The sequence below is a fragment of the Ruditapes philippinarum genome, unplaced genomic scaffold, assembly GCF_026571515.1.
Source record: "Ruditapes philippinarum isolate M1 unplaced genomic scaffold, ASM2657151v2 ctg5870_1_1_1_1, whole genome shotgun sequence".
NCBI lineage: Eukaryota > Metazoa > Mollusca > Bivalvia > Venerida > Veneridae > Ruditapes > Ruditapes philippinarum.
In genome coordinates this window covers 38,935-111,023 of record NW_026867098.1, presented here as the reverse complement: position 1 = coordinate 111,023, position 72,089 = coordinate 38,935, and the positions used below count along the sequence as shown (strand labels likewise).

Genomic DNA, 72,089 nt, shown 5'->3' with positions numbered 1-72,089 from the left:
TTAAACCAGAACAACTGTTTCCAGGCGTGCTTCGAAAAATTATAAGGTAACACATTGTACTGATTCCTGGTGCGCTCCAGATATAATAGTTTAGGGAACCAAAATAACTTCTGATGAAGAGCAAGCAAACATATTACTTATTATTTTAATGTTCTTCCAGCAAAAATTTCCAAAACAATCATTTGGAGATACTCGTGTTACCGTAATGCTTGCATTGTAAATGGGCCCCTCGGGCCAGCTAGCTCTTCGAGGTCGCTATTATGTTTCTGGAAAATATGGAAATAGGGACATAAAAATATTTGTTAGTGAGCTTGAAAAGCAGGACAAACTTTACGGTAATGCGATTATTTTAAAAGTTGTGAATGTGAAAACTTTGCCAGAAGTACTGCAAGATTATGGGTAATAAGGCTCAAAAGCACAGTTATTTCAAATTCAATGCCAAATTTTTTTGGTGATAAGAACAATTTGTAAAGTGTTCAAAGTTTGCCCTTATTCTTTGGGTATATAATTCATTTTAACATACTACTTATTAAAACGTATGATTTAAATACAATGCATACAGGGTGAAGACATTTTACATTATTTTGTGTACATGTAAAATGTTTTGCAAGGATGAAGTCCAACATTTGGTGGTATTTGACAGTAACTTTCATGTACACCTCAATGCAAGCGTTCTCGCATATAGCATTAGAGTGTTTAGAAATTTTGTAGAAAATAAGATTGAAATATTTTCACGATTTGGGACTTCCCGGCTTTAACTGTATTTTGAATGACTTGTTCATATATACTACATTACAAATTTTGCAAATATGTGTTAGGGGTCCGTCCTTCTACATCAAATGCAGCCGTTTTTGGAGAATTAGGCAGATTTCCTTTAGCATTACAATGTAAACAAAGATCATTAAAATATTTCATTAATATACTGAATAAGCCGAATTCTTTGATGTACAGCGTTATGATAAATAAAATTTAAAAACTTTGTATGGGGAAAAAAATTTTTGATATAAAAAATTTTCCCGGGGGTTCATGTTAGGGTGAAAATCTAAAAAACTATTTAAAAAAATTTAATTTTGGGGATTTGGTTTTTTTTTTAAAATTTAAATTTAAAAACGAAAAATTTTTCTAAATTTAGATACCCTTAAAACCTAAAAAGGGGATTTTTAAACCCAATTTAGGGTCCGGGAAAAGGGGAAGGGAATTTTAAATATGAAAACCAAACCTTAAAATTAAATTTTTAAAACTATTAAAAAACAGATTTTCAGATTTAAAAAATACATTTTTAAATATTTTTTGGGGGGAAAACACACGGGGAAAAAAAAAAAGATTAAGTGCTAAATTGTCTGGGGAAAATTTTTAAAATTTGGGGTAAATTTAAATTTAAATTTTTTTAAGGGTGGGAACGAAAAATTTTAAGATTTAAATTTCCAAAAATTTTATGAATCAAAATTTTTCCTTTTTTTACTTTGTTGCCCCAAATTTAAACAAAAACTACGCATAAAATAAATTTAAGTTTTAAAATTTTGGCCTAGTAACAAAAAAAATTTGTTCGGGTTTAGGGTCTACCCAAAAATCCCAAAATTAAAATTGAAAAAGTTTGTCAAAATTTTTTGTAGGGACATTTTTTGGGACTAAGAGAAAAAAATTTTTAAAATTTTTTTTAAAGCTGTTTAAAAACATTTAAAAATTTTTTTGTTTTTTAAAAAAAGGGGAATTTTTGGGATATTGTTTTAGATTAAAAACCACTTATTTCATAATTCAACAATTTTTTTTTTTCTTTTCAAAACCTTTAACTCTTTTAAAATTTGTAAATTTTTTTTATTTTTTTTATTTTTTTTTGGGAATTTTGAAAAAATTTTTTAAAAATTTTTTTGTCTTGATTTTTATTTGTATGTACTTTTGGGATACATTTTTGGCCCAAAGGTTTTTTGTACGGGAATTTGGGCCAAAAAAATTTTTAAAAAACTTTGTTTAATATACCGTATTTACGGGTTTTTTCTTTTTTTTTTTTCTTTTGTTTTTTTCTTTAATGTTTTTTAGTTGAGACAAAAAATATCAAAAAACCGGGAGTGTCCGGGGGGGCTGATGCCCAACCCCAAACCCCCAAAAAAACTCGGGATTTTAAACCAAAAAAACTTTGCCAGTTTATTTTTTTTTTGGGCTTTTCTAGTTATTTAAATTTTTTTCACCTAAAATTATTTTTTTTCCGGGATTTTAAAATTAGGTCAAAAAATCTGTTTTAATTTTTTTTTTTTTTTGGTAGTTTTTTTAAATTTAACATTTTCTTTCCCAAAGGGGCAAAAAATAAACCCTTAAATTTAAATAATCAGTTTTATTTCTTTAAAAGGGCGCTTGAAAGGGAAGCCCAATTTTGGGGAAGGAACCCACCCCATTGCGGGATTTTTTAAAACTATTTTTGGGGAGATGGAATAATTTTTAAAAAGAGAGGGCCGTCTGGCAGGAAAAGGAATTTTAATTCAAAGGGAAAATTTATTTTTAGAATAAAATTTTTCTTTCATGTACCCCCTTTACATTTTTGGGAAACTTTTTTTTCTTGTTTTACCCCCCAGTGTGCATTTTTTTCTTTTTGGTTTTTTGGTTTTTTTTTCAAATTTTTTTTTCGAGAAAAATATTTTTCTCGCAAAATTTTCAAAAGTAAAATTTTTTTTTTCCCCCAGTGTTTTTTTTCTTTTTTATGTTTTTTAAGTTTGGGGGAAAAAGGGATTTGGGTTACAAAATTTAAGGTAAAAATTTTGTTTAAAAGATTGGGGCAAAAACCTTTAAAACAATTTTTAGTTTTAAAACCCTTTTGGGCTCCCCCCAAAGGGCCGTTTTTTTTGGTGGACGCCCCAATTTCCCCCATATTTTTAAGGGATTTTTCCTTTTTCCCCCGGGCTTTGTATCTCATTTTTGCCTTTTTTTTTTTAAAAACCTTTGGGGCGTTCTTTGGCCCGATTTGGTTTTTTTCTTTTTGACTTCAAACCATTTTTCCCCCTAAACCGTATGGGTTCGAACCCCAAACGGGGGGAATTTGGATTCTTTCTTTGGGGGAAAAGAATCCAAAGCTAGCTTAGGGAAAAAGGGCCCTTTGGTTCTATTTCGGTGCCCATTCGTCCTTTGAAAAAATTTGCTTTGGAAAGGGCCCCTGAGGTTTTTTTTTTCCCACCAAAAAACAAAGAAACGTCGCGATATAAACCTTTTACTGGGTCGTTTGGGGACGAAAAAAACCCGAAAAAAAAAACTAGAAAAAAATTTCATTAAAATTTTTTGCAAAAAAACAATTTATAAAAAAACTACCCCTTTTTTTGCTCGGGTTTTCGGGGGGTTTGGGGAAAACAGTTTTTTGGTCTTTTAAATCTATTTTTTAAGAGAAAAAGGGGCCCGTTTAACATATTTTTCACATTTTTTGCCCCTTTTCCCCCCTTGTTTTTTTGGTTTTGTACGTGCGTTTAAAAAAGATTTAAAATGGGGGATTTTCATGAAAAAAAGGGTTCCCCATTTTTTTAAACATTTTTATTTTTTTCCCCAAAAACAAATCCCAATTTGTCATTTATTTTTGTTGTAAGGGGCCATCTTTACAAAAAAAACTTTTTTTTTTTTGGGCTTCTTTTTGGCCCCGGGGCACGGGGCATTTTCTTTTTGTCTTTAAACTTTTTAAGGATTTTTTTGGACAAAAAAAACAAAATTTTCCCCATGTTTTGGCAATTCATAAATTTTGGGATTTATAGGGGGAAATTTTGAAATGATATAAAAAAAGGAGTTTTTTTTTTAAAACCTAATTGTTTTTTATATTAAAATTAAAATTTTTTTTTTTAAAACCCCAACCTTTGCCCCCCTTTTAAAGTAAAGTTTTTTTCTGTTAATTTAAAATTTGGGGCCCAAAAATTTTGGGTTTTTGGTTTTTAAAAACTAAAAAACCCCCCAACGAAAAGAAAAAAAAAAAAAAACCGATTTTTTTCCAGTTTTTTTTTTGCCTTAAATTAGGGGTTTTTTTAAAGGGGAAGAATACCCTAAAAAAATTAATTTTTAAATTTTACTTAACCCATTTCCCTCGTTTTTACAAATTAGTTTTTTTTAATTTAACCCGGGGACTAGGGGGAAATTTTTAAAGGGGGGGGCTTAAAAAATGACGGCCTCGGTTTTTTTTTCCCCCAAAAAAATTTAAATTTTTTCAAAACCCCTTTTTAAAAAGCAGGGGCCCCAAGCAATAGTCTTTTTATACAAAAAAAACATTAAAAAAATTTCCCACCGAGAAAAAAAACGCCACGGGCCCCCTTTTTTCATGCTTTAAACCCATTTTGAAAAAGCTCTCCCCGTTTTAAATGTTTTTTTCGGGTTTTGCTTTTTTGGGTTTAAATTTACTTTTCAGTTTAAAGGCTTCTTAAAGATAAAGTGCTTTTTTGGGTTTTAAAAATTGGCTTTTTTCAGTTTTAATGGCTTTTAAAAAATAGTGCTTCTGCGGGTTTAAAAGGGGCTTTTTTTAAAGATAAAAAGTTTTCTTCAGATTAAATTTTGGCCTTTTTTCAGATAAAGGGGGGTTTCCCTTGGGGTTTAAAAGTCTTTTTGCAAAATTAAATTTCCCTTTTTTTCATTTTTAAAAGGTTTTTTCCCAAAAAATATATTTCTTTTTGAAATTTTAAAAGTGTTTTGGAAAAAAGTCTTTTTTCAGAAAAAAGGGGGTTTTTCCAGAAAAAAAGTCTTTTTTTTCGGGGATTTATTTGCCTGCAGAAAAATTTTGGCTTTTTTTTCCCAAAATTTTAATTTGTTCTGCGGGAAAAAGGGTCCCTTCCCTTAAAGTTAAAAGTGCTTTTTTGCAGATAAAGTGTTTTCTTAAAGGATTTATGTTTTTTTCAAATATTTTGGCTTTTCGGGAAAAGTGCTTTCTTTAGAAAAAATTTGCTTCTTCAGAATAGTGCTTTTTTCAGTTTAAAGGGGGCTTTTTTGGGGGGAAAAAAAGGGCTTTTTTTCAAATTTATATTGCTTCTTCAATAAAGTGTTCCCTGCGGGGGAAAAAGTTTTTTTCCGGTTTATAGGGCTTTTTTGCAGATAAAGTTTTTTTGTAATAAAGCTTTTTTTGGGATAAAGTTTTTTTTCTGCAGATAAAGTGCTTTTTTTCAGATAAAGTGCTTCTTCAGAAAAAAATGTTTTTCGCAATTAAGGGCCCCCTTTGAAAGTTTAAAGGTGCTCCGGGGAAATTTACAGGGGGTTTCTTAAAGAAAAAGTGTTTTTCTGCAAAAATTAAAAGAGTTTCCTGAGAAAAAAGTGTTTTCCGATTAGGGGTTTTCTTGGGAAATTAAAAGTGCTTTTTTAAAATTTTTTAAGGTGCTTCTTCAGAATATGGGGTTTCTTAAATTTTTTTTAAAATTTGTTTTTTAGAAAAGGGGCCTTTTAGTTTTAAAGGGCTTTTTTGGATATAGTGCTTTTTGGCATTTTAAGGGTAAATTCTGGGATATAGTGTTTTCTTCAAAAATTTAAAAATTTGTTTTTTTCAGATAAGTGCTTTTTCCCAAGTTTATGGGTGTTTTTACTTCAGTTTTTAAATGCTTTTTTTTAGAAAAAGGGCTTTTTTCCGGGTTAGTGTTTTCTCCCAAAAAAAGGGGCTTTTTGTAGTTTAAGGGTTTCTTCAGTTTTAAAAGGTTGTTTTCGGGGCCAAGAAAAATTTTCTTTTTTCAGTTTAAAAAGGTGCTTTGAAAGTTTAAAAATTTTGCATTTAAAAAATTCAAAAAAACTCTCTCAACTACAGAAAAACCCCCAAAATTTCTGTAAATTTTTTAAAAAATTTTATTAACAAAAAATTTTTTCCCAAAACGGGGGTTATTTTTAAGGCCCCGTGATTTTTTTATTTTTCCTTTTACTTTAAAAAAATATTACATTTTTGTTTTTATTCAATGAAAATTTTTTTTAGCTTTTTTGTTTACTGAAAAAAAATGATTCAGTTTTCATAAAACCAAACCGTTTTTGTTTACAAAACCCCAAAATAAACCCATTTTTCTTCTTTTTCATGTAAAACTTTTTCATTTTTTTTAATTGAGACATCTAAGGGAATAAAAAAAACGATTTCCCAAAAAGTTTTATTAGCAAAAATACAATTTTTGAAAATTTTCCCCTTTTAAAAGAAAAAAAAAATAAAAACCCTTTCAAAAACTTTTTCCCAAAATTTTAAGGGCTTTTTGGTCCGTCACATATTTTCCCGGGTCAAAAAGACAATTTTTTCCCTTGAAAAAAAAAACAAATTTTACCGCAGGGGGTTACTTTCTAAAAAGGGGTTTTTTTGGTTTTCGTTTTTGAGCAAAAAATTTTCGGTTTTTAAAATTTTAAATCTTTTTAAAATTTTTTACAGGGTTTTTAAATTTAAAGTGTCCCCCATATGTTTTTTTAAAAAAGAAATTTTATCAGCAAAAGGATTTACCCCAAAATTTCAAAAAATTGAACCCCCTTTTAAAAAACCAGTATGTTTTTTTTTCATAGGTCTTTTTTTGGTTTGGGCTTCAAAAAAGGAAAATAAATTTACTTCTTTTAACTTCAAAAAAAGGAATTTTTTCTTTTCCCCAAAGGTTGTATTTTTCCATATCCCCTTTCAAGGGGGCCCTTTCGAAAAAAAAGGGGAACCTTTTTACATTTTGGGCAGCAGGGATGTTTTTTAAACCCGTATGAAATTGTCAATTTTTTTTTAAAGGGAAAAACCTTTCCCATGAAAAATTTTTTTCCACAAAAAATTTTAACATGCATTTTTTTTCTTACCAGGGGTGTATACCTTTTATTTTGGTTTTGAAAGAGACTTTTTTTTTTCCCAAAAAATACTTTTTAAAAATTTTTTAAACTTTTTTTGCGTTTTTTTCCCCCAGGGGTGCTTTATTTTTATGTTTTGTGAGGTTTTTGTTTTCCCCGGGGAAAACGATTTTTCCCCTTATGTCGCCCCTTTTTTTTATTTCTTTTTCACCAGTTTTGTTTTTTGAAAATTTTTGATTTTTTTCGGGGGAGGGGAATTTTACGAAAAAAAATTTTGATTTCTGGATTTTACTTTTAAAAATCTTTTTTTCTTTTTTTTGAAAAAAACTGTTTTTAAATATGTTTTTTTAGTTTTAAATTTTATAATTAAAAAAATTATTACAAAGTTCAATTTTAAATTTCCCATTTTTTCCAAAAACCATTTTTTGTTCATTTTCAAAAAGGGAATTTATTTTAAAAGGGATCTTTTTCAAATTCCCTTTTTAAATCCTGAAAAAGAAAAAAATTAAATTTTTTTTAATTACCCCCAAATTTTTTAATTTTGACTTCAGACAGCTGTTTTTTAAAAAAAACCCCCCCCTTTTCCCCAAGGTTTTTTTGTTTTTTCGGAAAAATTATTGGGACTTTTTAAAAAATTGGGGGCCCCAACAGCTTTCCCTTAATGAAAAACAAAAAAAAAAATTTTTTTATAAATTTTCATTTAAAAAAATTTAAATTAATTTTTGGGGCTTTATGATTTTTTCATTTTTTAAAAAAAATTTTTTTAAAAGTTTTTTTTCCCAAATAAGGGGAAATTGGTTACAAAAATTTGCTGTTTTATTAAAAACCAACCGTTAATCGAATACATAATGCAAAAATTTTCCCCCCGGGGCCTTTAAAATTAAAAATTTTTTTTAACGCCCGTTTAATTTTTATAAAAAAATTTTATTTAAAACCTTTAAAGTGTCTTTTTTTTCCTGGCAAAAAAAAAAAAGAGGACCGGGAATTTTTTTAAATTATTATAAATATTTCCCTTTTATGGGAACGTTTATGTTCCAAAAACCCCATTGAGATAAATGGCCACTTCGGGCACCAAAACAGTTTAACAGCAAAGGAAATAAATGTTTTCTTTATTCTTACAACTTACAATTGTTGGGGCTTTTTACTGTTATTCATACAAAAATGCCAAAAAAAAGGGGCCAAATGCGGCGAAAAATTATTTTGGAAAGATAATTTATCTTATTTTAAATTTACTCTTTTCCGTTCAATATTTTTTTTAAAACTCTATTTCAATACCCGGGAAGTTTTCATTAACGATTGAATAGGGCGGGAAAAATTAGGCGAGTATAAAGTGAAAACATGATTTTATTTATATACAAATGTAATCAGAATTGTAAGGCAATGATGGCGCATTAATTGTGATTGTATAGTGATAAAAAGAATGGGGAACTTGAAATATGCCGCCCCAGCTAGGGGATAAAATACATCGATTATATAAACATTGTGATGAAAAGTCACTATAAAGTCTTTACCATAGAATGTTAAACAGCTTGCGGCTAAAAATCTGACTATACATTAGTAAAAATGGCAGAAAATGAACAGAACTACTATTTCGTAACTTATACAACGCAGTAACTTGTTAAGATACATATAACAAATGATATATATAGCATGACTTCATATCTTAAGTTTAACTGTCTGGTTTAAGTCTGAAAACAGGATAAATTTAGTTTTTGAGTGCGATTGGGAGTATTTTGTAAAAAAAAACAAAACATTTTGCAGATACGCGCTCTTCATCGAAGGTTATTTTGGTTCCCTGTTCAATTATGATATTTAGAGCCCGCCAGGAATCAGTGCCAGCAGGTAACTTGGGACAGTTTTTATTTGTTTTGGTCGTCAGACCAAACAAGTAATGGTAGGGAAATTTCAGAACCTGATGTGCTTATTTGCAAAAAAAAAAAAAAAAAAAAAAAACGAAAGTAGTCCAAACTCCTCGAAGCGGTTACTTCCCTTTATATGTACACTAACGCCGAAAAATTAAGGGGAGATCACTGCGTAAAGATTGTCAAATGACAGGCGCATTAATTTTCAAGCTTTCTCGGGAAAAAAACTTATTCCCGAATAGTCGAAGATTTCTAATATTGTGTTATTCTTTATAAATGTACATGCTTATATTAAGCTCTATGATTATTTACATCAGTCTTAAACAACAGGTTTACCGTGAACAAAATATATCGAAATTAATAAGGCATAATGTGGTTTTCTTCAGACCGTTAACATATAACTTCACCGTGGACGCTCGCTTAGGAAGCGAGGGGTTTGGAGTTCAAATAACAGGTAAGGCAACTCATTTTTTTAAAAATGGTTTAAGTCAAATAAACACTGAATTTACTATCAGTGTTTCAGTTAGTCTTATAGTCATTTTAATTCAGTTAAAACACTGGAAGTAGAATTGGTGGCACTATTCAAAACAAATAGGTTTATAATCTCACAACTTACACCTTTCTGACAATCTGACACCAAAACAAAGTCAGCGCCTTCTGTGCTTTGATTCTTGTTTCCTGTCTTATTATGGTTCCTGTTTTAAAATATCAGTTTTAATAATGCATGTTCCAATGTCATCAAGCAAGATAGAATAAAATGCATAAATTCTGTTCCATAGGATACATCATTAATTCATTTTATAGAAATTGTAATGTTGCTTTTTAAGATGTCAATATTTGAATATTTCATTTTGTTGAGCAACGTTATTGTATGTTTGAATTTTTGAGATTACTGAAAACAATTGCAGTCTTTAATTGTTCAGTAATTGATATGCTTTTATTTTCAAGATCTTTGATGAATAAATCATAAAAAAATACAAAAAATATCACTGATTCAAGCATACAATACAACTTTTGTAAAATTACCTTTATACGCAACTTTTCATAAAATGTAGAATAAATAGAAATAGACGCAGAGTCAATATCTATTTCCAGTAGGTTCCCGTTTCACTATACCCTTTTCCCGAATGAATTGGCATTATTAATCACGAATTGAATTTGTGCTCACTTAAATTTGATTAAATTTATAAATCATTTAAAACATGAAATGGCCGTATTTCGGAAGTAGAAAAGAGTGTGTGTTAGTGTTGAGTGAATTGTGTGGCCGAAAGTGTGCAGTTCAAAGTATTATAATCATAATGTGTAGCCAGTAGTTCAGCTGCCGATACGTTACTTGAATCAGTCAAATTTTTCAACATTTTATAAAAAAAAGTTTTATAAAATATTTAAAATTTGACTGATTTTTTTTATAGCACGATCGTGAACGCGCTAAGAGTCTCATTTCGGGAAATCTACTTTCGCGAATCTTGACATCAGGATTGATGGCAATAGACAAGGTTTTCCGAGTGTTAATTTGAGAGGGAAACCCATTAAACCAGAAAACTGTTTCCCCGGGGCAACTTCAAAAATTAAAACCCGTACACATTTGTCTGTTTCCCGGGGTGCGCTCCGATTAATAGTTTAGGGAACCAAAAAAAATTTTCGGGATGAAAAGAGCAAGCAAACATTTACTTTTTTTTTAATGTATTTCCGAAAAAAAATTTCCCAAAAAAACAATCTTTTTTGGGAGTTTACTCGTTTACCGAATGCTTCCCTTGTAACTGGGCCCCTCGGGCCCCAGCTAGTTCTTCGAGGTCGCTATTATGTTTCTGGAAAATATGGAAATAGGGACATAAAAATATTTGTTAGTTCGCTTGAAAAGCAGGACAAACTTTACGGTAATGCGATTATTTTAAAAGTTGTGAATGTGAAAACTTTGCCAGAAGTACTGCAAGATTATGGGTTATAAGGCTCAAAAGCACAGTTATTTGCCACTGGTTGCACACAAAACGGAAGTACAATAAAGTTACACAAGAAATAGTGCATATAGTTAGAATCTATCTATATAACTCTTCGGGAAGAACTCTTTTTAATTCAAATTCAATGCCAAATTTTTTTGGTGATAAGTACAATTTGTAAAGTGTTCGAAGTGTGCGCTTATTCTTTGGGTATATAATTCATTTTAACATACTACTTATTAAAACGTATTGTTTAAATACAATGCATACAGAGTGAAGACATTTTACATTATTTTGTGTACATGTAAAATGTTTTGCAAGGATGAAGTCCAACATTTGGTGGTATTTGACAGTAACTTTCATGTACACCTCAATGCAAGCGTTCTCGCATATAGCATTAGAGTGTTTAGAAGTTTTGTAGAAAATAAGATTGAAATATTTTCACGATTTGGGACTTCCCGGCTTTAACTGTATTTTGAATGACTTGTTCATATATACTACATTACAAATTTTGCAAATATGTGTTAGGGGTCCGTCCTTCTACATCAAATGCAAATTTGGGAGAATTAGGCAGATTTCCATTAGCATTACAATGTAAACAAAGATCATTAAAATATTTCATTAATATACTTAATAAGCCGAATTCTTTGATGTACAGTGTTATGATAGATCAATTTACTTTGTATGAAAGAAATGATATAAATACTACACGTTCATATGTATGGTGTAAATCGATAAAAACTATGTTAGATAATCTTGGATATGGATTTTTGTATAATAATTTGAACGTAAACTTGTTCTCAATAGATAGCTTAATATTCAAAACAGAGTTCAGATTTGAAAAATACATTGTTGATATTGTTAAAGAAACACACAGAAAACAGTTGACTAAATTTAAATTAAGTGCTCATTGTCTAGAAATAGAAGTTGATAGATTTAATAATATACTTAGGTCGGAACGTAATGTAAGATGTGTAATCAAAATGTTTGTGAATCAGAATATCATTTTTGGGGAGGCTATGCCTCCCCAATGTTAATACCGTCCGCCAAATCTTACTGCCGCGGTTATCAGGTCAAAAAATAGTACCTTGATTTTTTCGAAGCTGACTCATCACTCATCACAGACATTTACAATATGAAAATATTTTCATTCTTTAATTTTATATCTGCAATTTGTAAAGATAATAATTCTCTGAAAAATTCTTGATTTTTGTTTGTTAATTTTTCAAAATCACTACTCCGTGACGTCATACTGCCGCGGTAATCAGGTTTAGGTATACGCACGTCTGTAATAAATAGTTCTGGTATGAAAAACGAAAACGAGGTTAAAGTAAGATGGCGGACTTTTAAATTTTCCGAATACACCGAGACAAAGAAAACGTAAAAAGAAGTACAAAAGACAGTTACAAACACATTAGAAACGCTAAAACAGTCAACAAATATGTCAGAATCAGGTAAAAAAATCATCGAAGTTAGTAAAAAACGTAAATAACAAAAATAACGGAGAAAACAAAAATCAAGCGGGTGGGGGCACATCTACAAAACCTACATCTAGCCCACCCACAGACGCCAATGGAAGCTTTACGACAAATGAATCATATTTGCGAGGAATTCCATCACCTTATCAGCAATATATGTCTCCATTTCACCATGCTATGGTTCCACCTGACCCAAACACTCAAATTTTGATAGAACTTTTTGGTAAATTGGATAGCAGACTTTTGAATATTGAAAAGGGTATGTCAAAATTAGCATCGATCGAAAACAGTGTTACAGAAATGAAATGTGAATTAAATCGCATAAATACAGAAAATACGTCAATCAAACAAAAACTTGACGATGTAGAAATTTCGTGTCAAAGCATGAGTGACTACTGTGATGAATTTCAACGCTTTAAAAAGTCCATGCAAACTGACCTTAAGACAATCACATCAGAAAATGGGTACTTACGCAGAAATCTTGATAATATCAAAAATCCAATTCCGAAATGTATGATCATGTCACAGAACAGAGATGTAATTCCTTCAAAAACGATTTAATATTCACTGGCATCACAGAAACAAATCCGTCACAAATGGAAACTGTATAGAATCCATCAACAATTTTATTAGGGAAAATATTGAAAATGACCCAGATATAAATGTAGACAAAACAGTGTGTTGTGATAACATTTCTTTGGTTAAGGCAAACCGGGGAGGTATGTTTAGAGGAAAACCGAGGCCCATACATGTAACATTCCAAAAATTTGAAGACAAAGAAAATATCCGCTCCAAAGGAATAAAATTGAATGCAAGAAAAGGTTCGTTTTACGTAAATGAATATTACCCTCCAGATATAGAACAAAGAAGAAGAAATTTATTTCCCGTGATGAGAAAATACAAGGGCAAAAGTGGCTACAGAGTACAATTAAAGAACGACAAATTGACGGTCAACGGACAGAAATACGATATTGAATCTGGAAGCTGGTTAAACTTTAACAACAACTATCAACAAACATACGACAATGAACAGAGACAGAACAAAACAGAAAATATTGGACAGAATAACAACAGACAAACACGTTTCTTACAAAACAATGGTAATGTAACGACACGAGGACAGTGGTTTGAGACACCAACACATAACACATATGAACCATTGAGACAACATGAACAACAGAACAAACATAAAGCAAATTCACCACTTGAAGATACATTACAAAAACGATTTTGTGAAAATATGGAAGATGAGATCATTTCGTCGAATACACATGTCGCTCCTCAAAATATAGACCGAATAGAAAGCGATCAGACATGCATTGACCCATATCATAATAATAACATTTAGGACAGACATGGAGATATACCACTTTTAAATCGTGATCCCCATGAAAATTGTTTTTTGCATGAAAGTAACTTATTAGGTAAAAGTGTACGTGTACATGACAAATATGTGTCATCAACCTTAAAATTTTGTTCTATAAATGTATGCGGGTTAAAGTCTAAGCAAATTTACCCTGAATTCATTTCTTTTATTCAGCAATTTGACATTATAGGCTTACAAGAAACAAAGTTAGACAATTTGGATACAATTGAATTAGATGGGTTTCGTCTATTTTTCAAGCACAGAAAAGAAATTGCAAAACGCAGGTCTGGTGGTATTGTTATTTGTGTTAGAGAAACATTAAGTCCATATATAACGATTTTAGAGAGTGACAGTAAGTTAGTTTTATGGTTCAAAATTTCCGATAAAATAATTGCAAATGAAAATACTTTGTATGGTGTAGTATACGTGCCACCAGAAAACTCAATTTTTTCTAATCCAGACCCATTTTCAGAAATACAATATGAAATAGAGAAATTTTCAGAAAACTCTGCTAGTATATGTATGTTTGGGGATTGGAACTCCAGAACAAAATTACTTAATGATATTGTTGAAATGAATTATGATATTTTTCATATCAATAATCTAGATGATCTATACTTTGAACTGAACGAAAACATTGAAAAATTTAATTATTGCACTACTGTTAAGCGACAAAGAAATAATTGTGATAGAAGTGTTAATAATTATGGCTATAGATTTGTCGAATTTTTACATGCAAATGATATGTTTATTTTGAATGATAGAACGAATGGTGATTTAAATGGCAATTGTACCTGTAAAAATGTTAGTAGCGTTGATTATTTTATTTGTACATCTGATATGTTTAAGTTTGTCGATAGTTTGACTGTGCACGATTTTTGCCCTATGTATTCTGATGTCCATTGCCCGATCTCACTTTTATTAGATTTTTGCAACAAGCCTTTAAATGAATCAACACCAAAGTTAAATAAATTCACGATATTTGATCAAGATAAAGCACATGTTTATTGTTCTAATATCAAGGAAGATAGGCTTTGTGATATCTACTCAAAGCTTTTGAATATAGAAACGCTTGATAATATAGGCAATGAGTTAAATGAAGTAACTGAGGAAATTTCCGAATTGCTTGTACAATCTTCTGAAGAAACGTTCGGTGTGAAATACATAAACACTAAAAATAATGATAATAATCAAAATCATTATAATAATGAAAAAAATAAACAAAAACAATGGTTTGATAATAATTGCCATAGAGCTAGAAAAAAATTTCATTCTGCCAAACATCTCTATAAATTACGGAAAAGCGACGAAAATATAATAAATCTAAAAAATCAAAGTAAACAATATAAAAATGTGCTGCATGAAAGTCATAAAAAATTTGTATTCTCTAATGTAGAGAAACTTAAGAAACTCAAATCACAATCGCCTCGAAAATTTTGGAAATTATTAAATGGAAAGAAAAAAAAATAAAATAGGTGCAGATATAAATCAACTTTACGACTATTTTAAAGATATAAACTACTGTGAGGAAACTGACTATGTTGAAAATGATAATTTAATAAATATGGAAACAAATGAATTCTTAAACAAACCCATAACAATACAAGAAATTGAAAAAGCTATCAAACATTTGAAAAATAATAAAGCCAGTGGTATTGACAATGTATTGAATGAACATCTAAAATATTCGTTTCCCAAAACTAAAGAAGTATTTCTTAAATTATTCAATATAGTATTCAAAACAGGCAAATACCTATCGCATGGACTTCAGGTTTAGTAAACCCAATATTTAAAAATAAAGGTAACCCTTCTGATCCATCAAATTATCGACCAATAACCCTTTTAAGCTGCCTTGGTAAATTGTTTACGTTAATCTTAAATAACAGACTAGAACAATATTGTACTGACAACGACTTAATTGATAAATGCCAAGCCGGTTTCCGTAAAGGTTATTCAACAGCAGATAACTTATTTGTTTTAAATTCGCTAATAGAAATTCTAAGAACCAGTAAAAAATCTTTATTTTGTGCTTTTGTCGACTTAAAGGCAGCATTCGATACTATTGGAGAGAGGGTCTTTGGGGAAAACTTATTCTTAACAATATAAATGGATCTTTCTTAAATGTTATAAAAAACATGTATGAAAAAGCTAAGTCATGCACTTTTGTAAATGGAGTAAAAACTGATTACTTCCCTTGTAATGTCGGCGTCCGACAGGGTGAAAATTTATCTCCCCTGCTTTTTTCTCTATACTTAAATGATCTTAGTGATTTTATTAATAGTAGTAATATAGCATCAGGTGTAAAATGCAACAAACATGAGTTCGAAACAGAAGCTATAAATTTTGTAAAACTTTTCATACTTCTTTATGCAGACGACACCGTTTTAATGGCAGAATCTGCAGAAGACTTGCAAAACCTTTTAAATATCTATGCTGATTACTGTGATGCTTGGAGACTTAAATTAAATTCTTCTAAAACAAAAGTACTTGTATTTTCAAGAGGTAGACAACGCGAATACACTTTTACATTCAAAAACGAAACTTTAGAAATTGTAAATGAATACAAATATTTAGGTGTCTTATTTAACAGATCTGGTTCTTTTTTCAAAACAAAGCAAGAAATTGCCAAACAAGCTACAAAAGCTATGTATTCTTTAATTAAAAAATGCAAACATCTCTGCTTACCTATAAATATTCAAATTGATCTTTTTAATAAAATGGTTAAACCTATACTTTTATATGGTTGTGAAATCTGGGGATTTGGAAATTTAGACATTGTTGAAAGAGTGCAACTTAAGTTTTTAAACATATTTTATGTCTTAAGAAAAAATACCTCAAATATAATTGTTTATGGTGAAACTGGTACCAAACCGTTATCAATAGAAATTAAAGCAAGGATGATTTCATTTTGGGCAAAACTAATTGTAACAAATTACAAAAAGCTTACAACAGAAATATATGCAGTTGCATTGAGTAATTTTAAAAATAGTCACTCAAATTTCAATTTCAAATGGATAACTTGCATAAAAGATATTTTTATAGAATGTGGAATGGCTAATATTTGGATGAGTCATGAATTTCCTAACGTAAATTGGCTGGTTAAATCAGTTAAACAAAAATTATCAGATATATTCATAAATCAGTGGTACTCAGGTCTAGAAAACACATCTAATTGCAAAAATTATTGTATTTTTAAAAGAGAATTTGAAATTGAGAAACATCTTAGTGAAACACCTTCCAAATATTTAAAATATATGATCAAATTCAGAACCAGAAATCATAAACTACCGGTCGAAACTGGAAACTGGCATAGAATACCTTTAGAACAGAGAAAATGCACTCTCTGCAATCATAACATAGGCGACGAATTTCATTTTCTATTAGAATGCCCAAATCTTAACACGGATCGAAAAAAATAAATCTCTGAAATCTATTATAGAAATCCAAATATAATAAAGTTTGATAAATTAATGAACACTGACCCCTCAAATTATGTGATATATAAAAAAACTTTGCATGTTTATAAAAATAATCTTAGAAAAATATTGAACTGAATTATTATATTAAACTTTGATAATATTTTTGAAATAATTCATTTTATTTTGTATGAATGTAAAACTTTCTCCTGTCTATGTTAAAAGAATATTGTAAGATGTGTGAGTTACATACTATTAACCTCGTTAACATTTGTAATTTGTTATTTACCTCATATTTACATATATTGTGTATCGATGCGCCGTACGTTATCATTGATATTTTATACGCCATACGTTATCATTTCCGGAAAATGCCCCGATATTAATATTTACACCAGTAAATCTAGCCAAAATGGGCATGAATGATTACTTGACAACATATTACAACTTTTTAATGTCAGTGATTTCAGTTAATATACATATATGTAAACAAAACAGTGAATTTTAGAGAAGAAGCCGTACGTTACCACGATCAAACCGGTGGAAAATTCTCTCGCTTCGAATCTGGTGACGCGCATTTCAGAAGAAGTACGGGACAAAAATTCATGAAATAAATTTCTGTGTGCCAGGAAAATTGTGGAGAAGGTTGTTATATGTACCTTTACACAAGAACATCACGAATTTCAGAGAAAAAAGGGAAAAACCTACTTTTTGGCTGCATCCGCCATCTTGTTTGTTTGGGTAAAGAACGGCGTGATTCCCACCTCCCCTTGAATGAAATGGGAATAATTTTCTGAAAAGTGATTTTATTCGAGAATTGCTTCGGGAGAAGACAACTTTCTGTCCGTAGAGCATGAATATTAATACTCATCTTACTGATCTCAATTATGGTACATGTAAATATGTATAATTTTTATGTTCAATAAAAATGTTGCATAACTTGCAGTTGTTATTATCATTCAATGATATTAAAATGACATAAAATATTTATGATGAACAGTCCTAGAATATTTTGATAAGGAACCGTCAGTTGTAAAATGGTATTGTGATCTTATATTGAACAGTCGTCATACTTGCTGGTATGTCATTTATAAATGGCAGTTTAGGTTTTTCAAAATTTGCATGATTAACAGTCCGAATGTAGACCTCAATGAAATGTTCTGGAATATTTACAACCATATTAACCGTATATATGAATGGTTGAACACAACAGTAATAAAGGATAAATGGCGCAATGTGCATATCTTCTTATTTTGGTAATAATTGAAATAACAGCACATTTAAAGCAAAAGTGTGAAACATTCTGTCATAGCCTCCCCATCAGTACATTCAGTGCTTTGATTTACTTTGTTGTCCAAAGTACAACGAACTACACATAAAATACAATATTAGATCAACTTGGCCTAGTACAAATAAATTTGTCTCAGTTATGTCTAGCCAAAATACCAATACATTGAGAAGATTGTCAAAATTTTTGTATGACAGTTTTAGACTAAGAGAAGAAAGTTTAAATATTTTAGCTGCTTCATAGTAAAATCTTTGTATTTCAAAAGAATATAGATATAATACCACTATTATCATAATCAAGAATTTTTGTTCAGTACGCACGTAACTCATTAACTTGTGATTTTTTATTTTGTATTGTATGAATTGCAAAATTGTAAAGATATTGTCTTGATCTTTATTTGTATGTATGTTTGTATATATATGGCCAAAGGTTTTTGTACTGATTTACCAATAAACTTTGAAACTTTATTCATATATACCGGTATTACAGGTTTTCGTTTTTTGTATTTTCATGTCTTTCATATGTTGTAGTTGAGACTGGAATATCAGAACCGTCAGTGTACCTGCCCGGCTGATGCCTACACCAAACCCAAACATTCTGATATTAACTGCACACACATGCCAGATATCGGTCTTACTTATTCTAGCATATTTTAATTGTTTCACCTCAATTATATTTTCATGTATATAACATGTAGTGTCGAAAATCTGATACTTTTTTCTTTATGTAGCTTTTTTGATTTACATGTTCATTCGCAACGGAAAAAATGACAGTTTTATTCTTAAATGCGCTTGTATGAAGTCAATTTGGAGCAAGCACCCCAGTGCAGAGTTTAACTATATTTCGAGTATGGAATAAACTGAAAGAGATGACAGCCTGGCAAGTAAGAATAATTCTAAGCGAAAATACTTTAGATATAAAATATCACCATGTATCCTACAGCTTATAAGCACTTTATTCTTGTATATCACCAGTGTGGATTGTCATTTGGTTCTTTGGTGTGTCGATCTTTTCGAGAAAATAGTTTCTCGCACAATTCACATCACAAGTATAATTCTTTTCACCAGTGTGTATTCTTATATGTATTTTAAGATTAGCAAATGACTTGTTACATATTTTAAGTGTATACCTTTGCTCACCCCTATACGTTGTTTTGTGAACGTCAAGTCACATATTTTACATGACTATTTCCTTTCACCGGCGTGTATTCTCCTATGCCTTTTTTATTACACCTTTGCGGTTCGTTCGTGGCCGAGTGGTTAATGTCGTTGACTTCAAACCACTTGCCCCTCACCGCTATGGGTTCGAATCCCGACAGGGAATTTGGATTCTTTCATGCGAGGAAGCTATCCAGCTAGCTTACGGAACGTCGGTGGTTCTACTCGGGTGCCCATTCGTGCCTGAAATAATGCATGGAAGGGCACCTGAGGTCTTCCTCCACCAGTAAAGCTAGAACGTCGCAATATGACCTATACTGTGTCGATGTGACGTAAAATCCGAAACAAACTAACAAAATCATTACTTCTTTGCAAGAAACTGATTTATACTAAACTACGCATGTTTGCTCCGTTTCGCCGGTATGAACAGTTATTTGTCGTTAAATCTATATTTAAGAGCAAATGACGTATTACATATGTCACATGTTTGCTCCTTCGCCCTGTATGTTTTGTCATGTGCGCTTAAAGATCATATATACTTTCATGCAGAAATGATTCCCCACGTATTTTACATTCGTTATTCTTCTCACCAAGTAATTTGTCATATGTGTTTTTAGCGCATCTTTACAAGAAACTGTTTTTTTTGCTTCATTTCGTCGGTACGAGCAGTCATGTGTCGTTAACTGTAAGGCAAATGACATATTACATATGTCTCATGTATGCAATTGATAATTGAATTCATAAAGTTTGATTATAGAGAATATGATAATGATATATAATAAGAGTTTTTCTTTACTCTAATTGTTGTTATATTAAATAAATGTTCGTTTGCTTTTTATTTTGATCACGTTACCCCTCTAAAGTAAAGTATATTTGTATAAGAAGTGAAGTGAGACCAAATTTGGCTTTGTTCAACTATAACACCAACGTAAAGAAATAAACGATTTTTCAGTTTGAATTAGTCTTAATTATGCAAATTTAAGAAGAATATCCTGAAAAATAATTCACTATAATTATGGTCCCTCGTTTAGTTCTATTAATTTTATTTGAATAAGCGCGACTCAGGGGGAATGTTAAAGCAGCTTAATACAATGACGGCCTCGGTTGTTTTATTACCAAAACATAATTGTCATACACGTGAAAAGCATTGCTCAAGCAATAGTTTCTTTATACAAAATACATTTAACAAAAGTTTACACCGAGAATAACGCCACTGCACCTTTTTTCGTGCATTAACATCTGAAAAAGCTCTCGCGCTTAAAATGTGGTCTGGTGCTTCTTCAGATAAAGTGCTTCTGCAGATAAAATGCACTTGGAAAAGATGCATTAACTCTCTACACTACAGTAAAAAACAAAATCTCTGTAAATTATCAAAATTTATTTACATAATTTGTCTCAACAACGTGTTAGTTAATGACTATGTTTATCAAATATGTCTCCGTCTAAAGAAAATTTCTTCTTGCAAAAACTATTTACCGCATGAGTTACATCAATACGGGTTTTTTGTTTTCGTTTTTGAGCTAAAGTTGCGGTCTTATAATAAATCTATCAAATTTACACGGTTTTAACACTAATGTGTACTCTCATATGTACTTGAACATAACTTTTATCAGCAAAGGATTTATCACAAATTTCACAGTGATACTCCTTTTCACCAGTATGTATTTTCATATGTCTTGTGAGATTGCTTCTAAAAGAAAATAATTTACTGCATACTTCACAAGAATATTTCTTTTCACCAGTGTGTATTGTCATATGCCCATCAAGAGTACCTTTACGAGAAAATGACTTATTACATATTCCGCATGCATGATGTTTCTCACCAGTGTGTATTGTCATATGTTTTCTTAAGGAACCTCTCCATGAAAATGATTTATCACACATTTCACATGCATATTTTTTCTCACCAGTGTGTATACCTGTCATATGTTTTTGAAGAGTACTTTTTAGTCCAAATGACTTATTACATATTTTACATGTTTGCGTTTTCTCACCAGAGTGCATTATCATATGTTTTGTGAGGTTTTGCTTCAGCGGAAAAGATTTTTCACATATGTTGCACTTATAGTCTTTTTCACCAGTATGTATTGACATATGATATTTCAGATGATGACTACGAGAAAATGATTTCTCGCATATTTCGCATTTAAATCTCTTCTCTTGGAGATGAACTGATGTAATATGTTTATATAGATTAGATTTATAACTAAATAACTTATTACAAAGGTCACATCTATAATCCATGTTTCCGGGACAGTTTGTCATGTCAGAAGAAGCAGGTAAAGATCTATCACAATGTACCTTGAATCCTGTAAAGTAAAATAACATTTCTTAATTTTACCAAAGTTATAATCTTTAACTTCAGACAGCTGTCTTAGAAAACCACCATATGATGTTCCTTTTGATTTCTAAAATACGTAGGGCGTTTAAAATTAATATAACATACTGTAATGTAAATAAAAAATCATTTTCAATGTCATTTAAAAAGTAGCATACATATATTAATATGGCATGAAAGTGTTGTCTAAGTTAGGTTCTGGTTATATTTAAATGGTGGTCCAAAACATAAACAAGAGGGCCATGATGGCCCTAGATCGCTCACCTGACTTATCAAACTCATCCAAACAATTACATAGACAAGCATTCTGACCAAGTCTCATGACAGGTGAGTCAAAAATGTGACCACTACAGTGTTAACAAGGATTATCCATATTTGAGCAGTGCGACCTAGTTTTTGACCCAGGTGACACATATTCAAACTTGACATAGAAATCATCAAAACAAACTTTCAGACCAATTTCCAGGATACTTGGATCAAAACAGTAGCAACTAGAGTGTAAACAAGATTTTTCTATTTTTAGCTCCGGTGACCTAGTTTCACATGCGATTTTGAACTCATCCGAACAATTATCTAGACAAGCATCCTGACCAAGTTTGATGATAACTGAGTCGAAAATGTGACCACTAGAATGTTAACAAGGTTTTTCCATATTTGGGCGGTGTGACCTAGTTTTTCATCCAAGATGACCCATGTTACTTGACTTAGAAATCATCAAAACAAACTTTCAGACCAATTTACAGAATATTTGGATCACAACAGTAGCCACTAGAGTGTTAACAAGATTTTTCTATTTTTAGCTCCTGTGACCTAGTTTTTCATCCGAGATGACCCATGTTCGATTTAATCCCAGCAATGACCTAGACAAGTTTCCTGACCAAGTTTGATGACAATTGGGTCTAAATTGTGACCACTAGAGTGTTAACAAGGTTTTTCTATTTTAAGCTCCTGTGACCTAGTTTTTCATCCGAGATGACCCATGTTCGAACTCATCCGACCAAGTACCTAGACAAGCATCCTGATCAAGTTTGATGACACTTGTGTCAAAAATGTGACCGCTAGTGTTAACAAGGTTTTTCTATTTTTAGCTTCTGTGACCTAGTTTTTCATCCAGGATTACCCATGTTCAAACTCATTTGAGCTATCACCTAGACAAGCATCTTGACCAAGTTTGATGATGATTGATGCAAAAATGTGACCGCTAGAGTGTTAACATGGTTTTTCTATTTTTAGCTCGGTGACCTACTTTTTCATCCGAGATGACCCATGTTCGAACTCATCCAAGCTATCACCTAGACAAGCATCCTGACCAAGTTTGATGATGATTGATGCAAAAATGTGACCGCTAGAGTGTTTATAAGGTTTTTCTATTTTTAGCTCCTGTGACCTAGTTTTTCATCAAGGATGACCCATGTTCGAACTCATCCAAGCTATCACCTAGACAAGCATCTTGACCAGGTTTGATGATGATTGATGCAAAAATGTGACCGCTAGAGTGTTAACATGGTTTTTCTATTTTTAGCTCGGTGACCTACTTTTTCATCCGAGATGACCCATGTTCGAACTCATCTGAGCTTTCACCTAGACAAGCATCCTGACCAAGTTTGATGATGATAGAGGCAAAAATGTGACCGCTAGAGTGTTAACAAGGTTTTTTTATTTTTAGCTCCGGTGACCTACTTTTTCATCCAAGATGATCCATGTTCAAACTCATCAAAGCTATTACCTGGACAAGCATCCTGACCAAGTTTGATGACCTATGTTCGAACTCATCTGAGCTATCAACTAGATAAGCATCCTGACCAACTTTGATGATGATTGAGGCAAAAATGTGACCTCTAGAGTGTTAACAAGGTTTTTCTATTTTTAGCTTTTGTGACCTAGTTTCTCATCCGAGATGACCTATGTTCGAGCTCATCCGAGCTATCAACTAGATAAGTATCCTGACCAAGTTTGATGATGATTGAGACAAAAATGCGACCGCTAGAGCGTTAACAACTAAATGTGAACAGACGACGGACGACGGACAATCATCGATCCTAAAAGCTCGACCTGAGCATGCTCAGGTGAGCTTAAAAGCAACACCATGTAGCAGTTCTTATTAATATTAATTATTTAATTTATAAAAACACCTGATACGAGTACATCACATATATTTTACACAAAAGTCCATTCCACTTGGTAAACTACTCTTCTCCAATCTCCAAACACAAGTTACAAGGTGAGTTGAATTACAAGGTGACCTGTAAAATACATAACAAATCCTTACTTCAAGTAATACATATATAACTTGCAATGTAATACATTACAATCTCTGAAAGAAATCATTCATCTTCTCACATAAGTCATACATAAACATTAATGGATCCCTTTAATATAAAGTAAGTGGAATCTAGTGGCTTACACACTTATTAACTAAACCTTAACATAGAAGGTTGAATATTACAATTTTCATATAAAGTTATCATCTGTTAAATAACAATAATTTAACTCACCAGTGTATGGCACTGTCCACAATTATAACCAACACCTGTACAACTCTCTTAATCGCCTCTTCACACTGTGACTATCAATCAGTAAAACTGTAAATTTAGAGGTTATATAAAAATATGTGATAAGATATTGAAGATATCAAGTGATATTTAGATTTGTTAAAGAAAGTAGTCCCGTACCGCCATTTTGATAGTCATATTCGGTATCTTCTGTCCTTCACGCGTCAAGGATATGACTTTTATAGAAAACGCAATCAATAATTATAACTTACAACTTTTTTATTTATGGACCAAATTTAACGATTATTCGCATTTTATTTCATTTCATTGTAATTAAATATCACATCCAGACAGAAAAAACACTTACTTTATAAAATATAGATCTAAGTCATATTCGGTATCTTCTGTTCTTCACGAATATGATTTTTATATAAAAACCTCGGATATGTATGTCCCAGATAAAAACCCAACAAATATAACTTAAACTTTTTTATTTATGTACCAAATTTAACGATATATTGCATATAAAATCATTTTGTTATTATAAAACACCGTATCAAGAAAAGTTAATAAAAAATCAATTTACAAAAATAAAAGTCATATTCGGTATCTTCCGTCCTTCACGGAGCAAACAGGACGTTTCGGCCCCAAACCAAATCGGCCCCAGTCGAAAAATCGGCCCCTGGACGTTTCGGCCCTTTTCTGCGAGACGTTTCGGCCCCACTATAGTGTATTGCTTGATTGATTAACAACAATTAATTTAATTACAATTAAACAATTATGACACTTTAATTCTTTGAATAATTATTTATTATCTTTTGATCTCTTGAACCATTTAGATATACGTTAATGTTTTTAAAGGTGTAACAAACAATAAAGGCCGGTTACTTACTTATAAAACAAACCACTTAAACTTCTTGATTAAGAAAGTCTGGTCCCCTCACTCTGAGGGTCTTATCAACCAACTAGAAATGGTCCAACGTCGCGCTGCAAGATTCGTGAAACAAGACTACACACGAACAAGCAGCGTCACCGACATGCTTACCGACCCCAAATGGGACACCCTCCAACACCGGCGCAACAACACCAGAACAACTATGTTCTTCAAGATAATGCACAACCTTGTAGATATTATACCAGATCCTCCACTTATCAATGCTAAGACTGTCAGAGGGCACAACCAACGCTTCCGCCAAATCAGAGCACGCACCTCCATCTTCCAAAATAGTTTCTTTCCCGCAACCATCGTGCTTTGGAACAAGCTGCCGCAAGACGTTGTTGACCAGACCAGCCTGGATGCTTTCCAATCAGCTTTGGTCAGCCAACATATAAAATAATAATCACGGAGTTGTTTTTACTCTTTTAATAGAAACTGTAAATAGGGAAACTTTTTATTTTTATTTTGGAAAAAGTCAGTCCTGCCTGCTGCGTATGTATATACAGTTTTTATCCGATTGCGAGTATACTCCTTGCGGAGTGATGCAATTACTTAAGATGATGATGATGATGATGATGATGAAAGTTACTTACAATTTTTCCTTAGAAAACATTATCTTTTGTTCTTAATCAAACTATACGTATTTTTTTTCAAAGTGTAACTAATTAACTGTTTATACATTATGCTAATTGGCAGTATTGTTTTGTGTCTTGCTTCTTTATCATTCAAATAAAATATTATCTATATATGGTTTATAATTTTTTTTGTGTATTATATTTTTTCAAATAAAGTTTATGTTCTGTTCTGTTTTTGTTATTGATTACTTTCCCCTCACCATACTACTGGATAAATATCTGGCATAATTTAGTTTTTATACTATTGATGTGCGCATGTGCAGCAGATGCTCATTTTGAGGCCCGCACAGGGGTACTTTTCTATATTGACCGACTACCGGTAAAGCAGACGACGTTTAAAAAATAGATAAATACTTTTATTTCCTCCAATATTGAAGAGCATAACATATTTCTACAGAGGTGAACATAGATATATACATAAACAAGTATAATACATATTAACAGAATAGTATATCCAATTTAGCATCGTTCATATAGTAAGAAGAGATGCATTAGAAATATTTTACATTAACTACATAAATTATATCAGATATAGAAAACAAAATATAACAAAATAAATGTTAACTTACAATTTGTCTCATGAGGTGTTATTTTTGTCTTAAATGTTAACTAGTATACTATCAAATGTACAAACAGTTATCAAGGTATCATATATTGTTCAGGAGGTAAGTATGAAATATACAGACAAACATTAACTAGTATACTAACCAAGGTATCCTATATATCTCAAGAGGTAAGTATAAAAAATGTACAGACAAAAATTAACTAGTATACTTATCAAGGTATCAATATATATCTCAAGAGGTAAGTATCAAATGAACACACAAATATTAGAGAAAAAAGAAAGTCACTAGTATCAGATATACAGGTTGCGTTGTGTGGATTGCAATATAGTTTGAATGTAATAGTTGAATTTTTTATAATAGTTAACATGTATATATTTAATCAAATATTTAAAGAAGGTATATATCCGTGTGCTTGTGATAAACATCATTATGTCACATAGATTACAGTAATTTAAATTAGAAATAAAAAAAAACACTGCTTACAGCATTAATTTTTATCCTTATAACATTATGTTGGCATATCTGTCACATTTGACAAAAGTCTATGCGGACGAAAACGAAAACGTATAGACTGATGAGATGACAATTACATGATATCATGTTATATATAAATATAGTTATACTATTTAGAGTTGGTTCCTATTTTGTTAGTTTTACAAGTCCTGTATTAGGTATTTATTACACGAGTAAATTCCGCGGCTTTTTGTTCATTATAGAGACCTGGAACTCTATAAGATTTCACAGTCACCCTCCATGTACCAATTTTTTCTAGTTTGTGCGGATCTTTAAGAGATTACGAATAGACTTCGCAACTCTATAATTGCGCAACGCTAGACTGTCATTATCAGATGCTAGCCGGAAACACTGCCAGCATTGTTCCTCAGGTGATAACGCAAGAAGGTCTATAAATGTTGTCATTCCGCATTCCTCAATGACTGAGTCCCACAATCTGATCATATTGTTGTTGTTTACCGTACAGAAGCACATCAAGTGTACGATTTGATTTTCGCAAAGCCTGTTGCATTTTCTACATGTTACAACATATGAATGGGACATAAAACTACCTATACTTTCCATTAAAAAAGAAACATATACGCCGTATTTTTTCTTTTATTTAGGGTTGTTTCTTGATACATACCACAGCGTCGCTGGCAATGAATACTGGATTATTCCACATAACTCACGTCTTGACAGTATTAATCGGTTAAACACGCGTGTAGGTTGCAGTATTTGTAATGGCTGAGCGTAAAGTAACTTTCCATGCATATTTCGAAGGGAATACGCCACTTTCTAAATATGAGTAAAGGACACTTTCAAGATTATATTTCTGCAATAGTCTGTATACATCGGGTATAAATCCACGACTCTGATTGTCAAAGTTCAAATACTTTATCAGTCGCGTAATGAACACTTGTTTTTGCCAAATATTGGCAAGGCAGACGACATAATTGGCCTAAGAAATTTAGCTTTCTGTAGTTTATAATTTCTTCAATACTGTCAATATTTATTGAACTTAATGCAAAGTCAGTGGATGTATGGCGTTTAAATGTTTGCATAAACTTTAACACAAAAAGCGGTGAGACAATTCAAGTGTCCGAATGTCTGATGCTGAGTATACATTCCATAACTCCACAACCGTAGAGGGCCTTTGGGGAGTACGACTGAGCGGTAGATAGTTCTGGATGTTTATTGGGTTTATATGAGCTGGGTGAATGCCCACTATTAACGATACTAAGCAATGTCCCACGTAGTTTGTTAGCAGCATCATAAAACAATTTTCTTTGTGACATATACTTATCACATTCGATGCCCAAGTGAGTGTAATATTCAACCTCATTAATACGCTCACGCCCAATAAAAAAATGTTCTATCCTCACTCCCCTCATCCTCATTGAAGACTATGATCCCACACTTCCCCGCATTGTATCTGTATCTCCCACTGACGAGAGTATTCATTACATATATCTAACATCTTGTCCATACCTCCTTTGGAAAACGATACTAAATACATATCATCTGCAACGGTTGGTGAGCTAAGGTTTAATATTATACATAACAAAGCCATAATCACTTGCTTCCAATTGTTTTATTAATCCGTTGATATAGACGAGGTAGCAGAGTGGGAGAAGTTTTGCCCCCTGACGGGTACCTTGAAGAACAGGGAAGCTGTGAGATATTAATCCTTTATGTCTAACACAACTAGTAGCGTCTCTATACATTTCCCGGATTGAGATAAGCGATGTTTTGTCAATGTTACATTCTATAAGCTTATAAAATAATCCTTGGTGCCATATACAGTATCAAACGCTTTTTCCCCATCCAAGAAACATACGTATAGTTTCGAAAAGTGTTCCCGGCAAAAAAATACACTCTCTCGAAGCACGAACGAGGTCATCAGACAAACCCCCCAGTTGTTCCTGGAAGCCGCCCTGTTGCATATTTAACGTACTGAGAATTACGTCCTTACATCTGGATAACAAGATGAGTTCATATACTTTAAGTATCACCGACGAAAGAGTGATAGCCCGATAATTATTCGGGTTATCTTTGCGTTTATTACCGCCCTTATGTAACGTTATTATAACGCCACGCTTAAGCTTATCGGAATATATCCTAAGCGGAGCATAAATGTGAAAAGGTTGGCCAAAACTCTGAAGCAATGTCTTTAGGCATAAATCAAATGTTCATAAAAGGACCCACAATCTTGCCCCACATGCTTTACCTTTGGTAGGGACATGATAGCAGTGGACAACTCTTTTCGGGTAAAACACGTACATTTTTATCAGGTTCAATATTACTAAAGGTTTCATCCACAACAGTACATACCTCTGTTTGAATCTGTCGTCAAAATCCGGTGGATTCCCTTGGGTGATAAAAATTTTTAAAATAACGTCCCCCAGTGCTCTGTGAGTTTTTCACCCAACGGTACGTATAACCCCCATTATCATCAAATTTAACTCCGGAGCTCACCTTACATTGTGTCTGTCTTTTCTGGAAACTAACAGCTTTCCCAAGGGAATTGGTTCGAATCTAACTTTCGGCTTGTTTCTGTCCAATTCCTTGATCCATTATTTTTAGATGCTCAGCTGTACAAATTTCTCATCATTCGTCTAAATTATACGTTTGGCCGATTTATATTCAACATAACTTATGTGATTGTCACCACGTGGTCTTTCCCTTCAAAGGGGACACCCCATTTATCCCCTCAAAACTGTCATTTTCTTATGGAAGGTTTGCGAGTTCGACATTCAAAACGGTTTCAAATGTTTCTTAAATATTTTTCTTCGGTAAAGATTGTGATGCACTATCCAATACTTTCTTGTGAAAGTAGTATACGCTATACAACTCCTTCACGATCCAGATCAGTCATTTCAATATTTAACAGATCTTTATCGGATGAAAGAAGAGACCGGAACTGTTCTATACTCTCATCTTGAAGGCTTTTTTCCAATTCACATTATATAAATTTGAACTGTTTTTAACATTCAAAATATGTTTCAATATGCACATAAAAAAGAAGCTATAATCCGGCCTGTGTCTAGAAACAATTTAAACAATTATCATCTAAATGATTTCACAAAATGATACTAAATCTAAAACTTCTACTGGTAGACATATATAATCTATCAATGTATGATAAATATTATCGTATGAGACAATATGAGTTTCTGGCACCTAAACAAATCGTAGCGTATTCACAGCACATAGATTAACAATCAGACATAAATCGCAACAATAACATACGACGAAAATTGGTCGCATTGCATTCCACTGTGCATTATAATCGCCAATGAATACAGTCACACCGTGTTGTGAATACATGTTATACAAATCGTACAATTTATCAATGTAAGTTGAAAATTGCAAAGTTTGAATGGTTAGTGCATGGCAAATATATCTGAAAAATAAACATATATTGGTTATTTGAGATCTGCACTTGAAATACCAGCGATCCTATCATCATCAATACATAAAGGTGTTACAATATTGTCAAATCGTTTGTGCCATAAAATTGCAACACCTCCTTTACCAGATCGTAATCTCGGATTAACATCAAACTATTACAAACTGCATGATAATTATAATCCATGCTTATACTATCAATAAAATGTAAATTGTGGGGCATTAACCAGTGCTCTGAAACTCCACAAAAGTCAATATGTCTATGTTTAAGCATACCGGTGAGATATGAGGCACTTGACATTAACCCCCGTTGCATTCCAAGTCATTATGTTAATAGCCATTTTATAATTTGTTTACACATATAAATAGTAGCCATATGAAATGACATTTATTGGATAACAGTTAGTCAATATCACTTAGAATGCGATAACGATTTATGTTACTGTTTTTCCCGACATTGAAACTGTGACGACCGAAACGCCCTAGAAGTGTCGTTTTTCATCTGCGAACTAGAAGCGTCCGCGTTCATGTTCCTGATCTTCGGCGGGCGTCCCTTGACATCCATGGAATACATCGCACGTGTGAAGGCCAGAAACCGTTTTTCATTACAAGATCAGAGTATTTCATCGGCTGCAATATTCAGCCGGACAAGCAATTTATTACGACTTTTACGCATGGGAAATGTACGAATCGTGAAAACCTTGGGTCCACAATCAGGTTCTATATCACGAAAATGAAATCCACCATTGGATATAAAAGCACTTAGTCTATCAATATCCAGTGTATTTTTAAAAGCCAATTAAACAAAATGTTTCGTGTGTCTACGACTTTGAAATTTGAAACCCGTTGGAATGCATATCGTTTCTAACTGTTATACGTGTCGGTATCGGCTTCGGAGCCTCTATCTTATCAACTATGAGTATTGGCTCAGACTCAGATCTTGAGTTGTTTTGTGTACGGTCAGTTCCCGTGCATAAGGTTGTGTGCGCGACTTACTTGTATCGCGTTGTCATTGGGGCATCGGTCTTTCGAAATTAACTACATCCGCGTACGACGGCGGGTCAAAAGTCCGGAGCACTTGACAGCAAATTAGAATTTTCATCTGTACTTAAACATGTAACGATATCATCTCCAAAAACACGGTTTATTATAACTCAACAGATTTGAAAATTGGTGTCATGTGTAGTTTGGTTTCCTGTTTAAAGGGGATATTAAAAGGCATTGATAATCGTGTATGTGGTCTTGAAGATTTTATAGACTCTAATGAGTTACTCTCTGTCTCTAAATTAAACATATGCGAAGAGAACCATAGTTCTAAAACAATAGATCCGGAGCCCTGTGGGCACAGTCATTTTGCGTTGAGACCACTGCAAGTATGACGGGAGTACAAAGCTCGCATCAACTGAATACCACTCACGCTAAATCTGTTGGAGGGCTGGCTACTACTACAGATGTTTCGTCACACGCTATATCTATAAAAAATAGATGAAATTCGGACTCACTTTTGTCTTGCTAACTCAGAAAAAAGGCTGATTACACAATTGTGATCTTTAAGTGGAATGGATTGAAACTCTGATGTTAAATGCTCCTTTTATATGTTAATGTGTAGGTTGAATACCACTAAATTAATTTCTTCTTCACTCTGTTAAGCTAAGCAAATATAAATTTGAATCACTAATACTTTAACTACATATTTCGTTATACGTTAATAAATGATAATGCATGTGTTTTTACGTAAAAATGATTTATATCTTAAATGTACATAGTACGTTGCATATAAATATCGTGTTATCATACATATTCATTATACTAACGTAATGCTCAACAATTTTGGTAACAAATACTTTTTATTTGACATAAATGAACAGCAAAGAAATAATAAAATGTCTAAACATGTTATTTGACGTTTTAACTTACTAATTTTAAGAAGAAAAACAAAGAGCCGGAATTATCTACTCGCGCGCGTTAAAAATATCCTTTTTATGTACCTCTTCCAGGGCCTCTCAAAATTACCCGTCTTGTTTCTAAATATAACTTTTATGGTGATACCGGAAAATCGAAGAGCTGAAGTTTATTATGGTGCAAGATTCATCAGAATACGTAAACAAATAAATGAAATATGCCCCCAAAACACTGATTTTCGGCCGAGTTTATCTCCCAAACCAGTAAATATATATATTAATTGATTAATTTTTTTTGAAATGCTATTAATATATCGGTTTAAAATACAGTACTTATTCTGGGGCCGATTTGGTAAAGGGCCGAAACGTCCGGGGCCGAAACGTCTTTGGTAGTTTGGGGCCGATATGTCTTGGGGCCGAAACGTCTCGAAATCTTCACGGATATGACTTTTATAAAACAAAATTCGAATATAACTTATAACTTTTTTATTTATAGACCAAATTTAACGATATTTTGCATGTAAAATCATTTTATTATTATAAAACATCGTATCAAGAAAAAATAATAAAAAATATTTACTTTGTAAAATAAAAGTCATATCCGGTATAAACTTTAAATACCTTTAAAGTCATATCCGCGGATATGAGTCATATCCGGTATTAAGACATACCGTAAATTCTATGTATGAAAATAAGTTACCAAAAGCTCACGAGTAAATTAACACTCATTACCAAAAATGGATGTAAACAACAGTAGGTCAAAACATACCTATATACAATTAATCCATTTCACAATACACTTAACCTATTCAACATATAAACGAAAATAAAACAGCCAGTAGATGCAACACATCGGTATCAACACATCTACCCTCCAAAAACTTGAACTAAACTCAGCCAAGCGGAAACGATGCAAAAATTGAATCTAAAATCTAATATATTTACCAAACACAGAATAACCCTGATAAAACTCGGACCTGTCACAAAAGTGTTACATCTTAACTGGCATATGAATGTTACAGTTTACAATTTTACTTTTAATTAAAAACCTAAGATATTATAAGAATCTTACACCGGGGCTGGCCGGTCCAGACCGGAATATCTAGCTCGAGGTACTGTTTTGAACGGCGGTAACGGAGGCTCTGCCGAATTTTCCCCGCTGTAAAACAGTCATCCCGAGGAAGGGTAGATATTCCTGTCCTGTACCAACAACCGGGTGTTTGATTTCCTTTTTCTTTTCTTTATAACATATTCAAATTATTTTCAAACATTAATTACAAAAACGGATATTTCTTATAACGCACTTTTGACTTATAAGTAGCGTATGAACTGAAAATTTCATTCATAAACGGGAAATTACAGTACGTCAATGCGCTAAGAACGCAATTCATTCATAAAAAAGGCTCGCGTCAATGACGTCATTGTAAAACACGCGAAACTTGTCTTACATGGGGGTGTAAGATAGAGTTTTTAAAGCACCGGTGTAAACCCGGTAGATAATCCTGTCTGATATGCAAGAAAACGATGTATCAAATAATGAATAAGTACAAATTGCTGTTTATTTAAACACGAGTATCGAATACTTAAATGTCGATGCATTCGACGTCCGGATAATCAAATGTATCTTTTTAACTATTAATATTTATTTATAATTATCAATAAAATATATTTACCTAAGTGTCTGTTGTTTTCTATGCAGATAGATAGATCGAAATTTAATATAAATATTTCCTTTTTATGAACGTTAATGTAAAAATCATTGAGATCAATGTTAACGCGCACGTGCAATACATTACAGCAAAGAAATAATGTTTTTAATTCTGTACATAAATGCCGCTCACATTCAAATATCAAAACTGTCATGCCGCGAAAATATGTTGGTAGATAATATCACATTAATGACTCTTTTCCGTTCAATATTTTTCTAAATTTTATTCATACCCGAAAGTATGACCTTTCAAGTGTGTACAGTTTGATGTAAGTAATAGAAAGAGCACCGAAACACGAGGCTATCTGATTTGTACGAGGGGGCGTAGCCCCCGAGTATAAATCAGATTGTCGAGTGTTTTGGTGTTCTTTCTCTTTTGTATCATAGTCAAACATGAAAGCACGTTCCCTGTTGTCATAATATGAAACCCCAGAAAAAATGAACCAATGAACGAGCATTTGAATATGATATTTCTGCCTCTTTCCCTTTCTCTGCCGTCACAATAAGTAAACCCCAGCAAAAATGAACCAATCAACGGGCGTTATCTGGATAGCGGGTAACTGATACCTGCACTCCAGTTACCGCACTGTGCATGTATATGTATACGATTTAACTCTGACACTTTTTCAACAGAAAGGTCCCCAAACTATGATACAAATTGGCTTTGCTACACTGAGATAATACATAGTCACTGGTTGACCTGGTTTGCACAAAAGAACACATGGTTATGGTTGTGATACTGTTTGGGAGCAGTTGACCTAGCAATGAATGGAAAAGGTGTGGCTAAATGTTCCGCTACGAAAAACCGGAAAGGTCCATAAGTTGGACAGATTAGAAAAGAGGAAATTAGCGAGTAAGTGAAATAATGATGCGATAATTGTTATTGTGTTACATAAGTTGTCAAAAAGATGAACTTAAAATATATCGCAAGAAGATCGTTACGAATATAACAATTCTGTAGTGATATGGCTAAAGCATAGAAAACAAAAATGATATTAATAAGGACATAAAAGTTTAACTAATGACATTGTTTATTCACTATAAAATAAGAAAAAACTTGTGTACATATTTTGTTTTTATAATAACTGATTAGATAAAATGAAAACCTAGTTAACATTTTAAAATGCTGCAAGCTCTGCTCGGTTGTATACTTGAAATCATATAAAAAGTCAACCGCCCGAATGTACTACAAAACTGCGCACGTCACAACACACATGAAGCACGTCACACCACACATGAAGCACGTCACGCCACACATGAAGCACGTCACATCACACATGAATTTAACAAAGGACATCATTTTGGAGTGTGCTGTTTTAAACCGTTATTTACATTTGTCATATTTCTATTTTTAATATAATTTATAACATCTAAGCAAATGTCCATTTGCTTTATTGTCGATTTTATCAAATTAACCACTTTTATTTTTTATCAAATCTTATTTCAAATATGCATATCAAGATTTGCGATCTATAGTAATGTCTGGAAAATTTCGCATTAAATAACTACATCACACAATATTTACTTATTTATTTATTAGTTTATTACAGTCTCATCAATGTACACAGTTAAAATACATATAAAATACAATATAAATGCACATTGCCAATCTATAAGATTTACAAGAGACTAAAGGTTGACTTACTATTTACATATAAAATTCTAAAAATCTAAAATACCCTTGCTAATTTAAACCAGAGTTGTGAAGAACATATGATAAAATGAATCTACTGATGTAATTTAAAATATTGAGGTAGCAAAGTACTTCCAAAAATTCTATATAGAAATTATGTTGTGGTTAAATTTAATCAAAATCAGGTTTAGAAGATTATTAGCAAAGGTATTTTCTAAATAGTACATGTATATCTAAGAACACATAAAAGTTATTTAAAATAATGTCAGTTGTATAAAATTAGTTTTCTTCTATTCAATATGTTAAAACAGGTTTTGGCAGTTAAAAAATACAATGTCTGCATTTGAGAGAATATATCCTACTTTATCAATGTCTGAGAGGGCATCAAAACCATCGTTTAGCATTTGTGCTTCTCGAATCAAGTCGTTACGAATGGAATCATATAGAGGGCAATATAATAATACATGCTTTTCATCCTCTACAATAGTTTGACAGTGGGAGCACAATCGTTGTTCCACTGGCAGACCATTGTAGCGTCCTAACTCTATACCAATTGGAGCTGTGCCACTGCGAAATTTAGCTAAGGCACCCCTGTGTGACCTGTTCAAAATTAACTTACAATAATTTTCAGTTTCAAAGTTATTCTTGAATGTTTTATATAATCTTAATTTGTTTCTACCAGAGCCATTTCGGCCTGATTCTTGATTAACAGTACAGTTCCAATTATGAATGTAATCTTCCAGTACTTTAGGCAATATAATATTAAACAACTCTTGTTTTTGTATCGGATTTTCAACATTGCAAAATCGTTCCATATTATACTTCTTAAACAACGTACAGACTTAAAAACTCCAAATTCTTACATCTGTTACCTGACTTATTACTTGCCTATAAAAATATTTGTTTATTTAACCTCCCTATATTCATATTACTTAATCGACTCCAACTTGCTAAAACAGTTTTCCAACAAAAATATATTAAAGGTTTCCAACCGATATCTCCACAGACTGCTGCATTTGGAGTATATCTTCCAACATTCAAAAAGTAGCGTGCAGCTCTATTCTGCACAGCATTAATACAAGAGAAAGTATCACAGCCCCAAACAGACGATGCATATGTGATAACTGGAACAACAGTAGCTTCGTACATTTTTGTATATGCTTCATAAGGAATACCTCCAAAAACTCTAGTTTTAGCAATTAACATTCCTAATGCTCTATGAGCAGCCTGAGCAACAGTTTTAGCTGTAATAGAATAATCAAGGTGTTCGGTCAAAACAAGACCGAGATATTTGTACTGTGTAACATAGTTTAAAGTTGTATCTCCTATTTTAAATACATAATCTGAACAAGTTAAAGATGGATTTCTAAAGTGAAGAATGTTAGATTTTAGTGGGTTAACATTCAAATGGTTTGTAATACACCAATTATGAAGAACATTTAACATACTTTGAAGATCATTTTCACTTTCTGCTATAAGAACAATATCATCGGCATATAACAGGATTGGTACGTTCTCTAATTTCATTTAAATATGCCCCTATTGAGCATACTACAGTTTGTAAGATTAAAGAAGACTTTAGATTAAATCAGACAATTTAGAATTTATAAATTATCAGGCTATTTGTAACTGCAAATTAACTTATCGTTTCTAAGAAAACGATTTCTATTTTTAAATGTTCTTTAACACCATCTTTTCTCTTAACCAATCACTTATTTGAATCAATGAAATAAAATAAGTCATTTTAAAGGTTTGATACAAAGATTGGCCAGATTCAGCTCTACTAGTCATTTTGCCTTCCGTTTTATCTATAATTTATAATCTTTAAGCACATTACAATATAACTTTCTTTTGAATACAAGAAAGAAAGAATGAATGAAAAAAAGCAAGCAAGAAAGAAAGAAACAAACGAACAGACAAAAAACGATAGAACAAAATAGTACTTTCAAAACTAATTTAATGAAACATTTCAATTAAGTTTACCCAAGTAAAGTGCTTAACACTAATTTATGATTACACGTGCTCCATTTACTGATGGAGACAGACCTCAGTATTATATCGGATATGAACCCGAGTAGAACCACTGACGATCCTTAAGTTAGTTGGATAGCTTCTTAACTTGAACGAGTACAAAGTCCCTTGCGAGATTTGAACCATTAGCGGCAGGGGCAAGTGGTCTGAAGTCAGTTAAACTCACAGCGGGCATCCTTGATAAACATTTCTTCATATTTTCATAGTGTATTTCACAAATGCGCTAGTTATAAAAAAATGTCATTACGTTTCGTTGCAAAAGAACAATTTCTTTTTTTCCCCAGGTAAACTGAATAATGCAATAATTCTATATTAACTATCCTTTGAGTGTTAATTTGATTTATAAACTTATTTACAGGTAATATCGGAATAGAAACTAATACGGGATCGCCTTTTCTGACTTGGATTGATTGGGCATTAATAGTGGAGATATAATATTGACAATACCATTTATGTTACTATTGCAGAGACAATGGTACTATTACAGATATAATGTTACTATTACAGATATAATGTTGCTATTGCAGAGATAATGTTACTATTACAGAAAAAATGTTGATTTTACAGACACAATGTTGCTATTGCAAAGACAATGTTACTATTGAAGCAACTATTACTATTACAAAGACACTTTTGCTATTACAGATGCTATGTTGCTATTAGAATGACAATGTTGCTATTAAAGAGACAATGTTTCGATTACAGAGACACTGTTACTATTACAGAGACAATATGACTTTTGCAGAGACAATGTTGTTATTGCAAATCATTGATACTATTGCAGAGACAATATTAATGTTGCTATTAAAGAGACAATGTTACTATTAAAAAGACAATGTTGCTATTACAGAGACAACAGGGTTACTATCAGATCCCACAACAATATCTGTGTCTTACAGTATAGCAGAGATCGGCTGTAATCTCTTTTCAGATTTTTTTTATGAAATCCACGCGTTACAGAAAATACATTGTTTCATTGAATAGATAAAAGATCTACTTTTAGCAGCATTGATTGTATTTAAATGAAATATCACTCGCAAAATGTTTAATTGATAGCGTTAGATAAATGGGAAAACGTCGATAAGAAAGAAAGTTTCTAAAATGTGTCAATTTGTTTTGCAATAAATGGTCTATGTACATTAATGTCGAGGGGATATCTTAAAATTACAAGCCCCCACATTTTTAAAATGGTTGTGATATATCCCGAAAAATAAATACATGACTTTTAATTTAATTTAAATGATTTTTTAAAACATCCTGTTTTGCTGAACCCCCTTTTACTGCAAGAAAAGCTTAGGCAAAATAATCGGGTTTGCGGATTACGGGCATAAGAAAAATATTAAGCAAAAAGATCCCGAAAAACTAAAACGTTGGGGAGTTAACAGTTGCGTTTCAAGTTTTACATTTAAGTTCAATTCCAAATTTAATTGTATTTTTAAGATACATCTAAGACACCGTGCTTATCCAGTAACGCAGGAATGTGCAAATAATGTAAAAGTAACGCCGTCTGTGCAACATTATTTCCTAAACGAATAACACAGTAAGTAAACGAATCAAAATGTTTTATTCTAAATAAAATTTAAAGAAATGAATTAACGCATACGGCTGCTACGACATTATACTTTTAACCAGCATTACATTTTTTTCAGGAATACGTTTACTTCTTTAGATCATTCGTGAGAAAGACAACATGATTAGCGTTTTGGAGGTGACTTGTGTGTTCCGTCAAATAAATATATACATTTTAAAGATTTAAAACATTATATGTTTTTATGTTCTGTATACCTAAGACATTTGTCAAATTACAAGTGTCGTAAAACAATAGAAGGAAGCTGGTGAAATAAGATTCCGCTCCTTTAAATGAGATAACCGCCGTTGCTTCAGAGCTTTATTCACGATTTCGGCGTTACCTCGTAAAAATGGTCTTAATTACGTTTAATCTGCTAAATTAAGTGTAATATGACACGAGTAGATTAGGAAATATCTCAGGTACAAGGAATATAAGAACTCATTAAGTAGCATGACGTTATAGTATTTAAACATGTCAACGAAACTAAAAATCGCCATCAATACGATAGTCCAATTAAGTGTACAATAAAAATATTGGTCCATTTATTTACCGCGATGCTCCTTTTAGTCACATAATTGCGCAATTCTGCATTACTTTTGCACAATTCCTGCGTTTTCTTGCACATTCCTGCGTTACCGGATACACACCGTGAGCATGCTGCTTTTCTTAAATAGCTCGCCTTATATGGACGACACAACTTAGGCTTGTCCGTACAGTCCATATCAGCCCCGCCTTATAAAATTGATATCAAAAGACAGTAAAATGCGAATCAGTATTACTACAATTCGAATTCCCAGCAAGACTAGAAGAAAATGTAGTTGTATAAGATTCGAATCAATACTAAGATGACATTCATTATATCATTACACAGTTCACTAGAAATAAATTTCTAATAGAATCATTCCGAAAGACTATTGAAAATAAAATTTAAAATAAAGCTGGTGTGACACTTAATGCGCAGGTGGACTCGAAATTTAAATTCTTCGGATAAGGTGCTTTTGCAGATAAAGTGCTTCTTCAGATATATAATGCTTCTGCAGATAAAATGCTTCTTCAGATAAAGTGCTTCTTCAGATATAGTGTTCTTCAGATAAAGTGCTTCTGCAGATAAAGTGTTTCTGCAGATAAAGTGCTTCTTCAGATAAAATGCTTCTTCAGATAAAGAGCTTCTTCAGATAAAGTGCTTCTTCAGATAACGAACTTCTTCAGATAAAGTGCTTCTTCAGATAAAGAGCTTCTTCAGATAAAGTGCTTCTTCAGATAAAGTGCTTCTTCAGATAAAGTGCTTCTTCAGATAAAGTGCTTCTTCAGATAAAGTGCTTCTTCAGATAAAGAGCTTCTTCAGATAAAGAGCTTCTTCAGATAAAGAGCTTCTTCAGATAACGAGCTTCTTCAGATAAAGTGCTTCTTCAGATAAGGAGCTTCTTCAGATAAAGTGCTTCTTCAGATAACGAGCTTCTTCAGATAAAGTGTTTTTTCAGATAAAGAGCTTCTTCAGATAAAGTGCTTCTTCAGATAAAGAGCTTCTTTCAGATAAAGAGCTTTTCAGATAAAGAGCTTCTTCAGATAACGAGCTTCTTCAGATAAAGTGCTTCTTCAGATAACGAGCTTCTTCAGATAAAGTGCTTCTTCAGATAAGTGCTTCTTCAGATAAAGAGCTTTTTCAGATAAAGAGCTTCTTCAGATATAGTGCTTCTGCAGATAAAGTGTATCTTCAGATAACGAGCTTCTTCAGATAAAATGCTTCTTCAGATAAAGAGCTTCTTCAGATAAAGTGCTTCTTCAGATAACGAGCGTCTTCAGATAAAGTGTATCTTCAGAAAAAGAGCTTCTTCAGATAAAGTGCTTCTTCAGATAACGTGCTTCTTCAGATAAAGTGTTTCTTCAGATAAAGTGCTTCTTCAGATAAAGTGTTTCTTCAGATAAAGTGCTTCTTCAGATAAAGTGCTTCTTCAGATAAAGTGCTTCTTCAGATATAGTGCTTCTTCAGATAAAGTGTATCTTCAGATATAGTGCTTCTTCAGATAAAATGCTTCTTCAGATAAAATGTATCTTCAGATAAAGTGTTTCTTCAGATAAAGTGCTTCTTCAGATAAAGTGCTTCTTCAGATAAAATGCTTCTTCAGATATAGTGCTTCTTCAGATAAAGTGTTTCTTCAGATAAAGTGTTTCTTCAGATAAAGTGCTTCTTCAGATAAAGTGCTTCTTCAGATAAAGTGCTTGTTCAGATAAAATGCTTCTTCAGATATAGTGCTTCTGCAGATAAAGAGCTTCTTCAGATAAAGTGCTGCTGCAGATATAGTGTTTCTGCAGATATAATGCACTTAAAAAATGTGCATTTATTTAACTCTCTACATTACATTAAAAACAAAATCACTGTGAATGATCAAAAATTTATTTACATATTTTGTCCCAACAACGTGTTAATAAATGACACTTTGTGACTTTAATTATTTTCTAATGTTAAAATATGTACATTTTTGTGTTATTTAATGTAATTTTTCTTGCTATCTGCTACTGTAATAGCTGATTTGATAGCTATCTGCTACTGTAATAGCTGATTCAGTAAACTACAGGGAAAAACGATTTTTACGTTTTCACGAAACGAAAGTTGCTTTACGTCACGCCAATTAAGCCTCTTTTCTTCTGTTATGTGGACTTTGTCTTAATAGTGTATTGAGATATTTTATACGAATATTCAAACGTCAAAGAATATTATCAAATATATCTTGAGATGTCCCCTGAAAGAAAATATACAACATCAAACATTTCACATCTAAATATTTGTCCGTCAATATGTTTATCAAACATGTAAACGTCTAAAGACAATTTCTTCTAGAAAAAAAAACATTTACCGCATTTACCATTTATACGTTTTTTTTCTTGTTTTTTTGTTGTTGTTTTTTTGCGATAAAGATAATGTTTTGTAATTTATCGATCACATTTACATGGTTTAAGTATTAGTGTGTACTTTCATATGTACTTTAACATAACTTTTATCAGCGAACGATTTATCACAAATTTCGCACTGATGCTACTTTTCACCAGTATGTATTTTCATATGTCTTTTGAGATGGCTACTTTGAACAAATGACTTCTCACAGATTTCACAATGATAATTTCTTTCACCAGTGTGTATTTTCATATGTGATCTAATGTTATTTCTGATGGAAAACATTTTTCCACATATTTCACAAGAATATTTCTTTTCACCAGTGTGTATTGTCATATGATATTTAAGAGTTCTTTTTAGTCCAAATGACTTATTACATATTTTACATGTTTGCGTTTTCTCACCAGAGTGCATTATCATATGATTTGTGAGGCTTTGCTTCACCGAAAACGATTTTTCACATATGTCGCACTTATAGTCTTTTTCACCAGTATGTATTGACATATGATATTTCAGATGATGACTACGAGAAAATGATTTCTCGCATATTTCGCATTTAAATCTCTTCTCTTGGAGATGAACTGATGTAATATGTTTATATAGATTAGATTTATAATTAAATAACTTATTACAAAGGTCACATCTATAATCCATGTTTCCGGGACAGTTTGTCATGTCAGAAGAAGCAGGTAAAGATCTATCACAATGTACCTTGAATCCTGTAAAGTAAAATTACATTTCTTAATTACACCAAAGTAATAATCTTAAACTTCAGACAGCTGTCTTAAAAAACCACCATATTATGTTCATTTTGATTTCTGAAATACGTAGGGCGTTTAAAAACAATACAGCATACTATAATGTAAACAAACAAAAATTAATGTCATTAAAGAAAGTAGAATCCGTATATTAATATGACATATGAGTGTTTCAGTTTACAGTTTTATTTTTAATTAAAGATATAAAGATGTTTCAATTAATGAATTAATACTAATTGCCGTTTATTAAAGCACGAGTATCGAATACATAAATGTCGGTGCATTCACCATCCGCATAATATAACATGTAACAAAAGTAAAATTTTAATTACCAATTTTTTTATATACATGATGATGTACATAAATAAATTATTTTTACCTAAGTGTCTGTTGTTTCCTATGCAGATAAATAGATCGAAATTTAATATAAATATTTCCTTTTTATGAACGTTTATGTCAAAACCATTGAGATAAATGTTACCTCCACCAACATTACAACAAAGAAATAATGTTTCTTATTCTTTACACACAAATGTCGCTCATTTTTATACAAATATCAAAAAAGAAGGCCATTCTGCGAAAATATTTTAGTAGATAATATCTTATTTAATTACTCTTTTCCGTTCAATATTTTTCTAAACTCTATTCATACCCGGAAGTATTCATTAACGATTTGAACAGGGGAAATTAGCGAGTAAGTGAACATGATTATTTATATACAATGTAATCAGAATTGTAGCAATGATGCGATAATTGTGATTGTATAGTGATAAAAAGATGAACTTGAAATATGCCGCCAGCTAGGGGATAAAATACATCGATTATATAAACATTGTGACGAATGGTCACTATAAAGTCTTTACCATAGAATTTTAAACAGCCTACGGTTAAAAATCTGACTATACATTAGTAGAAATGTCAGAAAATGAACAGAACAGAACTACTATTTCGTAACTTATACAACGCAGTAACTTGTTAAGATACATATAACAAATGATATATATAGCATGACTTCATATCTTTAGTTTAACTGTCTGGTTTAAGTCTGAAAACAGGATAAATTTAGTTTTTGAGTGCGATTGGGAGTATTTTGTAAATAAAAAAACATTTTGCAGATACGCGCTCTTCATCGCTGTTCAATTATGATATTTAGAGCCCGTCAGGAATCAGTGCCAGCAGGTAACTTGGGACAGTTTTTATTTGTTTTGGTCGTCAGACGACCAAACAAGTAATGGTAGCGAAATTTCAGAACCTGATGTGCTTATTTGCAAAAAAAAAAAAAAAAAAAAACGAAAGTAGTCCAAACTCCTCGAAGCGGTTACTTCCCTTTATATGTACACTAACGCCGAAAACTTAAGGGGAGATCACTGCGTAAAGATTGTCAAATGAAGGCGCATTAATTTTCAAGCTTTCTCGGGAAAAAAACTTATTCTCGAATAGTCGAAGATTTCTAATATTGTGCTATTCCTTGTAAATATACATGCTTATATTAAGCTCTATGATTATTTACATCAGTCTTAAACAACAGGTTTACCGTGAACAAAATATATCGAAATTAATAAGGGTTACAAACCCTAATTTAAAATAATGTGGTTTTCTTCAGACCGTTAACATATAACTTCACCGTGGACGCTCGCTTAGGAAGCGAGGGGTCTGGAGTTCAAATAACAGTTAAGGCAACTCATTTTTTTAAAATGGTTTAAGTCAAATAAACACTGAATTTACTATCAGTGTTGCAGTTAGTCTTATAGCCATTTTAATTCAGTTAAAACACTGGAAGTAGAATTGGTGGCACTATTCAAAACAAATGGGTTTATAATCTCACAACTTACACCTTTCTGACATTCTGACACCCAAACAAATTCAGCGCCTTCTGTGCTTTGATTCTTGTTTCCTGTCTTATTATGGTTCCTGTTTTAAAATATCAGTTTTAATAATGCAAGTTCCAATGTCATCAAGCAAAATAGAATAAAATGCATTAATTCTGTTCCATAGGATACATCATTAATTCATTTTATAGAAATTGTAATGTTGCTTTTTAAGATGTCAATATTTGAATATTTCATTTTGTTGAGCAACGTTATTGTATGTTTGAATTTTTGAGATTACTGAAAACAATTGTAGTCTTTAATTGTTCAGTAATTGATATTTTTATTTTCAGATTTTAAGGCCTTCTCCTACCATAGGTATAATATTAAACTGTTACAAATATAGTCGCCGGTTTCTACCGGCGACTAATTAATCCTAACACGAAGTTTCGCGAAAGTACTTTTCCCGAAAGGGTACTTTTCACGATCTTTGATGAATAAATCATAAAAAAATACAAAAAATATCACTGATTCAAGTATACAATACAACTTTTGATAAATTACAATCAAAATAATTACCTTTATACGCAACTTTTCATAAAATATAGAATAAATAGAAATAGACGCAGAGTCAATATCTATTTCCAGTAGGTTCCCGTTTCACTATACCCTTTTCCCGAATGAATTGGCATTATAAATCACGAAGTGAATTTGTGCTCACTTAAATTTGATTAAATTTATAAATCATTTAAAACATGAAATGGCCGTATTTCGGAAGTAGAAAAGAGTGTGTGTTAGTGTTGAGTGAATTGTGTGGCCGAAAGTGTGCAGTTCAAATTATTATAATCATAATGTGTAGCCTGTAGTTCAGCTGCCGATACGTTACTTGAATCAGTCAGCCAGCTAGCTCTTCGAGGTGGCTATTATATTTCTGGAACATGTGGAATTAGGAACATAAAAATATTTATTAGTGAGCTTGAAAAGCAGGACAAACATTACGGTAATGCGAGTATTTTAAAAGTGGTGAATGTGAAAACTTTGCCGGAAGTACAGCAATATTATGGGTAATAACTAATAAGGCTCAAAAGCACAGTTATTTGCCACTGGTTGCACACAATACGGAAGTACAATAAAGTTACACAAGAAATAGTGCATATAGTTAGAATCTTTCTATATAACTCTTCGGGAAGAACTCTTTTTAATTCAAATTCAATGCCAATTTTTTTTGGTGATAAGTACAATTTGTAAAGTGTTCAAAGTGTGTGCTTATTCTTTGGGTATATAATTCATTTTAACATACTACTTATTAAAACGTATTGTTTAGATACAATGCATACAGAGTGAAGACATTTAACATTATTTTGTGTACATGTAAAATGTTTTGCAAGGATGAAGTCCAACATTTGGTGGTATTTGTCAGTAACTTTCATGTACACCTCAATGCAAGCGTTCTCGCATATAGCATTCGTGTGTTTAGAAGTTTTGTAGAAAATAAGATTGAAATATTTTCACGATTTGGGACTTCCCGGCTTTAACTGTATTTTGAATGACTTGTTCATATATACCGGTATTACAGGTTTTCTTTTTTTGTATTTTCATGTCTTTCATATGTTGTAGTTGAGACTGGAATATCAGAACCGAGTGTACCTGCCCGGCTGATGCCTACACCAAACCCAAACATTCTGATATTAACTGCAAACACATGCCAGATATCGGTCTTGCTTATTCTAGTATATTTTAATTGTTTCACCTCAATTATATTTTCATGTATATTACATGTAGTGTCGAAAATCTGATACTTTTTTCTTTTTGTAGCTTTTTTGATTTACATCTTCATTCCCAACGGCAAAAAAATGACCTCATTTAAATAATGCAGTTTTATTCTTAAATGCGCTTGTATGAAGTCAATTTGGAGCAAGCACCCCAGTGCAGAGTTTAACTATATTTCGAGTATGGAATAAACTGAAAGAGATGACAGTCTGGCAGGTAAGAATAATTCTAAGCGAAAATACTTTAGATATAAAATATCATCATGTATCCTACAGCTTAGCACTTTGTTCTTGTATATCACCAGTGTGCATTGTCATTTGGTTCTTTGGTGTGTCGATCTTTTCGAGAAAATAGTTTCTCGCACAATTCACAAGTATAATTCTTTTCACCAGTGTGTATTCTTATATGTATTTTAAGATTAGCAAATGACTTGTTACATATTTTAAGTGTATACCTTTGCTCAAGATTAGCAAATGACTTGTTACATATTTTAAGTGTATACCTTTGCTCCCCCCTATGCGTTGTTTTGTGGACGTCAAGTCACATATTTTACATGACTATTTCCTTTCACCGGCATGTATTCTCATATGCCTTTTCATTTCACCTTTGTGGTTCGTTCGTGGCCGAGTGGTTAATGTCGTTGACTTCAAACCACTTGCCCCTCACCGCTATGGGTTCGAATCCCGACAGGGAATTTGGATTCTTTCATGCAAGGAAGCTATCCAGCTTGCTTACGGAACGCCGGTGGTTCTACTCGGGTGCCCATTCGTGCCTGAAATAATGCATGGACGGGCACTTGAGGTCTTCCTCCACCAGTAAAGCTAGAACGTCGCAATATGACCTATACTGTGTCGATGTGACGTAAACCCGAAACAAACTAACGAAATCATTACTTCTTTGCAAGAAACTGATTTATACTAAACTACGCATGTTTGCTCCGTTTCGCGGTATGAACAGTTATTTGTCGTTAAATCTATATTTAAGAGCAAATGACGTATTACATATGTCACATGTTTGCTACTTCGCCCTGTATGTTTTGTCATGTGCGCTTAAAGATCATATATACTTTCATGCAGAAATGATTCCCCACGTATTTTACATTCGTTATTCTTCTCACCAAGTAATTTGTCATAATTATGTGCTTTTAGCGCATCTTTACAAGAAACTGTTTTTTTGCTTCATTTCGTCGGTACGAGCAGTCATTTGTCGTTAACTGTAAGGCAAATGGCATATTACACGTGTCCCATGTTTGCAATTGATAATTGAATTCATAAAGTTTGATTATAGAGAATATGATAATGATATATAATAAGAGTTTTTCTTTACTCTAATTGTTGTTATATTAAATAAATGTTCGTTTGCTTTTTATTTTGATCACGTGACCCCTTTAAAGTAAAGTATATCTGTATAAGAAGTGAAGTGAGACCAAATTTGGTTTGGTTCAACTATAACACCAACGTAAAAAAACATATCCTAAAAAAAATTCACTGTTTCTTCTGTATCAGATAAAGAGCTACTGCAGATATAGTGCTTCTGCAGATATAGTGTTTCTGCAGATATAGTGCTTCTGCAGATATAGTGCTTCTGCAGATATAGTGCTTCTGCAGATATAGTGCTTCTGCAGATATAGTGCTTCTGCAGATATAGTGCTTCTTCAGATAAAGTGCTTCTTCAGATAAAGAGCTTCTGCAGATATAGTGCTTCTGCAGATAAAGTGCTTCTGCAGATATAGTGCTTCTGCAGAAAAAGTGCTTCTTCAGATATAGTGCTTCTGCAGATAAAGTGCTTCTTCAGATATAGTGCTTCTTCAGATAAAGTGCTTCTGTAGATATAATGCTTCTGCAGATAAAGTGCTTCTTCAGATAAAGAGCTTCTGCAGATAAAGTGCTTCTGCAGATAAAGTGCTTCTGCAGATAAAGTGCTTCTGCAGATATAGTGCTTCTGCAGATAAAGTGCTTCTTCAGATAAAGTGCTTCTGCAGATAAAGTGCTTCTGCAGATAAAGTGCTTCTGCAGATAAAGTGCTTCTGCAGATATAGTGTTTCTGCAGATATAATGCACTTAGAAAAGGTGCATTAACTCTCTACATTACATTAAAAACAAAATCACTGTGAATGATCAAAAATGTATTTACATATTTTGCCCCAACAACGTGTTAATAAATGACACTTTGTGACTTTAATTATTTTCTAATGTTAAAATATGTACATGTTTTTGTGTTATTTAATGTAATTTTGCTAGCTATCTGCTACTGTAATAGCTGATTCAGTAAACTACAAGGAAAAACGATTTTTACGTTTTCACGAAACGAAAGTTGTTTTACGTCACGCCAATTAAGCCTCTTTTCTTCTATTATGTGGACTTTGTCTTTAGTGTATTGAATTAGTTTATACGAATATTCAAACGTCAATGAATATTATCAAATATGTCTTGAGATGTCCCCTGAAAGAAAATATACAACATCACACATTTAAATATTTGTCCTTAAGACAATTTCTTCTAGAAAAATAACCATTTACCGCATGAGTTCCTTTTTACGTTTTTTTTTTCTTCTTTCTTTTTGTTTTGCTTTTTGCGATAAAGATAAGGTCTTGTAATTTATCTATCACATTTACATGGTTTTAGTATTAGTGTGTACTTTCATATGTGCTTTAATATAACTTTTATCAGCAAACGATTTATCACAAATTTCACAATGATGCTCCTTTTCACCAGAATGTATTTTCATATGTCTTTTGAGATTGCTATTGTGAACAAATGACTTTTCACAGATTTCACAGTGATACTTTCTATCACCATTATGTATTTTCATATGTGATCTAAGGTTACTTCTGAAGGAAAATGATTTACCACATATTTCACAAGAATATTTCTTTTCACCAGTGTGTATTGTCATATGCCCATCAAGAGCATATTTACGAGAAAATGACTTTTCACATATTCCGCATGCATGATGTTTCTCGCCAGTGTGTATTTTCATATGTGCCTTTAAGTTACCTCTCAAAGAAAATGATTTATCACACATTTCACATGCATATCTTTTCTCAACAGTGTGCATAGTTGTCCTATGTTTTTGAAGAGAACTTCTTAGTCCAAATGACTTATTACATATTTCACATGTTTGCGTTTTCTCACCAGAGTGCGTTATCATATGTTTTGTGAGGCTTTCCTTCAGCGGAAAAGATTTTTCACATATGTCGCACTTATAGTCTTTTTCACCAGTATGTATTGACATATGATATTTCAGATTATGACTACGTGAAAATGATTTCTCGCATATTTCACATTTAAATCTCTTCTCTTGGAGATGAACTGATGTAATATGTTGATATAGATTAGATTTATAACTAAATGACTTATTACATATTTCACATGTTTGCGTTTTCTCACCAGAGTGCATTATCATATGATTTGTGAGGCTTTGCTTCACCGAAAACGATTTTTCACATATGTCGCACTTATAGTCTTTTTCACCAGTATGTATTGACATATGATATTTCAGATGATGATTTTGAGAAAATGACTTCTCGCATATTTCGCATTTAAATCTCTTCTCTTGGAGATGAACTGATGTAATATGTTTATTTAGATTAGATTTATAATTAAATAACTTATTACAAAGGTCACATCTATAATCCATGTTTCCGGGACAGTTTGTCATGTCAGAAGAAGCAGGTAAAGATCTATCACAATGTACCTTGAATCCTGTAAAGTAAAATTACATTTCTTAATTACACCAAAGTTATAATCTTTAACTTCATACAGCTGTCTTAGAAAACCACCATATTATGTTCATTTTGATTTCTAAAATACGTAGGGCGTTTAAAATCAATACAGCATACTATAATGTAAACAAACAAAAATTAATGTCATTAAAGAAAGTAGAATCCGTATATTAATATGACATATGAGTGTTTCAGTTTACAGTTTTATTTTTAATTAAATATATAAAGATGTTTCAATTAATGAATTAATACTAATTGCCGTTTATTAAAGCACGAGTATCGAATACATAAATGTCGATGCATTCACCATCCGCATAATATAATATGTAACAAAATAAAATTTTAATTACCAACTTTTTTATATACATGTACATAAATAAATTATTTTTACCTAAGTGTCTGTTGTTTCCTATGCAGATAAATAGATCAAAATTTAATAAAAATATTTCCTTTTTATGAACGTTTATGTCAAACCCATTGAGATAAATGTTACCTCCACCAACATTACAACAAATAAATAATGTTTCTTATTCTTTACATATAAATGTCGCTCACTTTTATACAAATATCAAAAAGGAATGCCATGCCGCGAAAATATTTTGGTAGATAATATCTTATTTAATTACTCTTTTCCGTTCAATATTTTTCTAAACTCTATTCATACCCGGAAGTATTCATTAACAATTTGAACAGGGGAAATTAGCGAGTAAGTGAAAATGATTATTTATATACAATGTAATCAGAATTGTAGCAATGATGCGATAATTGTGATTGTATAGTGATAAAAAGATGAACTTGAAATATGCCGCCAGCTAGGGGATAAAATACATCGATTATATAAACATTGTGACGAATAGTCACTATAAAGTCTTTACCATAGAATGTTAAACAGCTTGCGGCTAAAAATCTGACTATACATTAGTAAAAATGGCAGAAAATGAACAGAACAGAAATACTATTTCGTAACTTATACAACACAGTAACTTGTTACAATACATATATTCCTTGAAATAAATAGCATGACTGCATATCTTAAGATTAACTGTCTGGTGTAAGCCTGAAAATAGGATAAATTTTGTTTGGGAGTGCCATAGGGAGTATTTTGGAAGAAAAGCATTTTGCAGGTGCGCGTAGTATCCTACCATTGAAAAAATTGCCTGCTCTTCATCAAAGGTTATTTGAGTTCCCTGTCCAATTATGATATTTTGAGCAGCCAGGAATCAGTACCAACAGGTTTCCTGCAATATTATTTAGGAAACAGTTTTTTCTGGTTTCCTGTCTCATTCTGGTTCCCGTTCAAAGATACATTCGGAACTACTTGCCAATTACAATTAATCCTAATACGAAGTTTTTACGAAAGTACTTTTCCTGAAATGGAACTCTTAGCGCGTTCACGATCTGGTGATGAATAAATCATAAAGAAAACGCTAAAAGAATCACTGATTCAAGTATACCGAGTGTACAATTTTTGATAAAATTACATGCAAAATAATTACCTTTATATAACTTATTCATAAAAAAAGGATAGATAGAAATAGACGCCGAGTCAATACCAATTTCTAGTAGGTTCCCGTTTAACTATACCCTTTTCCCGAAATGTAATCATTAATCCCGAAATTTGATTTTTAGTGAATTTATGTTCACTGATGTGTTGATTAAAGTTATAAATCATACATAACAATTATTATAATCAAAATGTGTAGCAAGTAGTTCAGCTGACGACAGGGTACATGAATCAGTCAAAATTTAAATATTTTATAACCGTTTTTTATAAAATGATCGTGAACGCGCTTAGAGTCTTATTTCGGAAATGTACTTTCGCGAATCTTGATAGTAGGCTAAATGGTAATCGGCAAGGTTTTCTGCATGTAAATTTGAAAGGGAACCATAAGAAGACAGGAAAGCAGAACAACTGTTTCCAGGCATGCTTCGATAAATTATAAAGTAACATATAAATTTTGTACTGATTCCCGGTGCGCTCCAGATATAATAAGACTGGGGACCAAAATAACCTTTAATGAACAGCAGGCAAACTTATCAAGAGTAACAATAACTTATCTGTCCTTATCTTTTAAGTTTTAAGTGTAGGCCTACTTGAGAAGTTTTACTTTTCTTTTAATATTTAAGCAAGTGATGATATCTACCAGTCATAAACATACAATAACCTGTGTTTAATTTAGAAAACAAAACACTAACCCATTTATATGGTTAAGATCTGTGAAATTTCCAGAATATTCTTCGCATGGTTTTTGACAAAATAACAATGATATCCTATGTCTGTCCACCATATCTGTAACGTTTCACTTATTAAAATTGTTAAATAATCATTTGTTGCATGCTTTAATCGTCTGCATGTTCCAGTTTGACACATAATAATTTACATTGCAATTATATATACTTTGTTTAAAACGGATGATTTATTTTTGACTTAAAAAAGATATTCATACGCGAAAAGCACTCCAGGATGTAAACAACTAGATTTTATGGGTGTCATAGTTACTTCAGAGAAGAAGGTGTTGTCCTATCGTGGTGAACGTCGAAAATAAGAATGAATCGAGAAAAAATGGCGGCCATTTTATTTCATTTTATTTTGAAAATATACCACGAGACCAGATTTTATACTGTACCTATGTAACAGTACAAATTCTTAGTCACGTGGTACACTTGCATTAACAGTAAGAATAACTCCCAGAGGCCTGTGGGAAATTAACATTACAAAAAAAGTGAGGGGGTAATAATGAAAAATGACTCTTATGCGTTTGAAACAGTCTTTATTTCCAGTATGTGATAAATAGAATATTATATTCGTGTAGGTTCAATACTGAATTTATTATTTAACTCGTTGCATTGATGTAAACTATAGATTGTAAGAATCTTACCATCCTTTTTGATATGCAAGAAAATCCTGTTTGACAAGGAAGAAAATTTTATTCAATAAATTTAGTATTGAACCTACACTCATTTAATATCCTCTTTATCTGACAAAGACATACAGTTCAATATAGTTCAATATCTGATTTCTTTTACTTACTCGTAAAAGTAACAGTGTTTGTCATGTTTTAGTATTTCATCTTTGTTGTCGTGCGTTTGTCATTATACATTGGAAGAGGCATATTATTGCAAATATTAAGAATCAATGGGTCGTTTCTGCAGGCACTTTTACTTAGTTTAACACATATTCATTTTATGTTTTATATAATTTGCAATTAAAATATTTACTCTAATTGATTGTATTAGTGCATGTATGTGAAGCAATAATCAGACAATTTCTGCTCTTTGATAACACTTGATCACATCTGGGTTTTCCAGTCCCAAATACCATTTATCCAACATTCTAACATATTTTGATAATTATTTACTATTAAGAAAATGTAATATTTTGTGCAAATAAGTTTATCATATTGATAAAGTAATAAATGATACGATGGCGCGAATGTTTTGTTTTGTTATTCTTCAGAATTTATATATCATTTCGATTGATTATTAAGCGAGCCAAAATCCCAAAAGCTTAGATATACTCTTAAATAGATAGAGTACACGTATTTTGATATATTGTTGACAAAGCAAAAAATGACCGGAGAGAAATTACAACATGATATTGTATGTTATTGTCGGTCTTCGTCTCTATTTGTCTGTGTTGTATTTAAGAATTGCAATATCAGTGCGCACTTTCATCTGTTGGCCGTTATGCACATAGTATCAAATGGCAGCGCAGTATGAATTACTTGCGCACGCAAAAGCCATCACGTGTGTCTGCCATATATTTTACAAACGTGTACGTAATACCAATCGCGTTGTCACGTAGTGCTATCGCGTGCGCACGCAATACATATCACGTAGCCACGTTTTACCGCTAAAAGTATATCATTGTTTGCATTGTTGTAAAATATTATATCAAAAGTTTTGATTTTATCATATTTTATTGCTAATAAATACACGTTAATATACACAGAAACAACAGGTTTTCGAAATAATGAATAACAAAATGAATAAATAACACTAGCGATCGGACCTCTTCCAAATATTGTTTTCTTACCAGGATAGTCAGTCGTTTTTAAAATAATATGTCAACCTGTAAAATATTGAAATAATGTTTAACTGCAACTAAGTTATTTGTATTGTATTGTATTGTATAAAATAAACAAACGCAGCATGTAGTTTAATCATACTTCTTCTTACTAGTATTCAGTGTAATACTTTTACGTCTAATGTCATTTACGTAGACATTGCATTATCAGGCAATGTCATAAAACAGGCCTCGTTCTTGTTAGATTACATAAAGTCATCAGTTATAAAACATGATTAAAAATTTTTTGCCCCGGGACTTCAAAAACAAAATTTTTTTAATAAAATTTTAACGGGAATGAAAAAGCATGCCTTCAGACAAATTTTTGGGAACTTTTCGTGACGCAGTAAAAAACTTTGGATGAATGCTGCAAAATAACCCTTTTCGCCCATAAATGTAAATTTTAATTTGAATCTTTACTCTTTTTATTTTTTCTTAAAATCAAGTGTTTTTTTTCTGAAGTTTGATTTTTTTTAAAAATACTTTGGCTCATCTGGTTTTTATAAAAGCTTTAAAGCAAGCTTCAAATTTTTTTTTAAAATTTTTATCAAACCTGAAAGTAAAGCTAGAGTTAATGTGTCCCTTTTTGAGTTTTCCCCACCTGCTAATTAAGAATAGCTGTTTGTGTCGATATTCAAATTTATCAGCGACCTTTGATAAATTTTTATTTTTCCCTTGTTTTCCCCTATTTATTTATGATGTTTGCAATTGTATTATGCATTTCTTTCTTTCAATTTCAAATGAAAAAAGAACTAGTAAAGAACCTCTCGGGTTCATGTCATACGCAGTAATATGCCTTAGGTCATATTCCTAAATGTTTATAGTATAATGTAAAATAGACTTTAATATTAAAAAAATATATTCGATTGAAATATTAGTGTTTGCCGTAATGACTGCTTTGATGCGCAACTGCGTGTTGTTGTAGTGAGTAGCTTCGTGTTTTTCGCTTACAGCTTACAGCCTCACCGCTGGCTACCACCTAGTGGGAACCGGGGAGCCACTTGTAAGCCTTCCCTGCCAGTTATAGCCTCTCATGCAGTAAGACCGCTGTGGCCCATTTATGGGACCTCCCCGAGGTGGCAAACGGAAACTGGGCACCCAGGCTAAACCACTCGGTCTTGGAGGATCTAGGCCCCTAGAGGAGGAAAGTCCAACAGCAACACTTCAAAGTGATGCATTGGAACGCAGAAGGAGTCTTCAACAAAAAGACTGAACTTCAGCACTTCCTTCATGAGAATGACATCAATGTCTGTTGCATTCAGGAAACACACCTGCAACCAGCTAAATCCTTTAAGATCAGAGGATACCAGTGCTTCCGAAGCGACAGGGCTGGCAGAAAGAAAGGAGGCATCATGACATTAGTCAGGAACAACATCAATGCTATCCAGACTAAAATGCATATGGATGACTCGGAATTCCAAGTGCTGAGCCTCAGATTGAACGGCTTTCAAATGACTCTTGTGAATATGTACTCTCCAAATGACAAAGCTCTTTCCCTAGACAGTATCCCAATGGAAGCAACAAACCTCATGGTTGTTGGAGACTTCAACAGTCACTCACAAAGCTGGGGATATGACCACATGGACAACCGAGGAGAGGAAGTGGACACCTGGCAGGATGACAACAGGCTGAACCTCATCAATCAGCCGGAGGATCCCCCAACTTTTTACACGAGAAGATGGCACTCGACATCAACGCCTGACCTTGCCTTCTGTACTGACGACATACACGGACATGTCCAGAGGAAAGTCACTGATCAACTTGGAGGCAGTGATCACCGTCCAGTCCTCATCATACTGGACCGCTCTGTCCCTATGTCATCTAGCCTACCCAGATGGAACTACAAAAAGGCTGATTGGCCCCTTTTCCAGTCTGTGAGTGATGAACTCTGCAAAGACATCAGAGTTGAAGGCAGAGACATTAACAACGTAGTCAGGGACTTCAACCAATGCATCCTCAAGTCAGCACAGCAGTCCATCCCTAGAGGTGCGAGGAAAGACTACAAGCCCTACTGGAGTGAGCAGTTAGAGGAGCTGCAAACCAAGGTGTCCGAAGCCAGAGTTGAAGCCGAAAACAATCCCTCACAGGAGGCAAACCACAACTTACAGCATGCCAAGGCCAAATTCCTAAGGCACAAGCTAGAGGCCCAAAGAAAGAGCTGGAGACACAAGACAGCTTCACTGAACTTCGAGAGAGATGGCCGAAAGTTGTGGAGGTTGACAAAACAGCTGAACGACGACCAAGACAAAGCGAGAGGCTCAGTTACCTTGGAAGAGGAGGGAGAGCTGTTGGTGGGCAAACAAGCAGCAAACGTCTTTGCCCAAAACTACAAAGATGTCAGCGACATCCCCATCAACAGTGAACGACTGAGGGAAGCAAGAAGAGAACAAAGGGACAGGAAAACACCTAAGGTTACGTCAGAGTGCATGGACTCGCGCCTGACGCTTCATGAGGTTCAGGCAGCTTTCAGGCAACTAAAGACCAAAAAATCTCCCGGTCCTGACGCAATCACAAATGAGATGCTGACACACCTGGGCAATACAGCAATGTGCAAACTCCTGGACATATACAACTACAGCTGGAAACAAGGGCAGCTACCACAGATTTGGAGAGAGGCAACGATGATCCCTATACTGAAGGAAGGGAAGGACCCAAAAAAGGCAGCCAGCTACCGTTCAATCAGCCTCACCATCTGTGTTGTTAAGACCATGGAGAGGATTGTGAACGCACGCCTGAAGTGGTACCTGGAGACCAATGACCTGCTGGCATCTGAACAGGCTGGATTCCGGCAATTCCGTTCCACAGAAGACCAGACTACATACCTAGCGCAGGAAGTCGAAGACGCATTCCAAGAGCAAAAGGTGGTCCTAACAGCATGGATTGACCTATAAAGAGCGTTCGACAAAGTCTGGACAGAAGGGCTACAAGTAAAGCTCATGAGGAATGGAGTTGGAGGGGCCATGCTGAAATGGATCAACTCTTACCTGTTTAATAGAAGAGCCAGAGTCAGCCTGAACCAATCCAACAGTAGGAAGGTCCTGCTACGCCATGGCGTCCCACAGGGTGACGTCCTATCCCCGACACTCTTTCTGGTCTTCATCAACGACCTGGTGTCTGAACTGCCTAAGGGAGTTCATGCTGCTCTTTATGCTGACGACCTGGTGCTATGGTGCAAAGAAGAACACGCCTCTACGGCCACATACAGAATGCAAAGAGCTATGGACAAACTCGCAGCATGGGCCGAAGACTGGTGTGTCACGATCAACAAAGAGAAGTCGTCCACCACACTGTTCACCTTGTCAACAAAGCAGAGAGCTGGGAAGGTCAATTTAGCTGGAACTCCACTGAAGGAGGAAGACGAAGCCACATACCTTGGGGTCACCTTTGACAAGCGGCAGACTTGGAAACCACACATCAGCCGTGTAGAAGGACGGCACGAAGGAAACTTGGGATGATGCGAAAACTTGCTGGGACAACCTGGGGTGCAAATGAGCAAATACTGAAGACTGTATATCAGGGCACAGTAAGACCCACCATGGAGTACAGCTCAGCCACATGGTCCACAACAGCCAAGACAAACCAGCAAGCCCTGGATAAAGTTCAGAACCAGGCACTTCGTATCATCACAGGGGCCACCAAGTCTACACCAATCGCCTTCATGGAGAAACTGACCGGAATTCAAACACTTCATGAAAGAAGACAAACCAAGGTCCTTCTCCAGGCAAGCAAGTACCAGTCCCTCCCAGACCACCCCATGAACAGCAGACTTGAGGGATTCACCAAGAACCGCCTCAAGCGCTGCAGCTTTGTACATCAAGCAAAGAAGCTGAGTAGAGAGCATGCAGCTGAACTAAACACTCAGACAATTCCCTTGGGCCGAGCAGACATCACCAACCCTACAGCAAATGACCTGTCTGCAGTCAAAGTGGCACTTGCTATTCCTGGACTAGACATGGGCAAACAGGAAAATGAGACCATCCGTAGAAGTCTGACACTTGCGGCTATCTACGCAGACTATCCTTCGGACACATGGACCCATGTATACACAGATGGGTCAGCCACTAGAGCCGTTAAGGATGGAGGCGGTGGTATTCACATAACATACCCGTCAGGCCAGAAAACAGCCCATTACATCGCCACTGGGAAGCACTGCAGCAATTACAGAGCAGAGACTGAGGCACTCATGAAGGCAGTCTTTTTGATAGAAAACTCGCCAGAAGAGATCACTTCTGTAGTCTTCCTCACAGATGCAAGATCAGTTCTGGAGGCCCTACAAAACAACAATGTCCCTGAACTAGCGCAAGCCGTGAACAAGCTTGGGTCGTCCTGTAATGTTGCACTTCAGTGGATACCATCTCACTGTGGAGTGCCCGGAAATGAGGAGGCCGACAAGCTGGCTAGGTTAGGAGCCCAGTTGGAGCAACCAGATAACCAGGTGATATACAAGGAGAAAGCCACCATCATCAAGGCTCTCACCAAGACAAGACAGGAAGCGGATGCCTACCACATGCTAAACCGACCAGAACAAGTGGTGATGGTCAGGCTTCGCTCGGGACACAACAGACTGAATGCACACATGTGCAGGAAGTACAAACTGGTGCCGTCCCCCATATGTCCCTGTGGAGAAGAGGATCAGACTACAGAGCATATCCTCCAAAGATGCAAAAGACACGACCAGGAGCGAGGAGCAACGTGGCCCCGAGGTGCAACACTCCAGCAGAAGCTGTACGGAGACGTTGAGGACCTGCGGCGGACCACAACCTTCATCGCGGATACTGGCGTGATCGTGTAGAGCGAACGCCAGTAAGTAAGTAGAAATATTAGTTAAACATTTTCAAACTAGTAAGAGGTACAAAAATACCATTCTTTTCATTTTTATTTCAATATGTATTCATGTGGTGTCTGATAAAGCTGAGGGTGACTGAGGCATGCTCCTTTGTAACAGAAATTAATGTACTGACATGATAAAGCAAAGACCAAGATAAGAAATTACATAATTATATCATCCTATTTTTGTAACGGAATAGAACTTTGGAGATAAAATAGTAAATATGTCAATGTTAAAGTTGATTTCTTGATTGTTTATAGTTACAATATAAATATAATTGTTTTGTAAGCTCTATTAAAAAAAGCTTTATTAAAAAAAAGAAGAAAAAAAAACAACAACAACAAAAAAAACAAGAGAAAAACAAACTAGACATACTTATTTTGAGGTGCTGAGACTTGAATACGATGGATGAACTAGAATTCCCGGAATTTGTTTATAATTCTGATCAATTTCGTGTGTTCGTCATTAAATTTACTTGCACAAAATTTGATGTTTCATTTATTTAATTGAAAGATATTTTGATTTAATGGTATCCAGTACCAACTAAGGCTGCCTTAAATAACAGGCGTCACAGCTCAAAGAACGCAACAACCGTTGCAATTTTATAATACATCAAAGTGCTTGATACAAAAATGGATCTTCTCCAAAATTTGTCGGAGGTTGGTATAAAACAAGAAAAATATCATGCTAAATTTTCATTAGATTCTTGTGAATTCAGTTATAGCGTTTATTTATTCGAAACGGAATCATTAATAAGGCGAATAAGTATAAGGCGTACGGCAAATGAACTTTCATTACCATTTATCAACAGTTTTGATAGCCTCCTTCAGAAACATCTATGACAAAAGAAACACAAGGCAAGCAAGTATCTTGTTAGCTAATCAAAAATAATTGATTGAAATGCCAACCCCGCACACTCTCCTCATGTCCCCGGTAATTTTTAGAAATTCAGCCAGCGAACAAGTTATCTTATTTCAAAAATGTTATCTAAAGATCTCCCGGTCAGTTATCTGCAGATTGTATGTCAAGTTATCAGTGCAACTTATCCGTCAGTCGTGAAACGTTTCCTTTACTTTTAAAGCTGCTAACCCACACCATAAGTTGGCGTATTCATATATTTACATATATACCTTTCGTTCTTCTACACATATTAATGTAAATCAGTATCACGCTAAATTACTTATGCAGACTTTTCATACGAATTTGTCTTGCTTTTATTCCCGACAAAACCATTCATTATTTAAGGGATTATTGAAAAGAAGTTTTGATTGAATAGCTAACAGTTCAAACAAAGCTCTGACGTCATCAATATTCTGACTGATCTTGGCATGCACTTATCGCATGGGTTGCAGACAAAGGATTAGTATTATACATGTACTCTTATTTTGTCATCATGTTGTTCCGCTGCAATGAGTCACTTTGTGTACATTTGTCTAAAAACTAAAAGCGGCAATACCTAGAAATAGAATCATCATATGGCCACTGCGCAATAATCATGCATTTATACAAATTGCATTTATACAATACGTTTATGATAATTATCTTTGAAATAAAGTTTATACTGTTTTACATCACAAACCATCATGTCTTGGTTAGAAGCTTTAAAATGGTTTCCTTATCAAATGCCAATTTTTGCTGTAGTAAGCGAAAAATGTTGTCCTTTATCACTATCGTTGTACCAAACCCTGCAGACCACATTTCGTTAAAATGAATCGTCTTGCGTGCATCATATTTCAACTGATAGGTTTGAAATATTTATATATTATTTCTTAAATTAAAAAAATCTGTTTTATTTTTAAACACCACTTTTATTTGTCAAAATGTTTTTAACTTTGCATTGTATTTTAAATTTGAACGTCAAAAATCAAGGGTATAAATTATATAATTTATTTACAGTAAAATTATATTGTGTCAATACTCAATATTCAAAAGAGTTGTAACATAGAATTACTTTGTTATTCCAAACACATGGATATTGTAGCAAAGAAAATAAAATGTTCAGGAACAATACATTACGTTACTTCTATAAGTAAGTGTTTTAAGCTTTACCCGTTAAACATGGGCCATTTGCATTTAAGAAAAATAAACTACCACATTTTTTTCCTACAGTCATTTTGAAAAGACATATCTTGTTTAAATTCAAGCAATAGTTTTTGCAGCTCATATATAGTTTTATACATTTTAAAGATAGAAACGCATCAAACTATTAAATGTATGCCAATTTTACAGACAATATGGGGAAGATTATATATAATATTCGTTCTAAATACTAAAATTATTTTTTTTCAAAAGAGTGACCAACTTGATCCAGTTCAATAACTTAATTTAACTAAATATACTATTAGACAGAGGACTATCATTAGGTTTAATATCATAGTCCGTCTCAGTTTCAAAACGCTGTATTGCATTTTGAGTAAGTCATCTTTACACTGCATGTGAAGCTTTGTGCTGTTATTAAATTTACATTTTCTTATCACATCAACTGAAATCAAAACTGTTATAAACTTGAAAATTAATTGTACATTAAGGCTTCTAAAGGTTCAAAAGGAATTTAAATCAAATTAATTTAATTTTAATTAATTCTGATAAAAATTGTGTCCAATTTTGACATAAACAATTTCTTGAAGTTTACATGTAATACTTGCAAAGCAGAAACTGAAACTAAATATATAAAGGGTCACAGTTAAGCTCAAGTTTCGCAACTCTTTACTGCATCCTTTCATGGTAAAACCCCTTTGGTAACTGCAATGCTTTTGTTTGTTTTGTTTTGAGTACATTTACACAATCAAAGCGAATTGTTATCTTCTTTAAAATAAATTTAATGAATACTTTCTTTTCACCACAGGTAACTTTGTATTATGTATGGTGATACAAATGTCATTCCCCGTTCCATCTATCGAGGACATGATTGGTGGTATGAATTGCATTTACATAAGTAGCAATTGTAGTTACAGACACAATTGTTTTTTGTTTTTTCTTTGAAATTCCAAGGTTTAACCTATTGCACTGATTGTCCTGATGGTTGGTTCGCGTTTGAAGGATCCTGCTACTTAATTGGTAGTCATGCAATGCATTTCACAGAAGCTGAGGTAAAGTTGTTTCTAAATCTCGTATAAAAAGCTTGCTTTAGGAAACTTAAAATTTCGACCGTTTAACCTATGCCAAGAACACATTGGTATATAATCCTTAGAGAGTCATGTAGTTTACATATAAAATTCAATTCTACTAGGCCATGATTACAAATGTTGTATAAAACGGGATGTATTAAACATGCTCTTTGAGACATTTAAATGCAAAGATACAAGTATGCATTAATGATGATCCATAAACGCTTTGCCTGTTGTCTTATTTAATATTTCGCTCAATTCGATTACAATAAAATAATTATTCATCGAACCGATATTATAATTCGGGGTAATATATTAATATGTCGTTTATTATTGAATTCATGAATATGAAAAAAGTAGTATGTCAGCAATGATGTCCATACAGCCATGATCTTGATATTATCAAAGATATCAGCAAATAGTAACTCAAGTAAATCTTAAATTTAAATTTATTCTTCTATACAGAAGTAAAAGAAAACAAAAGTACGAGGGCTGTTCAATAAAGACCCGGAAAAAGTGCTGCCATATTTTTGATATTCATGGGAAATTGACGTTCTCTTTACATTTTGTAAATAAACATATAATAAACATGTACACACAATTTCAATAAAATCGGATAAAAATTAATAGTATAATTTCAAGTATTTCTAAGGTAATCGCAGTGAAACCGGCCCAACGTCGTAACGACGTCACGCTCAACGCATGTATGAGAGTCACCCAAAACACGCACCTAGTCCTTCTCGAAATACTCTTCGTGAAAGGAAACACACTTTTTACAATCGTTGATCCATGGCATGAAACTATTAAAGTAGGAGCCATTATTTACCTCTGAAATTGCACGTTGCACCGCGTAGGACAACTCGTCCACATCATCAAAGTGTTCTCCCCGCAGGACGTTCTTCAGTGTCGGGAAGAAAAGAAAGAAATCGCATGGTGCGAGGTCAGGGCTGTAGGCCGGGTGCTCGAGAACTTCGAAGCCGAGTTTCCTGATTGTGTACTGTGTTTCGGCCGCACGATGAGACGGTGCGTTGTCGTGATGAAATATCGTGTCGGCGATTTTCGTGGCCCGCTTCTTTCTTATCGCCCTCATAAAATCGCGTCTCAGAATCTGAAAGCATAAAGAAATACAATCATAAGTAAATTGTCGTTATAATTTATATTCATAATTACTTACACAAATATAAATGATTATTAGGTAATGTTTTGACATAATAATGAATATCTTATTATAGATAAAATAAATTTATTCACCTTAGAATAATACTTCGCCGTCACAGTCTGACCCAGGGGTACCGCGTGGCTCAGTATCACACCGTCGACGTCAAAGAAGACGATGAACATCTGTTTCCTTGCAGATGGGCTGACTTTAAACTTCTTAGGTGAAGGCGATCCTGGGGTTTTCCACATAGAAGACTGTGATTTCATTTCAGGTTCGTATTGGCTAATCCATGTCTCATCAACAGTCACTATCCGTCGCAAGAAATACACTATGAAAGCGTCTGAGAAATTGATTGCAACACCGCACCCTTTCCACTTTTTGTTCGTCCGTCAACATTTTAGGAATCCACCTGACACACAGCGTCTTATATTGAGTTCATCGTGAATAATGCGATGCACTGTGCCAATGCTACAATCCGATCTATCGTGTATTTCGCAAATTGTTATCCGACGATCATTGTCAAGCAGCTCCTTTATCACAGCGACGTGATTTAACGTTACGTTGGGACGTCCGCTGCGTTTGTCGTCATGGATGCTTTATTGGCCGCCCAGAAATCGGGCATACCAATTGTACACTGCTGTTTTCTTCATCGCCTGATCACCATATGCTTTTTGTAATCTTAACATTGATTCTTTCTTTGAAAACCCGTTCAAAACACAAAATTTTATTGAAGATCGTTGTTCCGATGCAATTTTAACGCATACGCACTGAACAATATGGCCGCTAAACGCCTAAATGACGTCACACACTAACATGACGTCATGTGCATAACGCCAACATATTGCGCGTAAATTATGCAAAGTTTGGTGAAAATCGCACGGTAAACGTTAAAATGCGACGTCATTAATAACCAGTGACTATTTGTAAAATAAGGAACAACAGTGGGCCGGTAATCGCTACATGTGGTTACCATAACAACCGTTTGTTAACATATGATTCATGCCAGAACGGCAATATTTGCTGTATATTTTCAAAATATGTTTGTCTCTATTACTGTATAAGTTTTATTCAACTAACTTGGAAAATAAGGAAATAGCGACACTTTTCCGCGTATTCATTGAACAGCCCTTGTATTAACTATTATTTCCAGTCGTATTGTCGACAACATGGTGGAAATCTTGTTCACGTTGAAACAAGAACAGAGGATTTGTTTTTGAAAGGATTTATTCATACGCATCTTGCAGGTATAATTTCTCATATTTATCTTTCAATTTACTCAATGTTTATTATATATAGGAGATAAAAAATTATTATTTAAACTACAAGCATTCAGATAAGTGCACACATTTTCAAAGAAAGAAACTATGCACTCAAACTGCGGAATTAGTACAATGGATTTGTCCACATTTGGAATTGAAACACATTCTTATGTTTAACAACATATAATACTCAGCTCAGTCTGCAGGTGTAAATAAACAACAAACATAACATTGTTGAATTCTACAAGTCTGTATAATTATTACAAAGTGCCAATCAATCAATTGTTTGTTTTATACACGTTATTTAGAAACGTTATTTCGTACTTCTTATTGATTGAAAACAAAGTTAGCAACATGTCATATACTTTCACAGGAAAAGATTACTGGATTGGAATGACCGATGAGACGATAGAAGGTGTTTGGAGATGGTATGGCACGGGTACCAACGTCCGGTTCACAGATTGGGCGCCAACTGAGCCACAAGACAATGGGCATGGAGAGGATTGTGCCGTCTTCCACCACCCAAACTATCAGTGGGCGGATGTTCCGTGTGCATCAAACAGGATTCCTTTTTGTGAAAAGTACACAATTAAAGAACATTTTACGCCATTTTGGAACTATATCGTATAACGCCATTTCAGAACAGTATACGCTATTTCAAAACAATATACGCCATTATAGATTTCAGAACAATATTCACCATTTCAGAACAATATTAACTATTTCAGAACAATATACACCATTTTAGAACAATATATTATAATACCACCCATATAGTTATTTTAGAATGAAAACACATTGTAGTATGTTTCACAATTCAATAACTTTCATCAAAAGCCTCTTGCATGAAACTAGTTCTGCTATTTTCTCACAAAGCTTTATATCTGGTAGTAGTCTAAAAATGTGTGGTCATTTGACTAAAAAAAACAATAACAAATAAATTAAAATGAATTTCAATTTTGATATTAGGTTTGCTGATTTCAAAATTTGTAATAATAATAATAATAATAATAATAATTATAATAATAATAATAACAATAATAATTAGTGGCATAAATTGACTAAAGCTCATGCTGTTTCAAAAGTGTATAAAGCTGTACATCTGCTGACTTAGCATACATACAAAATTATCACTGGAATTTTGGAAAAGAATGCATGAAATTTATTAAATGTCTTTAGATTTAAGATTGAATCGGACATGCACGAAATCATTGTTTAATGGCTTTACCCTACTCAAAATAGCAGCATTCGCTTTACATACAATATTTATGTGTATTAAATAACAAAATGTATTTAATTCAAAATTATATGGTATTGAAGAGTTGGAGAATTGACCAAAAAATATGGAAAAAACATTATTTAACTGCTTATAAATTTCATTAAAATGTTACATTAGATATATAGCTTTATACGCTTAAATGATTAATACTATGTTGTTGGTAGCGCCAAGTTTGGTTATGCTTTTTTATTCTATAGGAAAGTCGGAGGAGGTGAACTGGTAAGCGTAATCGGATAGTACGGACATTCTGTCTCTCCTCAGAAACCTCATCAACAACGGAAATGACAAAATATTTTTGGTTTAAAAACAACAGCATCAGTATATAGTAATAAAACATTATATGCGAACTATCTAAATGCTTTGTTTTGCACAGGTTATGTGTGATTAGTAATGTAACGTTTATCACTATCTAAACGTATAGGACAACAAAAATTGCAACAATGTTTAACCTACTGGGTTGATTAAACATTCTTTAAGTTTCACAGGGATGGCAAATTAAAAAATAGTAAATGAAGAAAGATATGATAGGTAAATCAAATAGGCGAAAGTTTTATCACAAATGCAAGTTTCTGTGTGAAAATGTCAATTTCCTTTAGAAAACAAATGATGTTTAAGAATGTTCTTTGAGAAAATTAGCATGCGATGAAATAAGAACACTTCAAGAGGTCAGTGTAAGCATTATTTTCAAATACTAGTATGTACAATTTGTCATTATCTGCCATCATCTGCCCGTATCATAACAAGATAGTGATATCCTTCGGATTCCATTATTTTGTTCATTCAACGTTGCATTTATTATATATATAAAAGACCTCAAAAATGAAACTATTTAAGATTAAGGACAAGGGAAAATGTTAAGCATTCCGTTTTTGTATCTCATAATTTATTCACAGCTTAGAACATAGGCTGACATAACCAAATTACGCCATGTGTTAATGTATATCATAGGTCAGCATCGTAAATTTTCAAGAAATAGTCAACTTCCGACGTGCTAGATTTATCAGTGTTTCGTTGTTCTGGTTTGTTATAATGATAAAGATCAGAGCCCTTTGAGGGAGATAGCATTATTACCACCACATATATGTTTTGTGTTAATTTAGCATAAGCCAATTCTTAAGCTATTCTTATTAGTAATGCAAGTGCACCACACAACTAAGATGTAACAGTAAATATCTTGTAACATAGTTTATTTTGAAGAAATTTTCTTTGACAACGGAAGTTATTGCAATGGAAACTTTTAACAAAATGGAACAAGCAGACTATTAAATCATGCAGCAAAGGTTAATCAATTATGATGTATAATCACCGTAAAGAGGAAGCTTATATATTATTTAAAGAGAACTACTATCTAAGAGAATAATGTCAATGAATCTTAATTTGCAATAGTCTATTTTATGTAACAGACGAATAGCTGTCTTTTAAAAGATAACGCTTATATGAGAAAATTGAGATAAAAGGAAAAACAAATATACACCAGAAGTTCATAATGTCAGACAAACGACACGTATTTTCAACTCGGCAAATCACATCGTGTTTATCCTTTTAGATAAGATAAGTGCCCTAACTTGTTTCATTATTCTTATTTGTCCGACATCACTAGCCTCGGCAGACAAAATGTCGTGCATTATCTATATGTCCCTCCTATCTATGACATGATCTACTGATAAAAGGTGATAGAAAGACAAATTATTATACTGATACTATTAAAAAGGATATACAACTAAAATCGTTACATATATTTGCAGAAATAATAATTTTATTATATCAGCAATTTTACTTTCATCCTTATATCAGCAATTTTACTTTCATCCTGTCAATTAAATCAAAAGGACCTAAAGTCTCTTTTTAAGTCCTTAATTTTTTGAATCAGTATCAATAGCAAAACAATCATACCATAATTTTGGAATTTCTGTTTTCCATCATTGAATATAAATAACAAACTGTATATCATGGTCATGAGTAGTTCTGTCCTTGAAGTGTGCTGTTCTTGTTAGGATCAAAGAAGCGGAAGGAAACTTCTCTCAGAATATTTCATGCCGTGTACAGAAATGACAATCTAACCGATATTGTCATATTCATTACTTTTTTATTATCAGTGCATAATAAATATTCTAACTTTATAGCAATATCCCACACGAACCCAGACAATTTATGTGGTATTGGAACATGTTATTGCTCTTCTGCTGCCACAAGAAAGATAATGTTTTTGGTGTATATCTATGTTGGTCTTATATTTCCTGTGTACGGATATGAATGAAATCATATATGTATACCATCACTCGATCATAGTTTATTTACATAATTAATTAAATAACAGAAGCTAAAGAAAATGATGAAAAGCGTACTTGAAATTTCAGATTCGATTTACATGTGCGTGAACTTTACGAGTAAATTTAACGTAAATGCAAACTATATAAGACATGGCATCTGACCATTTACTAGACCTGTGTTAAATAACCTTTTAAATGACAAAAACCTGTTATATGTTTACAAGTGAATATGACGCTGTAAATATATACACCCTTAGCCATTTCGTTTAAGCAAATCATTCCATTTTTCTATAAAAGAAGTATTTTCTTTATTGGTGTTTACGCCTCACAACCACAGTTAAGTTTATATTACAGCCACCTGGCTTTACTGGTAGATGAAGACCTCAGTAATTCATTTTAGGCACGAGCCTGAACCCGACTCGATACCCGACTTTCCGTAAGCTAACTGCAAGATAGCTTCATCACATGGAAGAATCCAAAGTAATACTTTGAACACTATTGATAGGGATCCAAAAGTATTTGCAGACGGCGCATATCTAATATCTAAGCATTCATATTCTTGATGATTTCTTTTTACTTAGTTGCAATTGCAAATTAGTTAATGAGCATATGTGTACAATTATGATAGAGTTTCATGTAAGAATTTGTAAATGTTTACAATAATGATAACAATGATTGTTTTAAAGTTACAAGGAAAATAAGTCTTAAATATGTGTATCCGCGGTTTCATACGGTTTTATTTTATAATTCCGTAGCCGATACTTGAGATACTGTTAACAAACATTGTGTCAGAAAATCAGTTCTGTTAGTTCATCTGCTCGACACAGTTCATATTTCATGTAATTATTAAATTCCTGTTATATAAAGTGTAATAAACCAAATTTATGACCCATATAGTTTCTGGTTTCCTTGAATGTAAATGAAGTGATAAAACTGTCAAAGATGTCTGTTGTTTCAACGATAACAATTGAGAAATTTAATCAGACTTGTATTATAAGTACAGCAATTAGTTAACCTTTGTGATAATTTATTTTTAATGAAACGAATTTTGTCTTATAAGTATTAAGACCTAATACAGACAAATTGTTCTCTTTTTAGTTTTATTTTCAAGAAAATAATATGCTTTGGGACGACATTCAAATCGATTTCATCATCCACGCTACAGTGTCTAACTACATTCTATTTTTGAAAATGTCGTTATTTGTATTTGACTATTTGTTATTGAAGTGCATTTGATAAATATCTATATGTGATGGTAAACTATATGTGATGGTAAAAGTCATTGACTTTGCGTGAAGTAATGACGGGTGTACTTCAATGGTCATGCACAATACGATAACAGCTGTGAACACAAGTGTTCAAGTGCAAAGTTTTAATCAGTATTAAGCTAGGGTCTAGTAACAGCCAAATGAAAGAAAGGCTCAATTTCGCTGAAAACAAATCTGACCAGAAAATCATGTTTGCACGCTTAGACCAATTCTTATACAGTAGAGTTCTTTATGTCAATGGTAACATGATCCAGAATGAAGACCAAGCCGCTTATCCACTTTTAAGACCCAATTGTTTGTTTTATTCTTTATTTGACCCCACTATTGAGACCACCTAAAGTCAACACCTACTTTGATCTTATATTTCTTATTATTATCTGCTTGAATGCTCTTAGGCATGACACTTGATTTCACAAGGTGTCCAAACTGTTATTTTTGGGTTATTATACTGTAAATAAAATAAAATAATGGCAATTTTCGAAGGGAAATATCAACAAGGGAGATAATAATAAACTTGAAATATTCTCTTAGCTCCTTATTAATTCAACGTCACTAGACTTGATTTTTTTCTGATTTTAAAGACATTTCCTTGTAACAATAACAATAATTAATATATATATAATTTTTTTACAGTCACTGTAGTTGAACGTAATTGAAAATAACAGATAATTGAATGTCTGATATTTGAGCACTTTAATTATTTGTTCAAGTTAAAGAATGTTCATGTGTAAAAGAAAAACGGAAGATCCCTCGATAGATCTGCTTATAGAGAGGTGAAAATGGCAGTCATGATTTACTTGCAATTAAGCCTAATAATCATTTAAAAAAATTAATAATGAGAAAAGTATAGCAAAAATAACAATAGTGAGTTAGTACAGAACATCATTTTACAACAGTCACACAAAACGTAACACTTGCTATTGCTGGTGTGATAACGCAGACTGAAGAGTTCATGCTTCAGTCCCATTAGCTAGCACCGGCGTTAGTCAGTAAATTATAATAGAATAGTCAATATCTTTCACCAAATGATTTAAATATGTAAACTTTCAATGAAAACATAACAAAGGCAATCAGATTGAGGTTGTTACTGTTAGTGTGCTTGTGCTGACAAATATATGCCATTCATTGTATAATGCTAAGCGGAACTACTTTTTGTACTTTATAATAAAAAACAGCTTACGTGGAGTTGGCAAGTACTTCCTGGTTGGTATAAAAAGTGACAGATATTCATTTCCCTGGGTTTGGAAACATACATTTTGTACCTATATTTGAGGAAACGAGTGTTTCTATATGAAGTCGTCCTTTATCAAAGTGACAGACGTATACACCGTTCCCGTTGTGATAAATATTACAACAAAAGAATACACAAATACAAACATATTTCTCTGTTAATAAGTCTAGTCGGTTTGTTTACAATTGTAAATTACGAGTTTTTCCTTCTACATTACGATACTAATGAATTTCTACTTGTTGTTGACATTATACATACTGTCACCTTAGTGCAATAACTGATTAACTGCCGCAGCTTTAGAAGGACATGCTACGTTATTGCACTAAGGTAACGATATATGTAAAAAAAAAATAGGTCAGACATACTACTATGACATTAAAGCATTTTTTAGTGGATTTGCTTATCCCTTTTGAAACATTTTGTATTTTTATTTGTAACCGTAATATTATATAGAAACATCCACCGACCATATCTGTAAGCGATTTTGTTGTATTTGATATTTTATAGTGTTGTATGATTATGAGGTCTAAATCTATGGGGCTAGCTAAATTAAATGTGATATTCACTTCTAAGACCTTGATGTCGACCAAAAATCTTCATACCATAAATGTTTCATTATATCCTTAAAGGATAATATTTCTATTATATTTTTACTAGATAGTACATGTAGTATACACCGGTCATGGATAGCACACGAGGGTTCAAACAGTGTTCTAGGTAACCAGGGATTGATCTCGTATATGTAAATATGTTGGACATGACAAAAAATGCTAGATATAACCACTTTTAAGATTTAAATTTTGAAGGTGCATTTACTATAGAAAAATACACACCTAGTGTAGCATCAAATGACAGACTCTCAAGGGCAATGGCAATTAGCCAATCACTGACATGCTCAAATTCACGGGATAAAGAATGTGTTTCCTATCTTTTCCCGACATCAACGTTCCATAATCATCAGCACATAATTAAAGTTTGATACTGACAACAGCAAACACATCATCGACGTTTATAAACAGAAGCCTAATGATAGTCTATGTGGAATCAAACTTGAACATTTCATTTTACTAATACGCCTACTGTAAATCGAGCAAAACCACACCTATACGGAATTGGTCATAAAGTACCAGAGTCGTTTCGCAAGTCTTTGAATATTGTTTGTAAAGTATATCAAATCCTATGTCTATTATGAGAATTATAACATTTGCCATATGCTGTAGGTTTGAGAAAAAAATGTATTTAATATTCCCTTGTTACGGACACCAATGCTTTAAAATTCACATTTGTGTCGTGTTGGTGATCTTTCTGATTTCAATTTATTCATAATACCAGACAAGTAGCAGGTGCAAATACAGCTTTTTATATCATATGACGTCAAATTCGTAAATGTGATTATTGTCTAGAGAATTTTTTATGATTTTGGTTGCAAAGAAATGAATTAGAATCCCGAATTTCAATTGACCAAAACAGACAATTAGACTTTTGAATAAGTACATTACTTGTATCATGTTGAATGTCAGAAAGTACCTAAAATGACTTTTTCAAAAGAGAATAATGCAGCCCTGCAGGCAAATTAAAAGTTCGCGTACAAAACAAACCAGTTTTTTTATAAGAAAACTCATGCTTTCATGTATGAAAAATATACTAAATATATTATAGTTTTATAATTTACACTTGCCTTTAGTATTGCTGTGTAGTTATTGTTCTTCACCTCATATACTAACG

General features: G+C 33.0%; 3 protein-coding genes and 1 long non-coding RNA gene across 4 annotated transcripts; 2 read left to right on the top strand and 2 right to left on the bottom strand.

Annotated features, from left to right (window-relative positions):
- Positions 1-21,327: 21,327 nt before the first annotated feature.
- On the bottom strand, positions 21,328-32,909 carry LOC132734853 (uncharacterized). The gene is made up of 4 exons (XR_009626377.1): positions 32,772-32,909; positions 24,064-24,150; positions 23,701-23,811; positions 21,328-21,539 (listed from the first exon to the last, which is right to left on the bottom strand). It is a non-coding gene; the product is annotated as an uncharacterized LOC132734853 (long non-coding RNA).
- Positions 32,910-48,182: 15,273 nt separating this feature from the next.
- LOC132734854 (zinc finger protein 227-like) lies at positions 48,183-49,572 on the bottom strand. The gene has a single exon (XM_060721716.1). The coding sequence runs from the start codon at positions 49,570-49,572 to the stop codon at positions 48,784-48,786; it is 789 nt and encodes a 262-aa protein (XP_060577699.1). The 3' UTR covers positions 48,183-48,783.
- A 7,845-nt stretch (positions 49,573-57,417) lies between these two features.
- Positions 57,418-58,755, top strand: LOC132734852 (uncharacterized). The gene has a single exon (XM_060721714.1). The coding sequence runs from the start codon at positions 57,418-57,420 to the stop codon at positions 58,753-58,755; it is 1,338 nt and encodes a 445-aa protein (XP_060577697.1).
- A 1,673-nt stretch (positions 58,756-60,428) lies between these two features.
- LOC132734856 (perlucin-like) lies at positions 60,429-65,945 on the top strand. Its single transcript, XM_060721718.1, has 5 exons — positions 60,429-60,535; positions 61,783-61,880; positions 64,208-64,301; positions 64,690-64,897; positions 65,793-65,945. Exons 1-5 carry the CDS (start codon positions 60,499-60,501, stop codon positions 65,830-65,832), a joined length of 477 nt encoding a protein of 158 aa, XP_060577701.1. The 5' UTR covers positions 60,429-60,498; the 3' UTR covers positions 65,833-65,945.
- Positions 65,946-72,089: the final 6,144 nt, after the last annotated feature.

Excerpts from the sequence above, each read along its gene's own strand:
- LOC132734854 (XM_060721716.1), bottom strand. The coding sequence starts at position 49,572 with ATGCACTCTGGTGAGAAAACGCAAACATGTGAAATATGTAATAAGTCA.
- LOC132734852 (XM_060721714.1), top strand. The coding sequence starts at position 57,418 with ATGCGAAAACTTGCTGGGACAACCTGGGGTGCAAATGAGCAAATACTG.
- LOC132734856 (XM_060721718.1), top strand. The coding sequence starts at position 60,499 with ATGAATCGTCTTGCGTGCATCATATTTCAACTGATAG. Across the intron at positions 61,881-64,207 it reads TGCATTTCACAGAAGCTGAG|TCGTATTGTCGACAACATGG; the intron begins GTAAAGTTGTTT and ends TATTATTTCCAG. Across the intron at positions 64,898-65,792 it reads AGGATTCCTTTTTGTGAAAA|GAAAGTCGGAGGAGGTGAAC; the intron begins GTACACAATTAA and ends TTTATTCTATAG.